The sequence below is a fragment of the Pelecanus crispus genome, unplaced genomic scaffold (assembly GCF_030463565.1).
Source record: "Pelecanus crispus isolate bPelCri1 unplaced genomic scaffold, bPelCri1.pri SCAFFOLD_212, whole genome shotgun sequence".
Lineage (NCBI taxonomy): Eukaryota > Metazoa > Chordata > Aves > Pelecaniformes > Pelecanidae > Pelecanus > Pelecanus crispus.
In genome coordinates, this window is record NW_027461300.1 from 1 (window position 1) to 60,772 (window position 60,772).

General features: G+C 71.6%; 2 protein-coding genes across 2 annotated transcripts; one reads left to right on the plus strand and one right to left on the minus strand.

Moving 5' to 3' along the window:
- Positions 1–3,592: 3,592 nt before the first annotated feature.
- Positions 3,593–15,250, plus strand: LOC142596909 (creatine kinase M-type-like; the record flags this gene model as incomplete). Its single annotated transcript, XM_075727367.1, is given in 9 exon segments — positions 3,593–3,722; positions 5,583–5,754; positions 9,165–9,195; positions 9,197–9,238; positions 9,240–9,290; positions 11,604–11,628; positions 11,631–11,692; positions 11,695–11,799; positions 15,056–15,250. Coding segments are annotated over 9 exon segments (813 nt in total), but the record flags the coding sequence as incomplete, so codon positions are not given.
- A 4,456-nt stretch (positions 15,251–19,706) lies between these two features.
- On the minus strand, positions 19,707–54,817 carry MARK4 (microtubule affinity regulating kinase 4). Its single transcript, XM_075727368.1, is given in 20 exon segments — positions 19,707–20,040; positions 23,156–23,200; positions 26,635–26,904; positions 29,113–29,216; positions 31,077–31,277; positions 31,279–31,292; positions 33,242–33,392; positions 34,636–34,745; positions 34,832–34,931; positions 40,251–40,352; positions 40,354–40,371; positions 42,275–42,345; positions 42,348–42,509; positions 44,654–44,801; positions 46,202–46,272; positions 47,130–47,195; positions 48,202–48,250; positions 49,563–49,616; positions 51,656–51,824; positions 54,732–54,817. Coding segments are annotated over 20 exon segments (2,325 nt in total).
- Positions 54,818–60,772: the final 5,955 nt, after the last annotated feature.

Genomic DNA, 60,772 nt, shown 5'->3' on the forward strand with positions numbered 1-60,772 from the left:
GTGCCCAGGGGGGCGATTGGTTGCCCACGGGGGCTTCTGGGTGCCTATGGGGGCATTTGGGTGCCACGGGGGCTTCTGGGTGCCCAGGGGGGCGATTGGGTGCCCACGGGGGCTTCTGGGTGCCTATGGGGGCATTTGGGTGCCCACGGGGGCTTCTGGGTGCCAGGGGGGCGATTGGGTGCCTATGGGGGGCTTCTGGGTGCCCAGGGGGGCGATTGGGTGCCCAGGGGGGCAACTGGGTGCCTATGGGGGCTTCTGGGTGCCTATGGGGGCTTCTGGGTGCCCAGGGGGGCGATTGGGTGCCCAGGGGGGCATTTGGGTGCCTATGGGGGCTTCTGGGTGCCCAGGGGGGCGATTGGGTGCCCAGGGGGGCAATTGGTTGCCCACGGGGGCTTCTGGGTGCCTATGGGGGCATTTGGGTGCCTATGGGGGCTTCTGGGTGCCCAGGGGGGCGATTGGGTGCCCAGGGGGGTGATTGGGTGCCCACAGGGGCTTCTGGGTGCCTATGGGGGCATTTGGGTGCCCACGGGGGCTTCTGGGAGCCCAGGGGGGCTTCTGGGTGCCCAGGGGGGCGATTGGGTGCCCAGGGGGGCTTCTGGGAGCCTATGGGGGCATTTGGGTGCCCAGGGGGGCTTCTGGGAGCCCAGGGGGGTGATTGGGTGCCCACGGGGGCTTCTGGGTGCCCAGGGGGGCTTCTGGGAGCCCAGGGGGGGCGATTGGGTGCCCACGGGGGCTTCTGGGTGCCTATGGGGGCATTTGGGTGCCCACGGGGGGCTTCTGGGAGCCCAGGGGGGCTTCCGGTGCCCAGGGGGGCGATTGGGTGCCCACGGGGGCTTCTGGGTGCCCAGGGGGGCTTCGGGTGCCCAGGGGGGTTTTTGGGTGCCCAGGGGGGCGATTGGGAGCCCATGGGGCGATTGGGAGCCCAGGGGGGTGATTGGGTGCCCAGGGGGGGCGATTGGGAGCCCATGGGGCGATTGGGAGCCCAGGGGGGTGATTGGGTGCCCAGGGGGGGTGTTTGGGAGCCCAGGGGGGGGTGTTTGGGAGCCCATGGGGGCAATTGGTTGCCCATGGGGGGCGTTTGGGTGCCCAGGGGGGTGATTGGGTGCCCAGGGGGGTGTTTGGGAGCCCAGGGGGGCGATTGGTTGCCCAGGGGGGCTTCTGTTGCCCATGGGGGTGATTGGGAGCCCAGGGGGGCGATTGGTTGCCCATAGGAGCGTTTGGGTGCCCAGGGGGGTGATTGGGTGCCCAGGGGGGCTTCTGGTGCCCAGGGGGGCGATTGGTTGCCCAGGGGGGTGATTGGTTGCCCAAGGGGGTGATTGGGAGCCCAGGGGGGCGATTGGTTGCCCATGGGGCGATTGGGAGCCCAGGGGGGTGATTGGGTGCCCAGGGGGGGTGTTTGGGAGCCCAGGGGGGGTGTTTGGGAGCCCATGGGGGCAATTGGTTGCCCATGGGGGCGTTTGGGTGCCCAGGGGGGTGATTGGGTGCCCAGGGGGGGTGTTTGGGAGCCCAGGGGGCGATTGGTTGCCCAGGGGGGCTTCTGTTGCCCATGGGGGTGATTGGGAGCCCAGGGGGGCGATTGGTTGCCCATAGGAGCGTTTGGGTGCCCAGGGGGGTGATTGGGTGCCCAGGGGGGCTTCTGGTGCCCAGGGGGGCGATTGGTTGCCCAGGGGGGTGATTGGTTGCCCAAGGGGGTGATTGGGAGCCCAGGGGGGCGATTGGTTGCCCATGGGGGCGATTGGGTGCCCAGGGGGGTGTTTGGGAGCCCAGGGGGGCGATTGGGAGCCCAGGGGGGTGTTTGGGTGCCCAGGGGGGCGATTGGTTGCCCATGGGGGCGATTGGGAGCCAGGGGGGGTGTTTGGGAGCCCAGGGGGGTGTTTGGGAGCCCAGGGGGGTGTTTGGTTGCCCATGGGGGCGATTGGGAGCCCAGGGGGGCGATTGGTTGCCCCGGGGTGCTGGGTGCTGGCGATGGGGGCATTGGGGTGCCGGGACCCCCGGGTCCCTCCTGGGGCAAAGGGTGCTGGGGGGCCCTGGGGTGCCGGGGGGGGGTGCGGGGATTTGGGGTGCCATAGGGGTGGGTGCTGGGGGGGGGGGGCGCAGGGATTTTGGGGTGCCGGGGGTGGGTGAGAGGGATTTGGGGGTGGGTGCGGGGGATTTTGGGGTGCCGGGGGGTGGGTGCGGGGGATTTTGGGGGTGCCGGGGGCCTTGGGGTGCCGGGGGTGGGTGCAGGGGATTTTGGGGTGCCGGGGGTGGGTGCGGGGATTTTGGGGTGCCATAGGGGTGGGTGCGGGGATTGGGGGTGCTGGGGGTGGGTGCGGGCATTTGGGGGTGCCGGGAGTATTTTGGGGTGCCAGGGGGTGGGTGTGGGGGACATTGGGGTGCCGGGGGTGGGGTGCGGGGGATTTGGGGGTGCCATAGGGGTGGGTGCTGGGGGGGGGGGGGGCGCAGGGATTTTGGGGTGCGGGGGTGGGTGAGAGGGATTTGGGGGTGGGTGCGGGGGATTTTGGGGGTGCCAGGGGTGGGTGTGGGGGACATTGGGGTGCCGGGGGTGGGTGCGGGGATTTTGGGGTGCTGGGGGCCTTGGGGTGCCGGGGGTGGGTGCGGGGGATTTTGGGGTGCCATAGGGGTGGGTGCGGGGATTGGGGGTGCTGGGGGTATTTTGGGGTGCCGGGGTGGGTGCGGGGTATTTGGGGTGCCGGGGTGGGTGCGGGGTATTTGGGGTGCCGGGGGTGGGTGCGGGGATTTTGGGGGTGCCGGGGGTGGGTGCGGGGATTGGGGGTGCCGGGGGTGGGTGCGGGCATTTGGGGTGCCGGGGGTATTTTGGGGGTGCCAGGGGTGGGTGTGGGGGACATTGGGGTGCGGGGGTGTGTGCGGGTATTTGGGGTGCGGGTATTTGGGGTGCCGGGGGGGGTTGCGGGGATTTTGGGGTGCCATAGGGGTGGGTGCTGGGGTGCTGGGGGTGGGTGCAGGGATTTTGGGGTGCGGGGGTGTGTGCGGGTATTTGGGGTGCGGGGGTGTGTGCGGGTATTTGGAGTGCCGGGGTGGGTGCGGGGGGGGGGGGTGGTGCGGGTTTTTGGGGTGCCGGGGGTGGGTGCGGGGATATTGGGGTGCCGGGGGCCTTGGGGTGCCGGGGGTGGGTGCGGGGGATTTTGGGGGTGCCGGGGGTGGGTGCGGGCATTTGGGGTGCTGGGGGTATTTTGGGGTGCCAGGGGTGGGTGTGGGGGGACATTGGGGGTGCGGGGGTGTGTGCGGGGATTTTGGGGTGCCATAGGGGTGGGTGCTGGGGGTGGGTGCAGGGATTTTGGGGTGCGGGGGTGTGTGCGGGTATTTGGGGTGCCGGGGGGGGGGGTGGGCGGGGTATTTGGGGTGCCGGGGGTGGGTGCGGGGATTTTGGGGTGCGGGGGTGTGTGCGGGTATTTGGGGTGCCGGGGGGTGGGTGGGCGGGGGGGGGGGGGTGCGGGTTTTTGGGGTGCCGGGGGGTGGGTGCGGGGATTTTGGGGTGCGGGGGTGTGTGCGGGTATTTGGGGTGCCGGGGGTGGGTGCGGGGGGGGGGGGGTGCGGGTTTTTTGGGGGTGCCCCTGACCCGCGCCGGCAGGGGGGGGAGCTGGACCCCAAGTACGTGCTGAGCAGCCGCGTGCGCACGGGGCGCAGCATCCGGGGCTACTCCCTGCCCCCCCACTGCAGCCGCGGCGAGCGCCGCGCCGTCGAGAAGCTGTCAGTCACCGGTGAGGGGGGCGGGGCCACGGGGGGCGGGGCTTGGACCGAGGGGGCGGGGCCTGGCGCTGGGGGGGGGGCAGCTTGGGGGGGGGGGGTGGGGGGCCTGGGGGCAGCGTGGGGGGCAGCTTTGGGGTGCTGGGGGTGGGTGGGGGGCGTGGTTTGGGGTGGAGGGGGCGTGGTTTGGGAGAGAGGGGGCGTGGCTCGGTGGGGCGTGGCCCGAGGGGGCGGGGGCCTGGCGCTGGGGGGGGGCAGCTTGGGGTGGGGGGCCTGGGGGCAGCGTGGGGGGCAGCTTTGGGGTGCCGGGGGTGGGTGGGGGGCGTGGTTTGGGGTGGAGGGGGCGTGGTTTGGGATGGAGGGGGGCGTGGCTTGGTGGGGCGTGGCCCGAGGGGGGCGGGGCCTGGCGCTGGGGGGCAGCGGGGGGGGGGCCTGGGGAGCAGCTTGGGGGATGCTGGGGGTGGGTGGGGGGCGTGGTTTGGGGTGGAGGGGGCGTGGCTTGGGGTGGAGGGGGCGTGGCTTGGTGGGGCGGGGCCCTTGGGGGCGGGGCTTGGCGGGGGGGGCGGAGCCTGGCGCTGGGGGGCAGCGTGGGGGGTGCTGAGGGTGGGTGGGGGGCGTGGTTTGGGGGTGAAGGGGGCGTGGTTTGGGGTGGAGAGGGCGTGGCTTGGGGTGAGGGGCGTGTTCTGTGGGCGTGGCCTGCGGATGTGTGGGCGTGGCCGGTGAGGGGCGTGGCCAAGGGCTGCGGCCGCGGGCACATGCAGATGGTGGGCGTGGCCTGTGGGTGCGTGGGCGTGGCCTCTAGGTGCGTGGGTGTGGTCTGTAAGTGTGTGGGCGTGGCCTGTGAGCCTGTGGGCGTGGCCTGTGAGAGGGCGTGGCCAAGGGCCGTGGCCACCGGCACACGTGGCTGATGGCCGTGGCCCATGGGTGCGGCTTGTGGGTGCGAGGGCGTGGCCTGAGGGGTGTGTGGGCGTGGCCTATGAGTGTGTGGGCGTGTCCTGTGACTCTGTGGGCGTGGCCTGTGACTCTGTGGGCGTGGTCTGTGAAGGGGGCGTGGCCGAGGGCCGTGACCACGGGCACAGGCAGTCAATGGACGTGGCTCGTGGGTGCGTGGGCGTGGCTTGTGGGTGCGTGGGCGTGGCCTGAGGGGTGCGTGGGCGTGGCCTGTGACTCTGTGGGCGTGGCCTATGAGTGTGTGGGCGTGGTCTGTGAAGGGGGCGTGGCCAAGGGCCGTGACCACGGGCACAGGCAGTCAATGGACGTGGCTTGTGGGTGCGGGGGCGTGGCTTGTGGGTGCGTGGGCGTGGCCTATGAGTGCGTGGGCGTGGCCTGTGACTCTGTGGGCGTGGCCTATGAGTGTGTGGGCGTGGTCTGTGAAGGGGGCGTGGCCAAGGGCCGTGACCACGGGCACAGGCAGTCAATGGACGTGGCTCGTGGGTGCGTGGGCGTGGCTTATGGGTGCGTGGGCGTGGCCTATGAGTGCGTGGGCGTGGCCTGTGACTCTGTGGGCGTGGCCTATGAGTGTGTGGGGCGTGGTCTGTGAAGGGGGCGTGGCCAAGGGCCGTGACCACGGGCACAGGCAGTCAATGGACGTGGCTTGTGGGTGCGTGGGCGTGGCTTGTGGGTGCGTGGGCGTGGCCTGAGGGGTGCGTGGGCGTGGCCTGCGACCCTGTGGGCGTGGCCTATGAGTGTGTGGGCGTGGTCTGTGAAGGGGGCGTGGCCGAGGGCCGTGACCACGGGCACAGGCAGTCAACGGGCAGGGCCCGTGGGCGCGTGGGCGTGGCCTGGGGGGAGGCGTGGCCTCGGCCTGCGCCTTCGTGGGCGTGGCCTGCGCCTTCGTGGGCGTGTCCTCGCCCTGACCCCGCCCCCTCCGGCAGCCCTGAACAGCCTGGAGGGGGAGTTCAAGGGGCGGTACTACCCGCTGAAGGCCATGACGGAGCAGGAGCAGCAGCAGCTCATCGACGACCACTTCCTCTTCGACAAGCCCGTCTCGCCCCTGCTGCTGGCCTCCGGCATGGCCCGCGACTGGCCCGACGCCCGCGGCATCTGGTGGGGCGCGGGGGGCACCCACGCCGGGGCGCCAGCGGGGGGGCACCCGGGGAGCGGGGAGGGTGCGGGGGGCACCCACGCCTTGGGGAACCCAACTGGGAGGGGAGCAGGGGGCACCCAAGCGTTGGGGAACCCAACTGGGAGGGGAGCGGGGGGCACCCAGGGAGTGGGGAGGGTGCGGGGGGCACCCACGCCTTGGGGAACCCAACTGGGAGGGGAGCAGGGGGGCACCCAAGTGTTGGGGAACCCAACTGGGAGGGGAGCGGGGGGCACCCGGGGAGCGGGGAACCCAACTGGGAGGGTACTGGGGGCACCCACGCCTTGGGGAACCCAACTGGGAGGGGAGCGGGGGGCACCCAAGTGTTGGGGAACCCAACTGGGAGGGGAGCGGGGGGCACCCGGGGAGCGGGGAACCCAACTGGGAGGGTACTGGGGGCACCCACGCCTTGGGGAACCCAACTGGGAGGGGAGCGGGGGGCACCCAAGTGTTGGGGAACCCAGCTGGGAGGGTACTGGGGGCACCCAAGCGTTGGGGAACCCAACTGGGAGGGGAGCGGGGGGCACCCGGGGAGCGGGGAACCCAACTGGGAGGGTACTGGGGGCACCCGGGGAGCGGGGGAACCCAACTGGGAGGGGAGCGGGGGGGCACCCAGGGAGCGGGGAGGGTGCGGGGGGCACCCAAGTGTTGGGGAACCCAACTGGGAGGGTACTGGGGGCACCCATGTGTTGGGGAACCCAACTGAGAGGGGAGCGGGGGGCACCCAGGGAGCGGGGAACCCAACTGGGAGGGCACTGGGGGCACCCATGTGTTGGGGAACCCAACTGGGAGGGTACTGGGGGGCACCCATGTGTTGGGGAACCCAACTGAGAGGGGAGCGGGGGGCACCCAGGGAGCGGGGAACCCAACTGGGAGGGCACTGGGGGCACCCATGTGTTGGGGAACCCAACTGGGAGGGTACTGGGGGCACCCATGTGTTGGGGAACCCAACTGGGAGGGTACTGGGGGCACCCAAGCGTTGGGGAACCCAACTGGGAGGGGAGCGGGGGGCACCCGGGGAGCGGGGAACCCAACTGGGAGGGTACTGGGGGCACCCGGGGAGCAGGGAACCCAACTGGGAGGGGAGTGGGGGGGCACCCAAGCATTGGGGAACCCAACTGGGAGGGGAGCGGGGGGCACCCAGGGAGTGGGGAGGGGTGCGGGGGGCACCCACGCCTTGGGGAACCCAACTGGGAGGGTACTGGGGGCACCCAAGCGTTGGGGAACCCAACTGGGAGGGGAGCGGGGGGCACCCGGGGGAGCGGGGAACCCAACTGGGAGGGTACTGGGGGCACCCATGTGTTGGGGAACCCAACTGGGAGGGCAGCGGGGGGCACCCAAGCGTTGGGGAACCCAACTGGGAGGGGAGCGGGGGGGCACCCAAGTGTTGGGCGCCAACTGGGAGGGGTGTCCTGGGTGTCAGGGGTGTCCCTGGTGCCATGGGTGTCACAGGTGTCCTGGGTGCCATGGGTATCCTGGGTATCCTGGGTGCCATGGGTGTCCTGGGTGTCCCTGGTGCCATGGGTGTCCTGGGTATCCTGGGTGCCATGGGTGTCCTGGGTGTCAGGGGTGTCCTGGGTGTCCCCTGGTGCCATGGGTGCCATGGGTGTCCTGGCTCTCATGAGTGCCATGGGTGTCCTGGATCTCCTGGGTGCCCCAGGTGTCCTGGGTCTAATGGGTGCCCTGGGTCTCATGGATGCCATGGGTGTCCTGGGTGCCATGGGTGCCCCGGGTCTCATGGGTGTCCTGGATCTCCTGGGTGTCATGGGTGCCATGGTTGTCCTGGGTGTCCTGGGTGCCATGGGTGTCCCAGGTGTCGCGGGTGCCCTGGGTGCCATGGATGCCGTGGGTCTCATGGGTGCCATGGGTGTCATGGGTGTCCTGGGTGCCATGGGTGTCCCTGGGTGCCATGGGTGTCCTGGGTGCCCCGGGTGCTGTGGGCCTCATGGTGCCATGGGTGCAGTGGGTGCCCTGGGTCTCATGGCTGCCCTGGGTACCCTGGGTCTCCTGGGTGTCATGGGTCTCATGGGTGTCCTGGATCTCCTGGGTGTCATGGGTGTCATGGGTCTCATGGGTGTCATGGGTCTCCTGGGTGTCCTGGATCTCCTGGGTGCCCCGGGTGCCATGGGTGCCCCAGGTGTCCTGGGTCTAATGGGTGCCCTGGGTCTCATGGATGCCATGGGTGTCCTGGGTGCCATGGGTGCCCCGGGTCTCATGGGTGTCCTGGATCTCCTGGGTGTCATGGGTGCCATGGTTGTCCTGGGTGTCCTGGGTGCCATGGGTGTCCCAGGTGTCGCGGGGTGCCCTGGGTGCCATGGATGCCGTGGGTCTCATGGGTGCCATGGGTGTCATGGGTGTCCTGGGTGCCATGGGTTGTCCCTGGTGCCATGGGTGTCCTGGGTGCCCCGGGTGCTGTGGGCCTCATGGTGCCATGGGTGCAGTGGGTGCCCTGGGTCTCATGGCTGCCCTGGGTACCCTGGGTCTCCTGGGTGTCATGGGTCTCATGGGTGTCCTGGATCTCCTGGGTGTCATGGGTGTCATGGGTCTCCTGGGTGTCCTGGATCTCCTGGGTGTCCTGGATCTCCTGGGTGCCATGGGTGCCCTGGGTGCCATGGGTGTCCTGGGTGTCATGGGTGTCCTGGGTGCCATGGGTGCCCTGGGTCTCCTGGGTGTCATGGGTCTCCTGGGTGTCATGGGTGCCCTGGGTGCCATGGGTGCCCTGGGTGCCATGGGTGTCCTGGGTGCCATGGGTGCCCTGGGTCTCCTGGGTGTCATGGGTCTCCTGGGTGTCCTGGATCTCCTGGGTGCCATGGGTGCCCTGGGTGCCATGGGTGTCCTGGGTGTCATGGGTGTCCTGGGTGCCATGGGTGCCCTGGGTCTCCTGGGTGTCATGGGTGTCCTGGGTGCCATGGGTGTCCCTGGTGCCATGGGTGCCCTGGGTGCTGTGGGCCTCATGGTGCCATGGGTGTGGTGGGGTGCCCTGGGTCTCATGGCTGCCCTGGGTACCCTGGGTCTCCTGGGTGTCCTGGATCTCCTGGGTGCCATGGGTGCCCTGGGTGCCATGGGTGTCCTGGGTGTCATGGGTGTCCTGGGTGCCATGGGTGCCCTGGATCTCCTGGGTGCCATGGGTGTCCTGGGTGCCATGGGTGCCCTGGGTCTCCTGGGTGCCCTGGGTCTCCTGGGTGCCCTGGGTCTCCTGGGTGTCATGGGTCTCATGGGTGTCCTGGATCTCCTGGGTGCCATGGGTGTCCTGGGTGCCCCGGGTGCTGTGGGCCTCATGGTGCCATGGGTGCGGTGGGTGCCCTGGGTCTCCTGGGTGCCCTGGGCGCGGGTGGGCGCGGCGGGCGCGGCGGGCCTGACGTGGCGGGCGCAGGCACAACGACAACAAGACCTTCCTGGTGTGGGGTGAACGAGGAGGACCACCTGCGCGTCATCTCCATGGAGAAGGGGCGGCAACATGAAGGAGGTGTTCAGGCGCTTCTGCGTCGGCCTCCAGAAGGTGGGGCAGGGCCGGGGGGGGGGCGGGGGGACATGGGGGGACATTGGGGGCGTGGGGGGGCCATGGGGGGACATTGGGGACATGGGGGGGACATTGGGGGCATGGGGGGGACATGGGGGGACATGGGGGGATATGGGGAGATGTGGGGGGGACATTGGGGGCATGGGGGGACGTGGGGGGGACATTGGGGGCATGGGGGGATGTGGGGGGACATTGGGGGGCATGGGGGGGGACATTGGGGACATGGGGGGCATGGGGGGCATGGGGGGGCCATGGGGGGGCCATGGGGGGCATGGGGGGGACGTGGGGGGACATTGGGGACGTGGGGGGGGACATGGGGGGACATTGGGGGCATGGGGGGCCATGGGAGGCCATGGGGGGCCATGGGGGGCATGGGGGGACGTGGGGGGACATTGGGGGACATGGGGGGCTGTGGGGGGACATGGGGGGGGCATGGGGGCACATGGGGGGCCATGGGGGGACGTGGGGGGACATTGGGGGCATGGGGGGGACATGGGGGGCCATGGGGGGATGTGGGGGGGGACATTGGGGGGCATGGGGGGACATGGGGGGACATTGGGGGACATGGGGGGGCATGGGGGGACATGGGGGGACATTGGGGGACATGGGGGGGCATGGGGGGACATGGGGGGGGACATTGGGGACGTGGGGGGGCATGGGGGGGCCATGGGGGGACATGGGGGGGGACATTGGGGGCATGGGGGGACGTGGGGGGTATGGGGGGATGTGGGGGGACATTGGGGGGCATGGGGGGGACGTGGGGGGGACATTGGGGGCATGGGGGGATGTGGGGGGACATTGGGGGGGCATGGGGGGGGACATTGGGGACATGGGGGGCATGGGGGGCATGGGGGGGCCATGGGGGGCATGGGGGGGACGTGGGGGGACATTGGGGGACGTGGGGGGGACATGGGGGGGACATTGGGGGCATGGGGGGCCATGGGAGGCCATGGGGGGGCCATGGGGGGCATGGGGGGACGTGGGGGGGACATTGGGGGACATGGGGGGCTGTGGGGGGGACATGGGGGGGGCATGGGGGCACATGGGGGGCCATGGGGGGACGTGGGGGGACATTGGGGGCATGGGGGGGACATGGGGGGGCCATGGGGGGATGTGGGGGGGACATTGGGGGGCATGGGGGGACATGGGGGGACATTGGGGGACATGGGGGGACGTGGGGGGACATGGGGGGGGCATGGGGGGACATGGGGGGTATGGGGGGATGTGGGGGGACATTGGGGACATGGGGGGGGCATGGGGGGGACATGGTGGGCATGGGGGGGACATTGGGGGCATGGGGGGGGCCATGGGGGGCATGGGGGGACATGGGGGGTATGGGGGGATGTGGGGGGACATTGGGGACATGGGGGGGACATGGGGGGCATGGGGACATTGGGGACAGGGGGATGTGGGGGGGTGTTGGTGGCTTGGGGGCCATGGGGGGCATGGGGACATGGAGGGGGTGGGGGCCACGGGGGGCCACGGGGGGGTGGTGGCAGTGGTGTCCCCAAGCCGTGGGTCAGGCAGTGGTGGGTTGGGGACCCACACGTCCCCCCGCGCCCCACAGATTGAGGAGATCTTCAAGAAGGCCGGGCACCCCTTCATGGGGCCATGGCGGCCATGGGGGGCTTTGGGTGGCCATGGTGGCCATGGGGGGCCTTGGGGTGGCCATGGGGGGCTTTGGGGGGCTTTGGGTGGCCACGGGGGGGTGGTGGCAGTGGTGTCCCCAAGCCGTGGGTCAGGCAGTGGTGGGTTGGGACCCACACGTCCCCCCGCGCCCCACAGATTGAGGAGATCTTCAAGAAGGCCGGGCACCCCTTCATGGGGCCATGGCGGCCATGGGGGGCTTTGGGGTGGCCATGGTGGCCATGGGGGGCTTTGGGTGGCCATGGGGGGCTTTGGGGGGGCTTTGGGTGGCCACGGGGGGTGGTGGCAGTGGTGTCCCCAAGCCGTGGGTCAGGCAGTGGTGGGTTGGGACCCACACGTCCCCCCGCGCCCCCACAGATTGAGGAGATCTTCAAGAAGGCCGGGCACCCCTTCATGGGGCCATGGTGGCCATGGGGGGCTTTGGGTGGCCATGGTGGCCATGGGGGGCTTTGGGTGGCCATGGGGGGGCCATGGGGGGCTTTGGGTGGCCACGGGGGGCTTTGGGTGGCCATGGTGGCCATGGGGGGCTTTGGGTGGCCATGGGGGGCTTTGGGTGGCCATGGGGGGTGGTGGCAGTGGTGTCCCCAAGCTGTGGGTCAGGCAGTGGTGGGGTTGGGACCCACACATCCCCCCGTGCCCCCACAGATTGAGGAGATCTTCAAGAAGGCCGGCACCCCTTCATGTGGACGGAGCACCTGGGCTACATCCTGACGTGCCCCTCCAACCTGGGCACGGGGGGCTGCGCGGCGGCGTCCACGTGCGCCTGCCCAAGCTGAGCCAGCACCCCAAGTTCGAGGAGATCCTCAAGCGCCTGCGCCTCCAGAAGCGCGGCACCGGGTGGGTGCAGGGCGCGGGGGGCGTGGGGCGCGGGGAGTTGTGGGGGGATGTGGGGCGTGGGGGGGGTGCGGGGGGATGTGGGGCATGGGGGGATGGGGGCACGGGGGGATGTGGGGCGCGGGGGGGTGCAGGGGGATGTGGGGCGCAGGGAGATGGGGGGCACGGGGGGATGTGGGGCACGGGGGGATGGGGGGCACGGGGGGATGTGGGGGCGCGGGGGGGGTGCGGGGGGATGTGGGGGCACGGGGGGATGTGGGGCACGGGGGGATGTGGGGCGCGGGGGGGGTGCAGGGGGATGTGGGGCGCGGGGAGATGGGGGGCACGGGGGGATGTGGGGCACGGGGGGATGGGGGGCGTGGGGGGATGTGGGGCACAGGTTGGCACAGGGGTGAGGGGATTTGGGGCACGGGGGGGCGCGGGGGGGATGGGGGGCACGGGGGGATGTGGGGCGCAGGGAGATGTGGGGCACGGGGGGGATGTGGGGGCGCGGGGGGGGTGCGGGGGGATTGTGGGGCACGGGGGGATGTGGGGCGCGGGGGGGGTGCGGGGGGATGTGGGGCACGGGGGGATGTGGGGCACGGGGGGATGTGGGGCGCGGGGGGGGTGCGGGGGGATGTGGGGCACGGGGGGATGTGGGGCACAGGTTGGCACAGGGGTGAGGGGATGTGGGGCGCGGGGGGGTGCGGGGGGATGTGGGGCGGGGGGGATGTGGGGCACAGGGGGGTGCGGGGGGGATGTGGGGCACGGGGGGGATGTGGGGCACAGGGGGATGTGGGGCGCGGGGGGGTGCGGGGGGGATGTGGGGCGCGGGGGGATGGGGGGCGTGGGGGGGATGTGGGGCACAGGGTTGGCACAGGGGTGAGGGGATGTGGGGCACGGGGGGGTGCGGGGGGATGTGGGGCGCGGGGGGATGGGGGGCACGGGGGGATGTGGGGCACAGGGGGGTGCGGGGGGATGTGGGGCGCGGGGGGATGGGGGGCACAGGGGGAAGTGGGGCGCGGGGGGGTGCGGGGGGATGTGGGGCGCAGGGAGATGGGGGGCACGGGGGGATGTGGGGCACGGGGGGATGGGGGGCGTGGGGGGATGTGGGGCACAGGTTGGCACAGGGGTGAGGGGATGTGGGGCACGGGGGGGCGCGGGGGGATGGGGGGCACGGGGGGATGTGGGGCGCAGGGAGATGTGGGGCACGGGGGGGATGTGGGGCGCGGGGGGGGTGCGGGGGGATGTGGGGCGCGGGGGGATGGGGGGCACGGGGGGATGTGGGGCGCAGGGGGGTGCGGGGGGGATGTGGGGCGTGGGGGGATGGGGGGCACAGGGGGATGTGGGGCGCGGGGGGGTGCGGGGGGATGTGGGGCACAGGGGGGATGTGGGGCACGGGGGGCACGGGGGGATGTGGGGCGCAGGGGGGTGCGGGGGGATGTGGGGCGCGAGGGGGATGGGGGGCACGGGGGGATGTGGGGCGCAGGGGGGTGCGGGGGGATGTGGGGCGCGGGGGGATGTGGGGCGCAGGGGGATGTGGGGCGCAGGGGGGTGCGGGGGGATGTGGGGCGCGAGGGGATGGGGGGCACGGGGGGATGTGGGGCGCAGGGGGGTGCGGGGGGATGTGGGGCGCGGGGGGATGGGGGGCACGGGGGGATGTGGGGCGCAGGGGGGGTGCGGGGGGATGTGGGGCGTGGGGGGACATGGGGCACGGGTTGGCACAAGGATGAGGGGATGTGGGGCACCGGTGGGTGTGGGGCGCGGGGGGATGTGGGGCGCGGGGGGGGGGTGTGGGGGGATGTGGGGCACGGGGGGCTGTGGGGATGGGGAGGGGATGGGGGGCACGGGTGGGTGCCGTGGGGTGCATGGTGGGTGCGTGGTGGGTACCATGGGGCACATGCTGGGTGCTGTGGGGCACCGTGGGGTGCCGTGGGGTGCCATGGGGCACTGAGGGGTGCCATGGGGAGCTGTGGGGCGCAGTGGGGCGCTGAGGGGTGCCATGGGGAGCTGTGGGGTGCAGTGGTGTGCCTGGTGGGTACCGTGGGTGCTGTGATGGGTACCGTGGGTGCCATGGGGCACGTGCCGGGCGCCGTGGGGCGCCGTGGGGCGCCGTGGGGCACTGAGGGGTGCCATGGGGCGCCGTGGGGCACTGAGGGGTGCCATGAGGAGCCATGGAGCACTGTGGGGGTGCCTGGTGGTTCCCATGGGGTGCATGGTGGGTACCGTGGGTGCATGGTGGGTACCGTGGGTGCTGTGGTGGGTGCCATGGGACACGCGGTGGGTGCATGCCGGGCGCCATGGGGTGCCATGGGGCGCCGTGGGGCACTGAGGGGTGCCATGGGGAGCTGTGGGGGCGCAGTGGTGTGCCTGGTGGTTCCCATGGGGTGCATGGTGGGTACCGTGGGTGCGTGATGGGTACCGTGGGTGGTATGGGGCGCGTGCCGGGCACCGTGGGGCGCGGTGGGGCGCTGTGGGGCGCCGTGGGGCACCGAGGGGTGCCATGGGGAGCTGTGGGGCGCAGTGGTGTGCCTGGTGGTTCCCGTGGGGTGCATGGTGGGTACCGTGGGTGCTGTGATGGGTACCATGGGTGCCATGGGGCGCGTGCCGGGCGCCGTGGGGCGCTGTGGGGTGCCGTGGGGCACTGAGGGGTGCCATGAGGAGCCATGGGGCACTGTGGGGTGCCTGGTGGTTCCCATGGGGTGCATGGTGGGTACCGTGGGTGCTGTGGTGGGTGCCATGGGGCACGCGGTGGGTGCATGCCGGGCGCCGTGGGGCGCCGTGGGGCACTGAGGAGTGCCGTGGGGCACTGTGGGGTGCCATGGGGCGCTGTGGGGCACCGAGGGGTGCCATGGGGAGCTGTGGGGCGCAGTGGTGTGCCTGGTGGTTCCCATGGGGTGCATGGTGGGTACCGTGGGTGCTGTGATGGGTACCGTGGGTGCCATGGGGCACGTGCCGGGCGCCGTGGGGCGCCGTGGGGCACTGAGGGGTGCCATGGGGAGCCATGGGGCACTGTGGGGTGCCTGGTGGTTCCCATGGGGTGCATGGTGGGTACCGTGGGTGCTGTGATGGGTACCGTGGGTGCCATGGGGCACGTGCCGGGCGCCGTGGGGCGCCGTGGGGCACTGAGGGGTGCCATGGGGAGCTGTGGGGCGCAGTGGTGTGCCTGGTGGTTCCCATGGGGTGCATGGTGGGTACCGTGGGTGCTGTGATGGGTACCGTGGGTGGCGTGCCGGGCGCCGTGGGGCGCCGTGGGGCGCCGTGGGGTGCCGTGGGGCGCTGAGGCCCGGCTGCCGGCAGGCGGGGTGGACACGGCGGCGGTGGGCGCCGTGTTCGACATCTCCAACGCCGACCGGCTGGGCTCGTCGGAGGTGCAGCAGGTGCAGGCGGTGGTGGACGGCGTCAAGCTCATGGTGGAGATGGAGAAGGCGCTGGAGCAGAACCAGCCCATCGACGCCATGATCCCCGCCCAGAAATAGGGCCCCCACCCATGGGTGCCCCCCCGCCCACCCGCAATAAACCAGCTGGGCCCCAGCCGAGCCGCCCCGGGAGTCCTTGGGCTTGGGGGGGGGGGGGGGTGGGGGGTGGTCCCTGTGTTGACTCGTGATGGGTGGGGGGTGGGGGGGGTCCCATAGGCATTGGCGATGGGTGGGGGGGAGGGTCCCACAGTGATTGGTGATGGGTGGGGGGGTCCCATAGGGGTGGGGGGTGAGGGGGGGGGTCCCATAGGCATTGGCGATGGGTGGGGGGGTCCCCATGTTGACTAGTGATGGGGGGGGGGTCCCATAGGGGTGGGTGATGGGGGGGGTCTCATAGGGATGGGTAATGGGGGGGGGGGGGTCCCACAGCGATTGGTGATGGGTGGGGGGTCTCATAGGGATGGGTGATGGGTGGGGGGGGTCTCATAGGGGTGGGTGATGGGGGGGGGGGGTCCCATAGGCATTGGCGATGGGGGGGGGGGGTCCCACAGCGATTGGTGATGGGTGGGGGGTCCCGTAGGGATGGGTGATGGGGGGGGGGGTCTCATAGGGGTGGGTGATGGGTGGGGGGTCCCATAGGGATGGGTAATGGGGGGGGGGGGGTCCCACAGCAATTGGTGATGGGTGGGGGGTCCCATAGGCATTGGCGATGGGGGGGGTCCCATAGGGGTGGGTGATGGGGGGGGGTCTCATAGGGATGGGTGATGGGGGGGGGGGGTCCCACAGCGATTGGTGATGGGTGGGGGGTCCCATAGGGATTGGTGATGGGCGGGGGGTCCCATAGGGGTGGGTGATGGGTGGGGGGGGTCCCATAGGGGTGGGGGGTGGGGGGTCCCATAGGGATTGGTGATGGGGGGGGGGGGGGTCCCATAGGGGTGGGTGATGGGTGACAGGGGGTCCCATAGGGATGGGTGGTGGGGGGGGGGTCCCACAGTGATTGGTGATGGGTGGGGGGGTCCCATAGGCATTGGCGATGGGTGGGGGGTCCCCATGTTGACTAGTGATGGGGGGGGGGGGGTGTCCCATAGGGGTGGGTGATGGGGGGGGGGGTCCCATAGGGATTGGTGATGGGGGGGGTCTCATAGGGATGGGTGTTGGGTGGGGGGTCCCATAGGGATGGGTGGGGGGGTCCCATAGGGATGGGTGATGGGGTGGGGGGGGTCCCACAGCAATTGATGATGGGTGGGGGGGGGTCCCTATATCAATATATGATGGGGGGGGTCCCTGTATGGATTTGGGGGGGGTCCCTGTATGAATTGGGGGGGGGTCCCCCTATATCAATATATGATGGGGGGGGTCCCTGTATGGATGGGGGGGGGGGGTCCCTGTATGGATTGGGGGGGGGTCCCTGTATGGATTTGGGGGGGGGGGGGTCCCTGTATGGATGGGGGGGGTCCCCACACAGACGCGAGCGGGCGGGGGTCCCGGCAGCGCTGGTGCCGCCGCGAGGTCTCCTATGTTTATTTGGGGGGGGGGGGGGGGTACAGACCGGGGCCGGAATAACTTAAAAATTTGGGGGGTGGGGGGGGGATCCGGGGGTGTCACCGGAGCCCCGGGGCCGTATGTACGGGGGGGGGGGGCGGGGGGCTCCGGGGACCCCAGGGTGCGGCCGGGGGCACCCAGGGCTGGGGGGGGGGGGGGCGGTGCCGCAGGGCCCCAAATTGGGGTGCTGGGGGGGGGGGGGCTGGGAACGGCGGCCCCGGAGTCCCCAAGATGGTGGCTGGGGGGGTCCCCGCGGCGACGTCCCCAAATCCCGGGGCTGGGGGACCCCAAATCCCAGAGCCGACGTCCCCGGGGTCCTGGAGTTGGGGGACCCCAAGGTCCCGGATCCGATGTCCCCGGGGTCCCCAAGCTGGGGGACCCCAAATCCTGGAGCTGATGTCTCGGGGGTCCTGGAGTTGGGGGACCCCAGGGTCCCGGATCCAATGTCCCTGGGGTCCTGGAGCCGACGTCCCCAAATCCCGGGGCTGGGGGACCCCAAATCCCGGAGCCGATGTCTCCAGGGTCCTGGAATTGGGGGTCCCCAGGGTCCCGGAGCCGACGTCCCCAAGGTCCCCAAGTTGGGGGACCCTGAGATCCCAGAGCCGACGTTCCCCAAATCCCGGAGCCGATGTCCCCGGGGTCCCCAAGCTGGGGGTCCCCAAGGTCCCGGGGCTGATGTCCCTGGGGTCCCGGAGTTGGGGGACCCCAAGGTCCCGGATCCGATGTCCCCGGGGTCCCCAAGCTGGGGGACCCCAAATCCTGGAGCTGACGTCCCTGGGGTCCCGGAGTTGGGGGACCCCAGGGTCCTGGAGCCGACGTCCCCAAATCCCGGAGGGGATGTCCCCGGGGTCTCCAAGCTGGGGGACCCCGAGATCCCAGAGCCGACGTCCCCGGGGTCCCGGAGTTGGGGGACCCCAGGGTCCCAGATCCGACGTCCCCGTGGTCCCCAAGCCGGGGGACCCCGAGATCCCAGAGCCAATGTCCCCAAATCCCGGAGCTGGGGGACCCCAAATCCCAGAGCCGACGTCCCCGGGGTCCCGGAGTTGGGGGACCCCAAGGTCCTGGAGCCGACGTCCCCGGGGTCCCCAAGCTGGGGGTCCCCAAGGTCCCGGGGCCGATGTCTCGGGGGTCCTGGAGCCGGGTGCCGGAGCCGGTGCAGCCTTGGGGGTCCCAGGGGCCGGAGCTGACACCCTTGGGGGGGTCCCAGCGCCGACACCGCCATGGGTGCCGGATCCGGTGCAGCTTTCGGGGGTCCCAGCGCCGACACCACCCTCAGTGCCGGATCCGGTGCAGCTTTCGGGGGTCCCAGCGCCGACACCACCCTCAGTGCCGGAGCCGGTGCAGCTTTTGGGGGTCCCAGCGCCGACACCGCCCTCGGTGCCGGATCCGGTGCAGCCTTCGGGGGTCCCAGCGCCGACACCGCCATGGGTGCCGGATCCGGTGCAGCTTTGGGGGGTCCCAGGTGCCGGATCTGACACCCTTGGCCAATCCCAGCGCCGACAGAGCCCCGGGTGCCGGATCCGGTGCAGCTTTCGGGGGGTCCCAGCGCCGACACCACCCTGGGCACCAGATCCGGTGCACCCTCGGCCGATCCCCGCGCCGTCACCGCCCCAGGTGTCGTATCTGGTGCAGCCTTGGCCGATCCCAGGTGCCAGCTCTGACGCCCTCGGCCGATCCCAGGTGCCGGATCCGGTGCACCCTTGGCTGATCCCCGCACTGCCACCGCCCCGGGTGCCGGATCTGGCGCATCCTTGGCCGATCCCAGGTGCCGGATCCAGCGCATCCTTGGCCGATCCGCGCACCACCACTGCCCTGGGTGCCGGATCCGGCGCACCCTCGGCCGATCCCAGGTGCTGGATCCGGCACATCCATGGCTCATCCCAGGTGCCGGATCCGGCGCACCCTCGGCCGATCCCAGGTGCTGGATCCGGCACATCCATGGCTCATCCCAGGTGCCGGATCCGGTGCACCCTCGGCCGATCCCCGCGCTGCCACCGCCCTGGGCGCTGGATCCGGTGCGCCCTCAGCCGATCCCAGGTGCCGGCTCCGGTGCACCCTCGGCTCCGGTGCATCCTCGGCCGATCCCAGGTGCCGGCTCCGGTGCATCCTCAGCTCCGGTGCATCCTCGGCCGATCCCAGGCGCCGGCTCCGGTGCACGCTCGGCTCCGGTGCACCCTCGGCCGATCCCAGGCGCCGGCTCCGGTGCATCCTCGGCCGATCCCAGGCGCCGGCTCCGGTGCATCCTCAGCTCTGGTGCATCCTCGGCCGATCCCAGGCGCCGGCTCCGGTGCATCCTCGGCCGATCCCAGGTGCCGGCTCCGGTGCATCCTCAGCCGATCCCAGGCGCCGGCTCCAGTGCATCCTCGGCCGATCCCAGGCGCCGGCTCCGGTGCATCCTCGGCTCCGGTGCACCCTCGGCCGATCCCAGGTGCCGGCTCCGGTGCACCCTCAGCTCTGGTGCATCCTCGGCCGATCCCAGGCGCCGGCTCCGGTGCACCCTCGGCCGATCCCAGGTGCCGGCTCCGGTGCACCCTCGGCTCCGGTGCATCCTCGGCCGATCCCAGGCGCCGGCTCCGGTGCATCCTCGGCTCCGGTGCACCCTCGGCCGATCCCAGGTGCCGGCTCCGGTGCACCCTCAGCTCTGGTGCATCCTCGGCCGATCCCAGGCGCCGGCTCCGGTGCATCCTCGGCCGATCCCAGGTGCCGGCTCCGGTGCACCCTCAGCTCCGGTGCACCCTCGGCCGATCCCAGGTGCCGGCTCCGGTGCACCCTCGGCTCCGGTGCATCCTCGGCCGATCCCAGGCGCCGGCTCCGGTGCATCCTCGGCCGATCCCAGGTGCCGGCTCCGGTGCACCCTCGGCTCCGGTGCATCCTCGGCCGATCCCAGGTGCCGGCTCCGGTGCCTCCCCCGGGCGCGCCGCAGCCCTCGAGGCCGGGGTGGGGGGTGCCGGGGGGTCCCAGCCCCGCCGCCTGGCTAGAGCTGAAGCTGCCCGGCCACGCGCGCCAGCGTGGCCCGGAAAGCTCCGGCGCTGCCGGCCAAGCGGCGGAAGAGCACGCCGTGAAGGCCGAGGCGTTGCAGGCGGCAAACTTCGGCTTCGAAGTGGCAGAAGTGCTCGCCGGGGGCCCGGTCGTGGGTGCAGGCCAGCAGGAAGGGCCGGGGCTGGCGCGCGCGGCAACCGGCGGCCAGGGTGGCTCGCCGCAGGGCCGCCATCACCGCCTCGGCCGGCCGGGCGCTCGTCACCCGCACGGGCCAGGGGCATCGGAGCAGCCGGGGTTGGGCTTCCTTTTGATCCCAAGGTAGATGGCAACTGCGGCGGCGGGGGGAGACAGGCCGTGGGGCGGGGGCGGCGGGGGCGGGGATGGGGGCTAGGGGGCACCTGGGGGGCGGTACGGGGGCTATGGGGCCATTGGGAGTGGCTATGGGGGCTATGGGGCCATTGGGGGTGGGTATGGGGGCTATGGGGGCACTGGGGGTGGCTATGGGGGCTATGGGGCACTAGGGGTGGCTATGGGGGCTATGGGGGCATTGGGGGTGGCTATGGGGGCTATGGGGCACTAGGGGTGGCTATGGGGGCTATGGGGCCATTGGGAGTGGCTATGGGGGCTATGGGGCACTAGGGGTGGCTATGGGGCCATTGGGAGTGGGTATGGGGGCTATGGGGGCACTGGGGGTGGCTATGGGGGCTATGGGGGCATTGGGGGTGGCTATGGGGGCTATGGGGCACTAGGGGTGGCTATGGGGCCATTGGGAGTGGCTATGGGGGCTATGGGGGCACTGGGGGTGGCTATGGGGGCTATGGGGCACTAGGGGTGGCTATGGGGCCATTGGGAGTGGCTATGGGGGCTATGGGGGCATTGGGGGTGGCTATGGGGGCTATGGGGCACTAGGGGTGGCTATGGGGGCTATGGGGCCATTGGGAGTGGCTATGGGGCCATTGGGAGTGGCTATGGGGGCTATGGGGCACTGGGGGTGGCTATGGGGGCTATGGGGCCATTGGGAGTGGCTATGGGGGCTATGGGGGCATTGGGGGTGGCTATGGGGGCTATGGGGCACTAGGGGTGGCTATGGGGCCATTGGGAGTGGCTATGGGGGCTATGGGGGCACTGGGGGTGGCTATGGGGGCTATGGGGCACTAGGGGTGGCTATGGGGGCTATGGGGCCATTGGGAGTGGCTATGGGGGCTATGGGGGCATTGGGGGTGGCTATGGGGGCTATGGGGGTGGCTATGGGGGCTATGGGGCCATTGGGAGTGGCTATGGGGGCTATGGGGGCATTGGGGGTGGCTATGGGGGCTATGGGGCACTAGTGGTGGCTATGGGGGCTATGAGGCCATTGGGAGTGGCTATGGGGGCTATGGGGCACTAGGGGTGGCTATGGGGGCTATGAGGCCATTGGGAGTGGCTATGGGGCCATTGGGGGTGGCTATGGGGCCATTGGGAGTGGGTATGGGGGCTATGGGGCCATTGGGGGTGGCTATGGGGCCTATGGGGCACTGGGGGTGGCTATGGGGGCTAAGGGGCCATTGGGAGTGGCTATGGGACACCTGGGGGGGGGGTGGGGGCTGTGGGGCACTGGGGGTGGCTATGGGGCACCTGGGGCGGGTGTGGGGCACTGGGGGTGGCTATGGGGGCTAAGGGGCCATTGGGAGTGGCTATGGGGGCTATGGGGCACCTGGGGTGGCTATGGGGCACTGGGGGGGGGTATGGGGGCTATGGGGCACTAGGGGTGGCTATGGGGGCTATGGGGCCATTGGGAGTGGCTATGGGGGCTATGGGGGCATTGGGGGTGGCTATGGGGGCTATGGGGCACTAGGGGTGGCTATGGGGGCTATGGGGCCTATGGGAGTGGGTATGGGGGCTATGGGGGCATTGGGGGTGGCTATGGGGGCTATGGGGCCATTGGGAGTGGCTATGGGGGCATTGGGGGTGGCTATGGGGGCTATGGGGCACTAGTGGTGGCTATGGGGGCTATGAGGCCATTGGGAGTGGCTATGGGGGCTATGGGGCACTAGTGGTGGCTATGGGGGCTAATGAGGCCATTGGGGGTGGCTATGGGGGCTATGGGGTCATTGGGGGTGGCTATGGGGGCTATGGGGCACTAGGGGTGGCTATGGGGGCTATGAGGCCATTGGGAGTGGCTATGGGGCCATTGGGGGTGGCTATGGGGCCATTGGGAGTGGGTATGGGGGCTATGGGGCACCTGGGGTGGCTATGGGGCACTGGGGGGGGGGTATGGGGGCTATAGGGCCATTGGGAGTGGCTATGGGGGCTATGGGGCACCTGGGGGGGGTATGGGGCACCTGGGGTGGCTATGGGGCCATTGGGGGTGGCTATGGGGCCATTGAGAGTGGGTATGGGGGCTATGGGGGCATTGGGGGTGGCTATGGGGCCTATGGGAGTGGGTATGGGGGCTATGGGGCAGCAGGGGTGGGTACGGGCACTATGGGGCACGGGGGGGTACAGGCGCTATGGGGCAGAGGAGCAGGTATGGGGGCTATGGGGCAGAAGAGCGGGTATGGGCACTATGGGGCAGAGGCAGGGCTGGGTGCTATGGGGCAGAGGAGCAGGTGTGGGCGCTATGGGGCAGAGGAGCGGGTATGGGCACTATGGGGCAGAGGCAGGGCTGGGTGCTATGGGGCAGAGGAGCAGGTATGGGGGCTATGGGGCAGAGGAGCGGGTATGGGCACTATGGGGCAGAGGCAGGGCTGGGTGCTATGGGGCAGAGGAGCAGGTATGGGCGCTATGGGGCAGAGGCAGGGCTGGGGGCAATGGAGCAGAGGAGCAGGTATGGGGGCTATGGGGCAGAGGAGCGGGTATGGGCGCTATGGGGCGGAGGGGGTAATGGGCACTATGGGGCAGAGGAGCGGGTATGGGCGCTATGGGGCAGAGGGGGTAACAGGCGCTATGGGGCAGAGGGGGTAACGGGCGCTATGGGGCAGAGGGGGTAACGGGCGCTATGGGGCAGAGGGGGGTAACAGGCGCTATGGGGCAGAGGGGCGGGTACGGGCGCTATGGGGCAGAGGGGCGGGTACGGGCGCTATGGGGCAGAGGGGGGTAACGGGCGCTATGGGGCAGAGGGGCGGGTACAGGCGCTATGGGGCAGAGGGGGTAACGGGTGCTATGGGGCAGAGGGGCGGGTACGGGCGCTATGGGGCAGAGGGGCGGGCGCTATGGGGCAGAGGGGGTAACGGGCGCTATGGGGCAGAGGGGCGGGTACGGGCGCTATGGGGCAGAGGGGGTAACGGGCGCTATGGGGCAGAGGGGCGGGTACAGGCGCTATGGGGCAGAGGGGGGTAACGGGCACTATGGGGCAGAGGGGCGGGTATGGGCGCTATGGGGCAGAGGGGGGTAACGGGCGCTATGGGGCAGAGGCCGGGCTGGGCCCCCCAGAGCACCCATGGGGGGGCACCCCCCAGCACCCACCTTGTGAGCGCAGGTCCCCCGATTCTCTCAGGTTCGTCTGCGACCCTGGGGGGGGGGGGGGGGGGGCAGAGGTTGGGGGGCGCCCATTTTGGGGGGGCACCCATTTTGGGGGTCCCTGGGCCCCCCCCACCCCCGGGGTCGGGCAGCACCCAAATGTGGGTCCAGGGTCCATTTTGGGGGGGGGGGCACTGCTATGTTGGGGTGCTACCCCCCCCCCCCCGTGCTGAACTTGGGGGGTGGCACCCACTGGGGGGGATGGGCAGCGCCCCGAAATCGAGAGGGGGGGTCCCCACCCCTCCCCCCCCCCGGGTCACGCCCGATTTGGGGGGCACCACGAAGCCGGCGGCCATTTGGGGGGGGGCGTCAGCCCCTCGCGCCGTGGGGGAGCGCGACCACGCCCCGGCCCCCCAAAAACTCCCCCAGCCCCCCAACCCCTCCCCCCAAGCCCCCCAAACCCCCCCCGGCCCCCCAACAACCCCCCCAGCCCCCCAACCCCCCCCCCAAGCCCCCCAAACCCCCCCCCGGCCCCCCAACAACTCCCCCGGCCCCCCAACCCCCCCCCCAAGCCCCCCAAACCCCCCCCGGCCCCCCAACAACTCCCCCGGGCCCCCAACCCCCCCCCCCAAGCCCCCCAAACCCCCCCCGGCCCCCCAACCCCCCCGGCAGCGGCGAAGGCTGAGAGGCAGAAAAGAGAGAAGGGACAGGAGCAAAGCGAGGCGGGCGCCGGCGGCACCGGCACTGGGGGCACTGGGGGCACTGGGATGGGTGCTGGTGGCACTGGTGGCACTGGGACAGGGACTGGTGGTGCTGGGATGGGCGCTGGCAGCACCGGGATGGGCACCGGTGGCACTGGGATGGGTGCTGGTGGTGCCGGGATGGGCGCTGGTGGCACTGGGATGGGCGCTGGTGGTGCCGGGATGGGCGCTGGTGGCACTGGGATGGGCGCTGGTGGCACTGGGATGGGTGCTGGTGGTGCCGGGATGGGCGCTGGTGGCACTGGGATGGGCGCTGGTGGCACTGGGATGGGTGCTGTGGTGCCGGGATGGGCGCTGGTGGCACTGGGATGGGCGCTGGTGGTGCTGGTGGCACTGGGATGGGTGCTGGTGGTGCCGGGATGGGCGCTGGCAGCACCGGGATGGGCGCTGGTGGCACTGGGATGGGTGCTGGTGGTGCTGGTGGCACCAGGATGGGCACTGGTGGTGCTGGCACTGGGACAGGGACTGGTGGTGCTGGGATGGGCGCTGGCAGCACCGGGATGGGCACCGGTGGCACTGGGATGGGTCCGGTGGTGCTGGTGGCACTGGTGGCACCGGGATGGGCGTTGGCAGCACCGGGACGGGCACCAGTGGCACCAGGATGGGCACCGGTAGCACTGGGATGAATGCTGGTGGCACTGGGATGGGTGCTGGCAGCACTGGGACGGGCACTGGTGGCACCAGGATGGGTGCTGGTGGCACTGGTGGCACCAGGATGGGCACTGGTGGCACTGGGACAGGGACTGGTGGCACTGGCGTGGGCACCAGTGGCACTGGGATGGGACTGGTGGCGCTGATGGCACTGGGACAGGCATCGGTGGCACCAGGACAGGGACTGGTGGCACTGGGACGGGCGCCAGGACAAACACCGGCAGCACCGGGGTGAGCACTGGTGGCACTGGGACGAGCACCGGGATGAACACCGGCAGCACCGGGGTGAGCACTGGGAGGGACACTGGTGGCACTGGGACGGGCACTGAGGTGGACACCGGTGGCACCGGGCCGGGCATCGGGACAAACACCGGCACAAACGCTGGCAGTACTGGGACGGGCACTGGGTGAGCACTGGTGGCACCGGGACGGACACCAGGACGGGCACTGGGACAAACGGCGGCAGCACCGGGGTGGGCACTGGGACAAACACCGGTGGCACCAGGGCGAGCACTGGTGGCACTGGGACGGACACCGGGATGAACACCGGGATGAACACCGGCAGCACCGGGATGGGCACCGCGCTGGACACTGGCGGCACCAGGACGGGCACCGGGACAAACACCGGCAGCACCGGGACAGGCACCGGGATGAACACCGGCACCACCGGGATGAACACTGGGATGGACACCGGCAGCACCGGGATGAACACTGGGAGGGACACCGGCACCACCGGGATGAACACTGGGATGGACACCGGCAGCACCGGGATGAACACTGGGAGGGACACTGGCAGCACCGGGATGAACACCGGCAGCACCGGGATGAACACTGGGATGGACACCGGCAGCACCGGGATGAACACTGGGATGGACACCGGCAGCACCGGGATGAACACCGGCAGCACCGGGACAGGCACCAGGACGGACACTGGGAGGGACACTGGTGGCACTGGGACGGGCACTGGTGGCACCGGGCCACGCACCGGCAGCACCGGGCCGGGCATCGGGACAAACACCGGCAGCACCAGGGCGAGCACTGGTGGCACTGGGACAGGCACCGGGATGAACACTGGGAGGGACACCGGGACGGGCACCGGGATGAACACCGGCAGCACCGGGACAGGCACGGCAGTGGACACTGGGACGGGCACCGGGGTGGACACCGGCAGCACCGGGATGAACACTGGGATGGACACTGGCGGCACCGGGACAAACACCAGCAGCACCGGGACAGGCACGGCGGTGGACACTGGGATGGGCACCGGGATGAACACCGGCAGCACCGGGACAGGCACCGGCAGCATCGGGATGAACACTGGGAGGGACACTGGCGGCACCGGGACGAACACCAGCAGCACCGGGACAGACACCGGGATGAACACCGGCAGCACCGGGATGAACACTGGGAGGGACACTGGCGGCACCGGGACGAACACCAGCAGCACCGGGACAGGCACGGCAGTGGACACTGGGATGGGCACCGGGGTGGACACCGGCAGCACCGGGACAGGCACGGCAGTGGACACTGGGATGGGCACCGGGGTGGACACCGGCAGCACCGGGACAGGCACCGGCAGCATCGGGATGAACACTGGGAGGGACACTGGCGGCACCGGGACGAACACCAGCAGCACCGGGATGAACACTGGGAGGGACACTGGCGGCACCGGGATGAACACCGGCAGCACCGGGATGAACACTGGGAGGGACACTGGCGGCACCGGGACGAACACCAGCAGCACCGGGACAGGCACGGCGGTGGACACTGGGATGGGCACCGGGGTGGACACCGGCAGCACCGGGACAGGCACCGGCAGCACCGGGACAGGCACCGGGCCACGCACCAGCGGCACGAAGCCGAGCGCGCCGGCGGCGCGGCGCCGGGTGCCGGTGACACCGGGCACTTACTGATTTTGGCTCCTGGCGGCGTGGGGGTGCCCGAGACGCACCTATTAGAGCTCTGCCGCTTAGAGGGGTCAAGAGTGACCCTGGAAGAGAGAAGAGCAGTGAGGAAGGCGGCGGCGGCGGGCGGCGGCGGCACCGGCGGGCACGGCCCTCGCCGCGCCCTCACCTGCGGGTCAGCTTGGAGGTCAGCTTGCTGAAAAGGTTGGACGTGGCCCGCGAGCGGCTCTGCGGCAGCGGCGAAGCTTCGGGCGCCAGCGTCGGCGACGCCGGGGGCCCGTTGGGACCGGCGGCCGGTCGCCGGTCCCGCACCTGGCCGCCGTGGAAGGTGCTGCGGACGGTGGTGCCCCGCGCCAGGCGGGCCCGCTCCGAGGAAGCGGCGGCGGCGGCGATGCTGTGGCTGGAAGGCGACGCCGGCGGCACCCGGCCGGCGCCCGAGCTGCGGGGCGGGCGGGAGGGCGGCCGTGAGAAGAGGGGGCTCGGCGCCGCGGCGGGGGCTACCGGGTGCCGAAAAAGCGGGACCCGCGGCTGCGGCCATTACTGGGTGCCAAAAAAGCGGGACCCGTGGTTGTGGTGATCACTGGGTGCCAAAAAAGCGGGACCCGTGGTTGTGGTGATCACCGGGTGCCGAAAAAGCGGGACCCGTGGCTGCGGCCATTACTGGGTGCCGAAAAAGCGGGACCCGTGGTTGTGGTGATCACTGGGTGCCAAAAAAGCGGGACCCGTGGTTGTGGTGATCACCGGGTGCCGAAAAAGCGGGACCCGTGGCTGCGGCTGCGGTTACCGGGTGCCGAAAAAGCGGGACCCATGCTGGCGTTGGTGGTTACCGGGTGCCGAAAACTCAGGACCCACGGCTGCGGTGGTTACCGGGTGCCGAAAAAGCGGGACCCATGGCAGCGGTGGTGACTGCTGGGTGCCGAAAACGTGGGACCCATGGCGGTGGTGGTTACCAGGGGCCGAAAAGGCGGGACCCGTGGTTGTGGTGATCACTGGGTGCCGAAAAAGCAGGACCCACGGCTGCGGTGATTAGTGGGTGCCGAAAAAGCGGGACCCCCGGCAGCGGTGGCAATCACCGGGTGCCGAAAAAGCGGGGACCCCCGGTTGTGGTGATTACCAGGTGCCGAAAAAGCAGGACGCACGGCAGCGGTGGTGATCACCGGGTGCCGAAAAAGCAGGAGCCATGGCTATGGTGATCACCGGGTGCCGAAAAAGCGGGAGCCACGGCTGCTGCGATTACCGGGTGCCGAAAAAGCGGGAGCCACGGTAGTGGTGGTGATCACCGGGTGCCGAAAAAGCGGGAGCCACAGCGGCGGTGGCGATTACTGGATGCCGGAAAAGTGGGACCCAGGGCTGCCACGATTACCAGGAACTGAAAAAGCGGGACCCACGGCTGCGGTTGTTACTGGGTGCCGAAACAGTGGGACCCACGGCGGCTGTGATCACTGGGTGCCGAAAAATTGGGACCCACTGTGGTGGCGGTTACTGGGTGCCGAAAAAGCGGGAGCCACGGCTGCGGCAATCAGCGGGTGCCGCAAAAGCCGGACCCACAGCAGCGGTGGCAATTACCGGATGCCAAAAGGGTGGGAGCCGCTACGGCGGCAGTCAGCGGGTGCCGCGACAGCGAGCCCCACGGCGGGGGCGGTGGTTACGGGTGCCGCGAAAGCGGGACCCACGGCTGTGGTGATCACTGGGTGCCACGACAGCGGCCCCGCGGCAGTGCCGGTGGTTATGGGTGCCACGACAGCGGCCCCATGGCTGTGCCGGTTACGGGTGCCAGGACAGCGGCCCCGCGGCGGTGCCGGTTACGGGTGCCACGACAGCGGCCCCATGGCGGTGCCGGTTACGGGTGCCAGGACAGCGGCCCCATGGCTGTGCCGGTTACGGGTGCCAGGACAGCGGCCCCGTGGCGGTGCCGGTTACGGGTGCCAGGACAGCAGCCCCGTGGCTGTGCCGGTTACGGGTGCCATGACAGCGGCCCCATGGCTGTGCCGGTTACGGGTGCCAGGACAGCGGCCCCGCGGCGGTGCCGGTTACGGGTGCCACGACAGCGGCCCCATGGCTGTGCCGGTTACGGGTGCCACGACAGCGGCCCCATGGCTGTGCCGGTTACGGGTGCCAGGACAGCGGCCCTGGCGGTGCCGGTTACGGGTGCCAGGACAGCGGCCCCGCGGCGGTGCCGGTTACGGGTGCCAGGACAGCGGCCCCGCGGCGGTGCCGGTTACGGGTGCCGTGACAGCGGCCCTGGCGGTGCCGGTTACGGGTGCCAGGACAGCGGCCCCATGGCTGTGCCGGTTACGGGTGCCAGGACAGCGGCCCCATGGCTGTGCCGGTTACGGGTGCCAGGACAGCGGCCCCATGGCTGTGCCGGTTACGGGTGCCAGGACAGCGGCCCTGGCTGTGCCGGTTACGGGTGCCAGGACAGCGGCCCCGCGGCAGTGCCGGTGGTTATGGGTGCCACGACAGCGGCCCCATGGCTGTGCCGGTTACGGGTGCTGTGACAGCGGCCCCATGGCGGTGCCGGTTACGGGTGCCAGGACAGCGGCCCCATGGCTGTGCCGGTTACGGGTGCCAGGACAGCGGCCCTGGCGGTGCCGGTTACGGGTGCCAGGACAGCGGCCCCGCGGCGGTGCCGGCGCCGGCGCCGTACCTGTTCTCCTTGCCGTTGGGCAGCAGCGCGTGGCGGTCGGCGCCCGGGCGCTCGGTGCAGACGTAGGTGTTGCGCCGCGCCATGACGCTGGACGGGAGGTTGGGCTGCGAAACGGCGCCGGGCGCCCTCAGCACCGCGGCTCCGCACCCGGCACCCGGCACCCGCTTCCCCCGGCCCGGCGGGGACCCTCACCTCAGGGTGCCCCCCACCCCCCTTAGGGTGCCCCCTCCCCACCTTAGGGTGCCCCCCACCCACCTCAGGGTGCCCCCCACCCCCCCTTAGGGTGCCCCCTCCCCACCTTAGGGTGCCCCCCACCCACCTTAGGGTACCCCCAACCCCACCCTAGGGTGCCCCCCACCCCCCTTAGGGCGCCCCCCCCACCTCAGGGTGCCCCCAACCCCCCTTAGGGTGCCCCCTCCCCACCTTAGGGTGCCCCCCCACACCCCTTAGGGTGCCCTCCCCCCCCACCTTAGGGTGCCCCCAACCCCACCCTAGGGTGCCCCCCACCCCCCCTTAGGGTGCCCCCCACCCCACTTATGGTGCCCCCACCCCCCCTTAGGGTGCCCCCCCTCCACCTTAGCGTGCCCCCTCCCCACCTTAGGGTGCCCCCCACCCCACTTAGGGTGCCCCCCACCCCTTGGGGTGCCCCCCCGCACCTTAGGGCACCCCCCACCCCTTGGGGTGCCCCCCCGCACCTTAGGGCACCCCCCACCCCCCTTAGGGTGCCCCCCCCACCTTAGGGTGCCCCCTCCCCACCTTAGGGTGCCCCCCACCCCAATTTCTCAGCCCCATGGGCACCTGCGCCCTGACTGCGTGGTCCTGGGGGGGCCCGCACCCTGCTCCTCTGCCCCACGGCTGCCCCCCACCCCTGCTCCCCAGCCCCACAGGTCCCGTACCCCAGCCCCACACATAGCCACACCCCCAGCCCCCAGCCCCACACATGCCTGTACCCCATCTCCCAGCCCCACACATAGCCACACACCCATCTCCCAGCCCCACACATGCCCATACCCCAGCCCCCAGCCCCACAGGTCCCGTACCCCAGCCCCACACGTGCCCATACCCCAGCCCCCAGCCCCACAGGTCCTGTACCCCAGCCCCACATACTCACACCCCCAGCCCCCAGCCCCACAGGTCCCGTACCCCAGCCCCACACATGCCCGTACCCCAGCCCCCAGCCCCACATACTCACACCCCCAGCCCCCAGCCCCACAGGTCCCGTACCCCAGCCCCACACGTGCCCGTACCCAGCCCCCAGCCCCACAGGTCCCGTACCCCAGCCCCACATACTCACACCCCCAGCCCCCAGCCCCACAGGTCCCGTACCCCAGCCCCACACATGCCCGTACCCCAGCCCCCAGCCCCACACGTGCCCGTACCCCAGCCCCCAGCCCCACAGGTCCCGTACCCCAGCCCCACACGTGCCCATACCCCAGCCCCCAGCCCCACAGGTCCCGTACCCCAGCCCCACACGTGCCCATACCCCATCCCCCAGCCCCACAGGTCCCGTACCCCAGCCCCACACATGCCCGTACCCCAGCCCCCAGCCCCACAGGTCCCGTACCCCAGCCCCCAGCCCCACACGTGCCCGTACCCCAGCCCCACACATGCCCATTACCCCAGCCCCCAGCCCCACAGGTCCCGTACCCCATCCCCCAGCCCCACAGGTCCCGTACCCCAGCCCCACACGTGCCCGTTACCCCATCCCCCAGCCCCACAGGTCCCGTACCCCAGCCCCACACGTGCCCGTACCCCATCCCCCAGCCCCACAGGTCCCGTTACCCCAGCCCCACACGTGCCCATACCCCATCCTCCAGCCCCACAGGTCCTGTACCCCAGCCCCACATACTCACACCCCCAGCCCCCAGCCCCACAGGTCCCGTACCCCAGCCCCCAGCCCCACACGTGCCCACACCCCCCGCCCGCCCCACAGCTCCCGCGCCCCCCGCCCGCCCCCCACCCACCGCGTTGGCGCCGCCGTCCTTGTGCCGCTCGGGGATCTCGGCCTTGTTGGGGTTGTTGGCGCTGCCCACCATGGGGCTGGCGGGGGGCAGCCCCCGCCCGCCGCCCCCCACGCCGCAGCTGCCCTTGCGGGCGGGCGCCCGCTCCTCCTTCAGCTCCCCCTCGCCCGCGCTGGTGGGGCTGCGCTTGGGGTGCGCGGGGCAGCGGCGAGGGGCCGCCTGCGGGCAGCGCGAGGGTGGGCTCGGGGGGCACGGGGGGGCCTCGGGGTGGGCTCAGGGGGTGTGGGGGGGCCTTGGGTGGGCCTCGGGGGGCATGGGGGGGCCTTGGGGTGCATGGGGGGGCCTCAGGGTGGGCTCGGGGGGCGTGGGTGGGCCTCAGGGTGCCCACTGCCCAGTGAGGGGTCATGGGGGGGCCTCAGGGTGGGCTCAGGGTGGGCTCAGGGGGCGTGGGGGGGCCTTGGGGTGGGCTTGGGGGGGCCTCAGGGGGCATGGGTGGGCCTTGGGTGGGCCTCGGGGGACATGGGGGGGCCTTGGGGTGGGCTCAGGGTGGGCTCGGGGGGCGTGGGGGGGCCTTGGGGTGCATGGGTGGGCCTCAGGGTGGGCTCAGGGTGCCCACTGCCCAGTGAGGGGTCATGGGTGGGCCTCGGGGTGGGCTCAGGGGGCGTGGGGGGGCCTTGGGGTGGGCTCGGGGGGGCCTCAGGGAGCATGGGTGGGCCTCAGGGTGGGCTCGGGGGCGTGGGGGGGCCTTGGGGTGGGCTCGGGGGGCATGGGGGGTCCTTGGGGTGGACTCAGGGTGGGCTCGGGGGGCATGGGGGGGCCTTGGGGTGCATGGGGGGGCCTCAGGGTGGGCTCAGGGTGGGCTTGGGGGGCACGGGGGGGGCCCGGGGTGGGCTCAGGGTGCCCACTGCCCAGTGAGGGGTCATGGGTGGGCCTCAGGGTGGGCTCAGGGGGCATGAGGGGGCCTTGGGTGGGCCTCGGGGGGCATGGGGGGGCCTTGGGGTGGGCTCAGGGGGCCTTGGGGTGCATGGGGGGGCCTCAGGGTGGGCTCAGGGTGCCCACTGCCCAGTGAGGGGTCATGGGTGGGCCTCAGGGTGGGCCTTGGGGGGCATGGGGGGGCCTTGGGGTGGGCTCAGGGTGGGCTCGGGGGGCATGGGGGGGTCTTGGGGTGGGCCTCAGGGTGCCCACTGCCCAGTGAGGGGTCATGGGTGGGCTCAGGGGGCACAGGTGGGCCTCAGGGTGGGCTCAGGGTGCCCACCGAGGGGCCACGGTGCCCACCCAGGGATGGGCCAGGGGCCACAGTGCCCACCCTGGGGCCCAACCCGGGGCCATGGTGCCCACCCAGGGGTCAGGGTGCCCACCCCGAGACACGGTGCCCACCCCGGGGACGGGCCAGGGGCCACAGTGCCCACCCTGGGGCCACGGTGCCCACCCTGGGGCCACGGTGCCCACCCCAGGGATGGGCCAGGGGCCAGGGTGCCCACCTAGGGACTCGGTGCCCACCCCGGTGCCCACCCTGGGGCCATGGTGCCCACCCAGGGATGGGTCAGGGGCCATGGGTGCCCACCCAGAAGCCGCGGTGCCCACCCCGGGGACGGGCCAGGGGCCAGGGTGCCCACCCAGGGACTCGGTGCCCACCCAGGTGCCCACCCTTGGGTCACGGCACCCACCCCAGGGACGGGTCAGGGGGCCATGGGTGCCCACCCAGAAGCCACGGTGCCCACCCAGGGATGGGTCAGGGGCCACAGTGCCCACCCTGGGGCTACAGTGCCCACCGAGGGGCCATGGTGCCCACCCAGGGACGGGCCAGGGGCCAGGGTGCCCACCCTGGGGCCACGGTGCCCACCCAGGTGCCCACCCTTGGGTCACGGCACCCACCCCAGAGACGGGTCAGGGGCCATGGGTGCCCACCCTGGGGCCACGGTGCCCACCCAGGGGCGGGTCAGGGGCCATGGGTGCCCACCCAGAAGCCACGGTGCCCACCCTGGGGACTCGGTGGCCACCCTGGGGCCACCCCAGGCCATGGCACCCACCCCGGCACCAGGTCAGGGGATTCGGTGCCCACCCAGAGGCGGGTCAGGGGCCACGGGTGCCCACCCCGGGACTCGGTGCCCACCCCGGTGCCCACCCCGGGGCCACGGCGCCCGTGCCGCCGGCGCCGCCGCACTCACAGAAGTCGCTGTGCCGCCGCTGCCGGTGGTAGGTGCCGGGCGCGCGCTGGCCCTTGCCGTGCGAGGCCGCTTTGCCGGCGCCGTTCCCGGCCTCGCTGGGTGCCCGCACCCGGGCCAGGGAGAGGCTGCTGCCCGTCCGCGCGTCGCCCGCCTCCACCTGCGGCCGCCGGCACCCGTCACCGGCGATGCCCGGCGCCAGCGGCGACGCCCCGCGGCACCGGCGCTGCCCGATGTCACCGACGATGCCCAACGTCACCGGTGACGCCCATCACCGGCGCTGCCCAACGCCACCGGCAATGCCCCACGGCACCGGCGATGCCCGATGTCACCGACGATGCCCAACGTCACCGGTGACACCCGTCACTGGCGCTGCCCAACGCCACCGGCAATGCCCCACAGCACCGGTGCTGCCCAACGCCACCAACGATGCCTAACGTCACCAGCGCTGCCCAGCACCACTGGCAACGCCCCACGGCACCGGTGCTGCCCGATGTCACCGGTGCTGCCCTGCGCCACCGACGATGCCCAACGTCACCGGTGACGCCCATCACCGGTGCTGCCTGGCATCACCGGCAGTGCCCGTCACCAGCAATGCCCAACGTCACCGGCAATGCCCGGTGTCACTGGTGCTGCCTGACCTCACCAGCAATGCCCAACATCACCGGTGCTGCCCAGTGTCACCGGCAATGCCCAACGTCCCCGGCGCTGCCTGGTGTCACCGGCCATGCCCAACGTCCCCGGCGCTGCCCAGTGTCACCGGCAATGCCCAACGTCACCGGCCATGCCCAACGTCCCCGGCGCTGCCCAGTGTCACCGGCCATGCCCAACGTCACCGGCAATGCCCGGTGTCACTGGTGCTGCCTGACCTCACCAGCAATGCCCAACATCACCGGTGCTGCCCAGTGTCACCGGCAATGCCCATCACCAGCAACGCCCAACGTCACTGGCACTGCCCGGCGTCACCGGCAACGCCCAACATCACCGGTGCTGCCCAGTGTCACCGGCAATGCCCAACGTCACCGGCAACGCCCAACGCCACCGGCACTGCCCAGTGTCACCAGCCATGCCCAACGTCCCCGGCACTGCCCAGTGTCACCGGCCATGCCCAACGTCACCGGCAATGCCCAACGTCCCCGGCACTGCCCAACGTCACCGGCAATGCCCAACGTCACCGGCCATGCCCAACGTCACCGGCCATGCCCAACGTCACCGGCGCTGCCCAGTGTCACCGGCAATGCCCAACGTCACCGGCAATGCCCAATGTCACCGGCGCTGCCCAGTGTCACCAGCAATGCCCAACGTCACCGGCAATGCCCGGTGTCACCAGCAATGCCCATCACCAGCAATGCCCAACGTCCCCGGCGCTGCCCGTGGCGGCGTCCCCGCGCGCTCACCTCGTTCTTCCTGCCCAGCAGGAGGTAGGTGGCCGTCACCTCGTTGTACTTCTGGTTGCTCAGCGACTCCTTGATCTCCTCCCGGCTGTAGCCCATGCCCACCATCACCTCTGCCGGCAGCGGGCAGCGGTCAGCGGGCACCCACGGGTGCCGACGGATCCCCCCCGCCCCCTTAGGGCGGCACCGCGGGCCTCACCGATGCGTTTGGCGTCGCCGAAATCCTCCTCGGGTTCCTTGTAGGGCTTCAGCTCGTCGCCCTCGTAGCCGATGTTGATCCACTTGTCCTTCATGATTTGCTGCGGGGGGGGGAAATGGGTGCTGTGGGTGCCACGGGTGCCCCCGGCAGCGACGTGGGTGCCCCCGGCAGCGCCACGGTGCCGCCAGCGGCGATGGGGGTGCCACCGGCAGTGCCATGGGAGCCCCGGCAGCGACGAGGGTGCCCCCAGCAGTGCCATGGGTGCCCCGGCAGTGCCACGGGTGCCCCGGCAGCGACGTGGGTGCCCCCGGCATTGCCACGGTGCCGCCAGCGGCGATGGGGGTGCCGCCGGCAGTGCCATGGGTGCCGCCGGCAGTGCCATGGGCGCCCCAGCAATGACGTGGGTGCTGCTGAGGGTGCCACGGGTGCCCCCGGCAGCGACGTGGGTGCCCCGGCAGTGCCACGGTGCCGCCAGCGGCGATGGGGGTGCCGCCGGCAGTACCATGGGTGCCGCCGACAGTGCCATGGGTGCCCCGGCAGCGACGTGGGTGCCCCCAGCAGTGCCATGGGTGCCGCCGGCAGCGACGTGGGTGCCCCCAGCAGTGCCATGGGTGCCGCCAGCAGTGCCATGGGTGCCCCGGCAGCGACGTGGGTGCTGCCGGCAGTGCCATGGGTGCTGCCAAGGGTGCCACAGGTGCCCCAGCAATGACGTGGGTGCTGCTGAGGATGCCATGGGTGCCGCTGGAGGCGACGTGGGTGCCCCCGGCAGTGCCACAGGTGCCCCCGGCAGTGCCATGGGTGCCCCCGGCAGTGCCATGGGTGCCCCCGGCAGCGACATGGGTGCCCCCGGCAGCGACATGGGTGCTGCTGAGAGTGCCACGGGTGCCCCCAGCAGCAATGTGGGCGCCCTGGCAGTGCCATGGGTGCCACCCCACGTCACCCTATAGCACCCCGTGCCACCCCATGGCACCCTGTCACCCTACATCACCCCATGGCACCCCGTGCCACCCTATATCACCCCAGGGCACCCTAATACCCCATGGCACCCTATACCACCCCATGGCACCCTACGGCACCCTATACCACCCCACATCACACCACGGCACCCCATACCACCCCACATCACCCCATGGCACCCTACATCACCCCATGGCACCCCATGTCACCCTGCCACCCTACATCACCCTATACCACCCCACATTGCCCCATGACACCCCATGGCACCCCATACCACCCCACAGCACCCTATACCACCCCACAGCACCCCACGGCACCCCACATCACCCCATGGCACCCCATACCACCTCACGGCACCCTATACCACCCCACATCACCCCACGGCACCCCACGGCACCCTATACCACCCCACATCACCCCACAGCACCCTATACCACCCCATGGCACCCCATAGCACCCCATAGCTCCCTATACCGCCCCACGGCACTCTATACCACCCCATACCACCCCACAGCACCCCACAGCACCCTATACCACCCCACGGCACCCCATAGCACCCCACATCACCCCATGGCACCCTATACCACCCCACAGCACCCCACAGCACCCCACATCACCCTATACCACCCCACATCACCCCATATCACCCCACACCACCCCACGGCACCCTATACCACCCCACATCACCCCATAGCACCCCACACCACCCCACGGCACCCTATACCACCCCACAGCACCCCATAGCACCCCACATCACCCTATACTGCCCCATATCACCCCACAGCACCCCATAGCACCCTATACCACCCCATGGCACCCTATAGCACCCCACACCACCCCACAGCACCCTATACCACCCCACAGCACCCCATAGCACCCCACATCACCCTATACTGCCCCATATCACCCCACGGCACCCCATGGCACCCTATACCACCCCATGGCACCTATAGCACCCCACGGCACCCTATACCACCCCACAGCACCCCACGGCACCCCATGGCACCCTATACCACCCCATGGCACCTATACCACCCCACGGCACCCTATACCACCCCACAGCACCCCATAGCACCCTATACCGCCCCACGGCACCCCACAGCACCCTATACCGCCCCATGGCACCCCATGGCACCCCATACCACCCCATGGAACCCTATAGCACCCCACAGCACCCTATACCGCCCCACGGCACCCCGTAGCACCCCACAGCACCCTATACCGCCCCACGGCACCCCACAGCACCCCATAGCACCCTATACCACCCCATGGCACCCCATACCACCCCACAGCACCCTATACCACCCCATGGCACCCCATACCACCCCACAGCACCCTATACCACCCCACAGCACCCTATACGATCCCATACCACCCTATACCACCCCATGGCACCCCGTACAACCCCACAGCACCCTATACCGCCTCACGGCACCCCGTACCACCCCATAACACCCTATACCGCCCCACGGCACCCCATAGCACCCTATACTGCCCCACGGCACCCCATACCACCCCATAGCACCCTATACCACCCCACATCACCCTATACCACCCCATGGCACCCCATGGCACCCCACAGCACCCCATACTGCCCCACGGCACCCCGTACCACCCCACGGCACCCCGTACCACCCCATAGCACCCTATACCACCCCACGCCACCCCCGTACCACCCTGCGTCACCTCACAGCACCCTATACCACCCCACAGCACCCCACATCACCCCACGGCACCCTATACCACCCCACAGCACCCTATACCACTGCACGGCACCCTGTACCACCCCACAGCACCCCATACCGCCCCATGGCACCCCACAGCACCCTATACCGCCCCATGGCACCCCACGGCACCCCACAGCACCCTATACCGCCCCACGGCACCCTATACTGCCCCACGGCACCCCGTACCACCCCATAGCACCCTATACCACCCCATGGCACCCCATACCACCCCACAGCACCCTATACTGCCCCACGGCACCCCGTGCCACCCCATAGCACCCTATACCACCCCATACCACCCTATACCGCGCCACAGCACCCTATACCGCCCCACGGCACCCCGTAGCACCCCACAGCACCCCATACCGCCCCACGGCACCCCACAGCACCCTATACTGCCCCACGGCACCCCGTAGCACCCTATACCGCCCCATACCGCCCCACAGCACCCCGTACCGCCCCACAGCACCCTATACCGCCCCACGGCACCCCGTAGCACCCCACAGCACCCCATACCGCCCCACGGCACCCCGTGCCACCCCATAGCACCCTATAGCACCCCACAGCACCCCATACCGCCCCACGGCACCCCACAGCACCCCATACTGCCCCACGGCACCCCGTGCCACCCCATAGCACCCTATAGCACCCCATACCGCCCCACGGCACCCCGTGCCACCCCATAGCACCCTATACCACCCCACAGCACCCCATACCGCCCCACGGCACCCCACAGCACCCTATACTGCCCCACGGCACCCCGTACCACCCCATAGCACCCTATACCACCCCATGGCACCCCATACCACCCCACAGCACCCTATACCGCCCCACGGCACCCCGTACCACCCCATAACACCCTATACTGCCCCACGGCACCCCATAGCACCCTATACTGCCCCACGGCACCCCGTACCACCCCATAGCACCCTATACCACCCCATGGCACCCCACGGCACCCCACAGCACCCCATACCGCCCCACGGCACCCCGTACCACCCCACGGCACCCCGTAGCACCCTATACCACCCCACGCCACCCCCGTACCACCCTGCGTCACCTCACAGCACCCTATACCACCCCACAGCACCCCGCGGCACCCTGTACCACCCCACAGCACCCCATACCGCCCCATGGCACCCCACGGCACCCCACAGCACCCTATACCGCCCCACGGCACCCTATACTGCCCCACGGCACCCCGTACCACCCCATAGCACCCTATACCACCCCATGGCACCCCATACCACCCCACAGCACCCTATACTGCCCCACGGCACCCCGTGCCACCCCATAGCACCCTATACCACCCCATACCACCCTATACCGCGCCACAGCACCCCGTAGCACCCCACAGCACCCCATACCGCCCCACGGCACCCTATACCGCCCCACGGCACCCCGTAGCACCCTATACCGCCCCATACCGCCCCACAGCACCCCGTACCGCCCCACAGCACCCTATACCGCCCCGCGGCACCCTGTACCACCCCACAGCACCCCATACCGCCCCACGGCACCCCGTGCCACCCCATAGCACCCTATAGCACCCCACAGCACCCCATACCGCCCCACGGCACCCCACAGCACCCCATACTGCCCCACGGCACCCCGTGCCACCCCATAGCACCCTATAGCACCCCACAGCACCCCATACCGCCCCACGGCACCCCACAGCACCCCATACCGCCCCACGGCACCCCGTGCCACCCCATAGCACCCTATACCACCCCACAGCACCCCATACCGCCCCACGGCACCCCACAGCACCCTATACTGCCCCACGGCACCCCGTACCACCCCATAGCACCCTATACCACCCCATGGCACCCCATACCACCCCACGGCACCCTATACCGCCCCACGGCACCCCGTACCACCCCATAACACCCTATACTGCCCCACGGCACCCCGTACCACCCCATAGCACCCTATACCACCCCATGGCACCCCACGGCACCCCACAGCACCCCATACCGCCCCACGGCACCCCGTACCACCCCACGGCACCCCGTAGCACCCTATACCACCCCACGCCACCCCGTACCACCCTGCGTCACCTCACAGCACCCTATACCACCCCACAGCACCCTATACCACTGCACAGCACCCCGCGGCACCCTGTACCACCCCACAGCACCCCATACCGCCCCATGGCACCCCACGGCACCCCACAGCACCCTATACCGCCCCACGGCACCCTATACTGCCCCACGGCACCCCGTACCACCCCATAGCACCCTATACCACCCCATGGCACCCCATACCACCCCACAGCACCCTATACTGCCCCACGGCACCCCGTGCCACCCCATAGCACCCTATACCACCCCATACCACCCTATACCGCGCCACAGCACCCTATACCGCCCCACGGCACCCCCGTAGCACCCCCAGCACCCCATACCGCCCCACGGCACCCCACAGCACCCTATACCGCCCCACGGCACCCCGTAGCACCCTATACCGCCCCATACCGCCCCACAGCACCCCGTACCGCCCCACAGCACCCTATACCGCCCCACGGCACCCCGTAGCACCCACAGCACCCCATACCGCCCCACGGCACCCCGTGCCACCCCATAGCACCCTATAGCACCCCACAGCACCCCATACCGCCCCACGGCACCCCACAGCACCCCATACTGCCCCAACGGCACCCCGTGCCACCCATAGCACCCTATAGCACCCCACAGCACCCCATACCGCCCCACGGCACCCCCGTGCCCCCGGACCTCGAGGGTGCAGCGCTTGGCGGGGTTGAGCACCAGGAAGCGCCGCAGGATGTTCTCGCAGTCGGTCGACATGTAGAAGGGCACCCGGTACTTCCCGCGCAGCCACCCGCTCCCGCAGCTCCTGCGGGCGCACGGGGGGGTCAGGGCGCCCGCGCGTGGGGACGCGATGGGTGCCGTGCCCGCGGGGACGGGCGCAGCGCCGGGGTTTGGGGACGCGATGGGTGCCGTGCCCGCGGGGACGGGCGCAGCCAAAGGATTTGGGTGCAACGCCGGGGTTTGGGGATGGGACGGGTGCTGTGCCCGCGGGACGGGTGCCACCGTAGGATTTGGGGCGCAGCGCCGGGGTTTGGGGACGTGATGGGTGCCGTGCCCGCGGGGACGGGCGCAGCCAAAGGATTTGGGCGCAGCGCCGCGGTTTGGGGACGCGATGGGTGCCGTGCCCCGCGGGGACGGGTGCTGCTGTAGGATTTGGGCGCAACGCCGGGGTTTGGGGATGGGTGCTGCCATGCAGGTAAAGGATTTGGGCGCGACGCCGGGATTCTGGGGACGCGATGGGTGCCGTGCCCGCGGGACGGGGCGCAGCCAAAGGATTTGGGTGCAACGCCAGGGTTTGGGGATGGGACGGGTGCTGCGCCCGCGGGATGGGTGCCACCGTAGGATTTGGGCACAGCGCCGGGTTTGGGGACGTGATGGGTGCCGTGCCCGCGGGGACGGGTGCAGCCAAAGGATTTGGGCGCAGTGCCGGGGTTTGGGGGACGGGACAGGTGCTGTGCCCGCGGGACGGGTGCCACCGTAGGATTTGGGCGCAAGCGCCGGGGTTTGGGGATGGGATGGGCGCCGTGCCCATGGGGATGGGTGCAGCCAAAGGATTTGGCGCAGCGCCGGGGTTTGGGGACGGGTGCTGCCATGCAGCCAAAGGATTTGGGCGCAACGCTGGGATTCTGGGGACGCGATGGGTGCCGTGCCCGCGGGATGGGTGCCACCGTAGGATTTGGGTGCAACGCCGGGGTTTGGGGACGTGATGGGTGCCGTGCCCATGGGGACGGGCGCAGCCAAAGGATTTAGGCGCAGCGCCGGGGTTTGGGGACGGGGTGCTGCCATGCAGGTAAAGGATTTGGGCGCGACGCCGGGATTCTGGGGACGCGATGGGTGCTGTGCCCGCGGGATGGGTGCCACCGTAGGATTTGGGCGCAGCGCCGGGGTTTGGGGACCGCGATGGGTGCCGTGCCCATGGGGACGGGCGCAGCCAAAGGATTTGGGCGCAGCACCGGGGTTTGGGGACGCGATGGGTGCCGTGCCCGCGGGGACGGGCGCAGCCAAAGGATTTGGGCGCAGCGCCGGGGTTTGGGGACGGGATGGGTGCCGTGCCCATGGGACGGGCGCAGCCAAAGGATTTGGGCGCAACGCCGGGGGTTTGGGGATGGGTGCTGCCATGCAGGTAAAGGATTTGGGCACAGCGCCGGGGTTTGGGGGCGCGATGGGTGCCGTGCCCGCGGGGATGGGTGCTGCTGTAGGATTTGGGCGCAGTGCCGGGGTTTTGGGACACGATGGGTGCTGTGCCCGCGGGATGGGTGCCACCGTAGGATTTGGGCGCAGCGCCGGGGTTTGGGGGACGCGATGGGTGCCGTGCCCATGGGGATGGGTGCAGCCAAAGGATTTGGGCACAGTGCCGGGGTTTTGGGACGCGATGGGTGCTGTGCCCGTGGGGATGGGTGCCACCGTAGGATTTGGGCGCAGCACTGGGGTTTGGGGACGCGATGGGTGCCGTGCCCATGGGACGGGCGCAGCCAAAGGATTTGGGCGCAGCACTGGGGTTTGGGGACGCGATGGGTGCTGTGCCCGCGGGGATGGGTGCAGCCAAAGGATTTGGGCGCAGCGCGGGGTTTGGGGGGAACGCGATGGGTGCCGTGCCCGCGGGGACGGGTGCTGCCGCGCGCGTAAAGGCTTTGGGCGCGACGCCGGCGCCAAGCGGGGGCAAACGGGGGAGGAGAGGGGCCCGCCGGCACGGCGCCCAGCCGCGGCACCTTGAGGTTGTGGCCGTCGAAGGGCAGCGAGCCGCTGACCAGGGTGTAGAGGATGACGCCCAGGCTCCAATATCGACCTCGGGGCCGTCGTATTTTTTTGCCTGGAAAAGCTCCGGCGCGGCGTAGGGCGGGGAACCGCAGAACGTGTCCAGCTTGGAACCCAGCGTGAACTCGTTGCTGAAGCCAAAATCGGCGATTTTGATGTTGGCGTCGGCGTCCAGCAGCAGGTCTCCGCCTGCAAGCACCGGGGACGGTGAGGGGGGTGGCGCGGGGCCGGCGCGGGGCTGGCGGGACGGGCACCGCGATGGGGACGCCGCGATGGGCACAGGGTTGGGCGCGGGGGTGAGGGGACGGGACACCGCGACGGGGACGCCGCCATGGGCACCGCGACAGGGACGCCGCGATGGGCACCAGGCTGGGCACGGGGGTGAGGGGACGGGGACACCGCGACAGGGACGCCGCCATGGGCACAGGGTTGGGGACGGGGACACCGCCATTGGCCACTGCGTCGGGCACCGGGTCGGGCATGGGGACACCAGGATGGGGACGCCGCGATGGGCACCGCAACAGGGACACCGTGATGGGCACCGGGTTGGGCGCGGGGTGAGGGGACAGGGACACCGCGACGGGGACGCCGCCATGGGCACCGGGTTGGGGACGCCGTGATGGGCACAGGGTTGGACGCGGGGGTGAGGGGACGGGGACACCGCGACGGGGACGCCGCCATGGGCACCCGCGACGGGGACACCGCGATGGGCACAGGGTTGGGTGCGGGGTGAGGGGACGGGGACACCGCCATTGGCACCGCGTCGGGCACCGGGTCGGGCATGGGGACACCAGGACGGGGACACCGCGATGGGCACCGCGACGGGGACGCCGCGATGTGGCACCGGGTTGGGCGCGGGGGTGAGGGGACGGGGACACCGCGACGGGGACGCCGCGATGGGCACCAGGTTGGGCGCGGGGACACCGCGACGGGGACGCCGCCATGGGCACCGTGACGGGGACGCCGCGATGGGCACCGGGTTGGGGACGCCGTGATGGGCGTGGGGGTGACAAGACAGGGACACCGCGATGGGTGTGAGGGTGAGGGGACGGGGACACCACGATGGGGACGCTGCCATTGGCCACCGTGTCGGGCACCGGGTCGGGCATGGGGACACCGTGACGGGGACGCCGCCATGGGCACAGGGTTGGGCGTGGGGGGTGACGGGACCAGGACGCCGCGATGGGCACCGGGTTGGGGACACCGCGATGGGCACCGGGTTGGGGACACCGCGATGGGCACTCGCGATGGACATGGGGGTGGGGACGGGGACGCCGCGATGGGCACCGGGTGGGGGACACCGCGATGGGCATGGGGGTGACGGGACGGGGACACCGCGATGGGCACTGGGTTGGGGACACCACAACGGGCGTGGAGACACCGGGATGGGGACGCTGCCATGGGCACCGCGTCGGGGACACCGTGATGGGCACCGGGTTGGGTGTGGGGACACCGTGATGGTGTCACTGCGACAGGCATGGGGACACCGCGCCGGGGACGCTGCCATGGGCACCGCAACGGGGACACCGCGCCAGGCGTGGGGACACCTCACCAGGGACACCGCGGCGAGCATGGGGACACCGTGCCGGGGACGCTGCCACGGGCACCGCGCCAGGGACACCGTGGCGAGCGTGGGGACACCACGCCGGGGACGCTGCCACGGGCCCCGCGTCGGGGACACCGTGATGGGCACCAGGTTGGGTGTGGGGACACCGCCATGGTGTCACCGTGGCAGGCATGGGGACACCGTGCCGGGGACACCGTGATGGGCACCGGGTTGGGCGTGGGGACACCGCGCCGAGCATGGGGACACCGCGTCAGGCACCGGGTTGGGCGTGGGGACACCGCGCCGGGGACACCCGCATCAGGGACACTGCGATGGGCACCAGGTTGGGTGTGGGGACACCACGATGGCGTCACCGCGACGGGCACGGGGACACCGCGCCGGGGACGCTGCCATGGGCACCGCGTCGGGGACACCGCGTTGGGCACCGGGGTGGGTGTGGGGACACCGCGATGGCGTCACCGCGACAGGCATGGGGACACCGCGCCGGGGACGCTGCCACGGGCACCACATCAGGGACACCGCACCAGGCATGGGGACACCGTGTCGGGCACCGGGTTGGGCGTGGGGACACCGTGATGGTGTCACCGCGACAGGCATGGGGACACCGCGGCGAGCATGGGGACACCGCGTCAGGCACCGGGTACACCGTGATGGCGTCACCGCGACAGGCATGGGGACACCGCGCTGGGGACGCTGCCACGGGCACCGCGTCGGGGACACCGTGATGGGCACCGGGGTGGGTGTGGGGACACCGCGATGGCGTCACCGCGCCGGGCATGGGGACACCGCGCCGGGCACCCCAGGCGGCACAGGGCCAGCGTGGGGCACCCCACGGCAGGCGGCGCGGCGGCTCCCACCTTGAGGTCGCGGTGGACGATGTTCTTCTGGTGGCAGTAGTGCACGGCCGAGACGATCTGGGGGCGGGGGGCGCTGGCACCGCGGGCACCACCGCCGGCACCGGCACCCCCGCCCCACGCCAGCCCCACACCATGGCCCCAGCCCCACACCATGGCCCCCCCCATGGCCCCAGCCCCACACCGTGTCCCTATGATGGCCCCAGCCCCACACCGTGTCCCCAGCCCCACACCGTGTCCCCAGTCCCACACCATGCCTCCTACGATGGCCCCAGCCCCACACCGTGTCCCCTATGATGGCCCCAGCCCCACACCGTGTCCCCAGCCCCACACCAGCCCCCCACGATGTCCCCAGCCCCACACCGTGTCCCCTATGATGGCCCCAGCCCCACACCGTGTCCCCAGCCCCACACCGTGTCCCCTATGATGGCCCCAGCCCCACACCGTGTCCCCAATGATGGCCCCAGCCCCACACCAGCCCCCCACAATGTCCCCAGCCCCACACCGTGTCCCCAGCCCCACATCATGTCCCCCACAACATCCCCAGCCCCACACCATGTCCCCAGCCCCACACCGTGTCCCCCACAACATCCCCAGCCCCACACCGTGTCCCCAGCCCCACACCGTGTCCCCTATGATGGCCCCAGCCCCACACGATGTCCCCAGCCCCACACCATGTCCCCTATGATGGCCCCAGCCCCACACCGTGTCCCCAGCCCCACACCGTGTCCCCCACAACATCCCCAGCCCCACACCGTGTCCCCAGCCCCACACCATGTCCCCTATGATGGCCCCAGCCCCACACCGTGTCCCCAGCCCCACACCGTGTCCCCCACAACATCCCCAGCCCCACACCGTGTCCCCAGCCCCACACCGTGTCCCCCACAACATCCCCAGCCCCACACCGTGTCCCCAGCCCCACACCATGTCCCCTATGATGGCCCCAGCCCCACACGATGTCCCCAGCCCCACACCATGTCCCCTATGATGGCCCCAGCCCCACACCGTGTCCCCAGCCCCACACCGTGTCCCCCACAACATCCCCAGCCCCACACCGTGTCCCCAGCCCCACACCGTGTCCTCCACCATGTCCCCAGCCCCACACCGTGTCCCTCCACCATGTCCCCAGCCCCACACCGTGTCCCCAGCCCCACACCATGTCTCTCCTATGATGGCCTCAGCCCCACACCAGCCCCCCACAATGTCCCCAGCCCCACGATGTCCCCAGCCCCACACCGCATCCCCAGCCCCACACCGCATCCCCAGCCCCACACCGCGTCCCCCACGATGTCCCCAGCCCCACACCACGTCCCCCACGATGTCCCCAGCCCCACGATGTCCCCAGCCCCACACTGCGTCCCCAGCCCCACACTGCGTCCCCCACGATGTCCCCAGCCCCACACCGCGTCCCCAGCCCCACACCGCGTCCCCAGCCCCACACCGCGCCCCGATGTCCCCACCTGTCTGAACTTGGCCCGCGCCTCCTTCTCCTTCATCCTCCCGTGGGACACGAGGTAGTCGAACACTTCGCCTGTGGGGACACCCATGGGTGCCTGCGCTCCCCCAGCCCGCACCCAGAACCCAGGGGGGCACCCCGACCCCCCTTGGGGGCACCCACACCCCCCGGGGAGCACCCAGAACCCCCCTTGGGGGCACCCACACCCCCTCGGGAGCACCCAGAACCTCCCGGGGGGCACCCAGAACCTCCCGGGGGGCACCCAGAACCCCCCTTGGGGACACCCACACCCCCCGGGGAGCACCCAGACCCCCATGGGGGCACCCAGAACCCCCCGGGGGGCACCCAGAACCCCCCTTGGGGGCACCCAGAACCCCCCTTGGGGCACCCAGACCCCCTTGGGGGCACCCAGAACCCCCCGGGGGGCACCCAGAACCCCCCTTGGGGGCACCCACACCCCCTCGGGGAGCACCCAGAACCTCCCGGGGGGCACCCAGAACCCCCTCGGGGGGCACCCAGAACCTCCCGGGGGGCACCCAGAACCCCCCTTGGGGGCACCCACACCCCCTCGGGGAGCACCCAGAACCTCCCGGGGGGCACCCAGAACCCCCCTTGGGGGCACCCACACCCCCCGGGGAGCACCCAGAACCCCCCTTGGGGGCACCCAGAACCGCCCCGGGGAGCACCCAGACCCCCTTGGGGGCACCCAGAACCCCCCGGGGGGCACCCAGAACCGCCCCGGGGAGCACCCAGACCCCCTTGGGGGCACCCAGAACCCCCCGGGGGGCACCCAGAACCGCCCCGGGGAGCACCCAGACCCCCTTGGGGGCACCCACACCCCCCGGGGAGCACCCAGAACGCCTTGGGGGCACCCAGAACCCCCCGGGGAGCACCCAGAACCTCCCGGGGGGGTCAGGGTGCCGGGGTCTCACCGGCGCTGGCGTACTCCATCACCAGGTACAGCGTCTTCTCCGTCTCGATGACCTCAAAAAGTTTCACTGCGGGGTGGGGAGGGGTCAGCACGGGCACCCATGGGTGCCCCCCACGCCCCACGGGTGCCCCACACGCCCCAAGGGTGCCCCACGGGTGCCCCACACGCCCCACGGGTGCCCCATGGGAGCCACACACACACCCCATGGGTGCCCCACGGGAGCCCCCCATGCCCCACGGGTGCCCCACGGGAGCCCCACACGCCCCACGGGTGCCCCACGTGCCCCACACGCCCCACGGGTGCCCCATGGGTGCCCCACACACCCCATGGGTGCCCCACGCGCCCCACGGGTGCCCCCCACGCCCCACGGGTGCCCCACAGGAGCCACACACACCCCATGGGTGCCCCACACACCCCATCGGTGTCCCGCGTGCCCCCCACGCCCCACGGGTGCCCCACACGCCCCACGGGTGCCCCACAGGTGCCCCACACGCCCCATGGGTGCCCCACAGGTGCCCCCCACGCCCCACGGGTGCCCCACGGGTGCCCCACAGGAGCCACACACACCCCATGGGTGCCCCACACGCCCCATCGGTGTCCCGCGTGCCCCCCACGCCCCACGGGTGCCCCACACGCCCCACGGGTGCCCCACAGGTGCCCCACACGCCCCATGGGTGCCCCACAGGTGCCCCCCATGCCCCACGGGTGCCCCACAGGAGCCCCCCATGCCCCACGGGTGCCCCACGCGCCCCACAGGTGCCCCACACACCCCATCGGTGCCCCGCGTGCCCCCCACGCCCCACGGGTGCCCCACACACCCCATGGGTGCCCCATGGGTGCCCCATGCGGCCCCACGCCCCACGGGTGCCCCACACACCCCATGGGTGCCCCACGGGTGCCCCACACACCCCATCGGTGCCCTGCGTGCCCCCCATGCCCCACGGGTGCCCCACACGCCCCACGGGTGCCCCATGGGTGCCACATAGGTGCCCACACGCGCCCCACGGCTGCCCCACACGCGCCCCACGGCTGCCCCACACGCGCCCCACGGCTGCCCCACACGCCCCACTCACCGATGTTGGGGTGATTCAGCCCCTTCATGATGCGAACTTCCCGGAAAAGCTGCGCGGAATCGGGGGGGGACACACACGCACAAAGGGAACACGCACAAAGGGGTTAATGGGTGCCCCCGCCCTCTGGGTGCCCCCCACCCAGCTCTGGGTGCCCCCCGCCCCGTGCCCCCACCCTCTGGGTGCCCCCCACCCTCTGGGTGCCCCCCCACCCTGCGGGTGCCCCCTGCCCACCCCGTGGGTGCCCCCCGCCCCGTGCCCCCCACCCGCAGGGTGCCCCCCCACCCCAGACCTGGGTGCCCCCCGCCCTGTGCCCCCCACCCTGCGGGTGCCCCCCGCCCCGCCCTGGGTGCCCCCCGCCCCGTGCCCCCACCCTCTGGGTGCCCCCCACCCTGTGAGTGCCCCCCACCCAGCTCTGGGTGCCCCCCACCCCGTGCCCCCCACCCTCTGGGTGCCCCCCACCCTCAGGGTGCCCCCCACCCAGACCTGGGTGCCCCCCGCCCCGTGCCCCCCACCCTCTGGGTGCCCCCGCCCTCTGGGTGCCCCCCCCCCCTCAGGGTGCCCCCCACCCCGCCCTGGGTGCCCCCCGCCCCGCCCTGTGGGTGCCCCCCACCCTCAGGGTGCCCCCCACCCAGACCTGGGTGCCCCCCGCCCCGTGCCCCCACCCTCTGGGTGCCCCCCACCCTCTGGGTGCCCCCCACCCAGACCTGGGTGCCCCCCACCCAGACCTGGGTGCCCCCCACCCTCTGGGTGCCCCCGCCCTGTGCCCCCCACCCTCAGGGTGCCCCCCACCCTGTGAGTGCCCCCCACCCCGCCCTGGGTGCCCCCCGCCCTGTGCCCCCACCCTCTGGGTACCCCCCACCCTGTGAGTGCCCCCCACCCAGACCTGGGTGCCCCCCACCCTGTGCCCCCCACCCTGTGGGTGCCCCCCACCCCGCCCTGGGTGCCCCCCGCCCCGTGCCCCCCACCCTCAGGGTGCCCCCCACCCAGACCTGGGTACCCCTGCCCCGTGCCCCCCACCCAGACCTGGGTGCCCCCCGCCCCATGCCCCCACCCTCTGGGTGCCCCCCACCCTGTGCCCCCCCACCCTGCGGGTGCCCCCTGCCCACCCGTGGGTGCCCCCCGCCCCGTGCCCCCCACCCGCAGGGTGCCCCCCACCCAGACCTGGGTGCCCCCCGCCCTGTGCCCCCCACCCTGCAGGTGCCCCCCGCCCCGCCCTGGGTGCCCCCCGCCCCGTGCCCCCACCCTCTGGGTGCCCCCCCACCCAGACCTGGGTACCCCTGCCCCGTGCCCCCCCACCCCGCCCTGGGTGCCCCCCGCCCACCCCGTGGGTGCCCCCCGCCCCCCCCGTGGGTGCCCCCCACCTTTTGGAGGCTGGTGGGGTTCAGCTGGGTCTTGTCGATGATTTTGATGGCCACCTGGGAGGGAACAGGGGGTGAGGGGGCACCCGCAGCCACCCCGCCCCCCAAGGGCACCCAGGGGACCCCCAAGGGCACCCAGGGGACCCCCAGCTCCCCCCCCGGAGACCCCCAGCTCCCCCCCGGGACCCCCAAGGGCACCCAGGGGACCCCCAAGGGCACCCAGGGGACCCCCAGCTCCCCCCAGGACCCCCAAGGGCACCCAGGGGACCCCCCAGCTCCCCCCCCGGGACCCCCAAGGGCACCCAGGGGACCCCCAGCTCCCCCCGGGACCCCCAGCTCCCCCCCGGGACCCCCAAGGGCACCCAGGGGACCCCCAGCTCCCCCCCGGGACCCCCAGCTCCCCCCCGGGACCCCCAAGGGCACCCAGGGGACCCCCAGCTCCCCCCCGGGACCCCCAGCTCCCCCCAGGACCCCCAAGGGCACCCAGGGGACCCCCAAGGGCACCCAGGGGACCCCCAGCTCCCCCCCGGGACCCCCAGCTCCCCCCCAGGACCCCCAGCTCCCCCCCGGGACCCCCAAGGGCACCCAGGGGACCCCCAAGGGCACCCAGGGGACCCCCAGCTCCCCCCCGGGACCCCCAAGGGCACCCAGGGGACCCCCAGCTCCCCCAGGACCCCCAAGGGCACCCAGGGGACCCCCAGGGGCACCCAGGGGACCCCCAGCTCCCCCCAGTGTTCCCCCCCGACCCCCATTTCTCCCCCCGGCACCCCAACTCCCTCCGCTTGCCCCCCAACTCCCCCTAATTGCCCCCCAGGACCCCCCAACTCCCCCCAGGACCCCCAAATCTCCCTCCAGTTGCCCCCCGGGACCCCCATTTCTCCCCCCGGGACCCCCCGGGACCCCCATGTCTCCCCCTGGGACCCCCTGGGACCCCCATTTCTCCCCCTGGGACCCCCTGGGACCCCCATCTCTCCCCCCGGGACCCCCTGGGACCCCCATTTCTCCCCCTGGGACCCCCATTTCTCCCCCCTGTTGCCCCTGGGACCCCCATTTCTCCCCCTGGGACCCCCTGGGACCCCCATTTCTCTCCCCCCGGGACCCCCATTTCTCCCCCTGGGACCCCCTGGGACCCCCATTTCTTGCCCTGGGACCCCCATTTCTCCCCCCGGGACCCCCGGGACCCCCATTTCTTCCCCCCCAAGACCCCCCCTATCTCAGTCCAATTACCCCCCAGGCCCCCCATTTCTCCCTCCAATTGCCCCCTGGGACCCTCATTTCATCCCCCCCAGGACCCCCGGGACCCCCATTTCTCCCCCCGGGACCCCCATTTCTCCCTCCAATCACCCCCAGGCCCCCCTTTTTCTCCACCCAGGCCCCCCATTTCTCCCCCCGGGACCCCCATTTCTCCCTCCAATCACCCCCAGGCCCCCCTTTTCTCCCCCCAGTACCCCCATTTCTCCCCCCAGGACCCCCGGGACCCCCATTTCTCCCCCCGGGACCCCCATTTCTCCTCCAATCACCCCCGGGACCCCCCTTTCTCCTCCCCCCAGTACCCCCCATTTCTCCCCCCAGGACCCTCATTTCTCCCCCCAGGACCCCCGGGACCCCCATTTCTCCCCCGGGACCCCCATTTCTCCCTCCAATCACCCCCAGGGCCCCCCTTTTCTCCCCCCAGTACCCCCATTTCTCCCCCCAGGACCCCCGGGACCCCCATTTCTCCCCCCGGGACCCCCATTTCTCCTCCAATCACCCCCGGGACCCCCTTTTCTCCCCCCAGTACCCCCATTTCTCCCCCCAGGACCCTCATTTCTCCCCCCAGGACCCCCGGGACCCCCCATTTCTCCCCCCGGGACCCCCTTCTCCCCCCAGGACCCCCGGGACCCCCATTTCTCCCCCCGGGACCCCCATTTCTCCCCCCGGGACCCCCATTTCTCCCCCCCGGGACCCCCACTTCTCCCCCCAGGACTCCCAGTACCCCCATTTCTCCCCCTGGGACCCCCATTTCTCCCTCCAATCGCCCCCAGGCCCCCCTTTTCTCCCCCCAGGACCCCCCATTTCTCCCCCCAGACCCCCATTTCTCCCCCCGGGCCCCCCACCTCGCGGCCGGTGAGGATGTGCCGGGCCAGCTTGACCTTGGCGAAGTTGCCCTTGCCGATGGTGCGCAGCAGGCGGTAGTTGCCGATGTGGGGCTGCTCCTCGGGGCAGGAGGCGATGGAGTTGCGGCAGCGGGCGCCCAGCGAGCGGCTGGACCAGGCCGAGCCACTTCTCCGAGCGGCTGCCCCCCAGGGCCGGCCAGCTGGGGGGGGGGAGGCGGCTGAGACCCCCCCCCGCTCGTCACAGGGGGGCCCGGTGCCGCTGAGACCCCCCCCCGCTCGTCACACAAGTGCCCGGTGCCGCTGAGACCCCCCCAGCTCGTCACACAAGTGCCCGGTGCCACTGAGACCCCCCCCAACTCGTGACACGGGTGCCCCCGTGCTGCTGAGACCCCCCCAGGACCCCCCAGCTCCCGACATGGGTGCCCCTCAGCCCCCCCAAATCCCGACATGGGTGCCCCCTCAGCCCCCCAAATCCCAACATGGGTGCCCCTCAGCCCCCCAAATCCCGACATGGGTGCCCGGTGCCCCCCAGCTCCCGACATGGGTGCCCCTCACCCCCCAAATCCCGACATGGGTGCCCCTCAGCCCCCCCAAATCCCGACATGGGTGCCCCTCACCCCCCCCCACCTCCCGACATGGGTGCCCCTCAGCCCCCCCCAAATCCCGACATGGGTGCCCCTCACCCCCCCCACCTCCCGACATGGGTGCCCCTCAGCCCCCCACCTCCCGACATGGGTGCCCCTCAGCCCCCCCACCTCCCGACATGGGTGCCCCTCAGCCCCCCCAAATCCCGACATGGGGTGCCCCTCACCCCCCCCACCTCCCGACATGGGTGCCCCTCAGCCCCCCCAGCTCCCGACATGGGTGCCCCCTCAGCCCCCCAAATCCCGACATGGTGCCCCTCAGCCCCCCCAGCTCCCGACATGGGTGCCCCTCACCCCCCCCAAATCCCGACATGGGTGCCCCTCAGCCCCCCAAATCCCGACATGGGTGCCCCTCAGCCCCCCCAAATCCCGACATGGGTGCCCCTCAGCCCCCCCAAATCCCGACATGGGTGCCCCTCAGCCCCCCAGCTCCCGACATGGGTGCCCCTCAGCCCCCCAAATCCCGACATGGGTGCCGCTCAGCCCCCCCAGCTCCCGACATGGGTGCCCCTCAGCCCCCCACCTCCCGACATGGGTGCCCCTCAGCCCCCCCAGCTCCCGACATGGGTGCCCCTCAGCCCCCAGCTCCCGACATGGGTGCCCCTCAGCCCCCCAAATCCCGACATGGGTGCCGCTCAGCCCCCCCCAGCTCCCGACATGGGTGCCCCCTCAGCCCCCCCAGCTCCCGACATGGGTGCCCCTCACCCCCCCCAGCTCCCGACATGGGTGCCCCTCAGCCCCCCCAAATCCCGACATGGGTGCCCCTCAGCCCCCCCAGCTCACGACATGGGTGCCCCTCACCCCCCCAAATCCCGACATGGGTGCCCCTCACCCCCCCCAAATCCCGACATGGTGCCCCTCAGCCCCCCCAGCTCCCGACATGGGTGCCCCTCAGCCCCCCCAAATCCCGACATGGGTGCCCCTCACCCCCCCAAATCCCGACATGGGTGCCCCTCACCCCCCCAGCTCCCGACATGGGTGCCCCTCAGCCCCCCCAAATCCCGACATGGGGTGCCCCTCAGCCCCCCCAAATCCCGACATGGGTGCCCCTCAGCCCCCCCAAATCCCGACATGGGTGCCCCTCAGCCCCCCCAAATCCCGACATGGGTGCCCCTCAGCCCCCTCCTCCCGACATGGGTGCCCCTCAGCCCCCCAAATCCCGACATGGGTGCCCCTCAGCCCCCCCACCTCCCGACATGGGTGCCCCTCAGCCCCCTCCTCCCGACATGGGTGCCCCTCAGCCCCCCCAGCTCCCGACATGGTGCCCCTCAGCCCCCCCACCTCCCGACATGGGTGCCCCTCAGCCCCCCCCAAATCCCGACATGGGTGCCCCTGAGCCCCCCCAGCTCCCGACATGGGTGCCCCTGCCCCCCCAGCTCCCGACATGGGTGCCCCTCAGCCCCCCAAATCCCGACATGGGTGCCCCTCAGCCCCCCCAAATCCCGACATGGGTGCCCCTCAGCCCCCCAGCTCACGACATGGGTGCCCCTCAGCCCCCCAGCTCACGACATGGGTGCCCCTCAGCCCCCCCAAATCCCGACATGGGTGCCCCTCAGCCCCCCAGCTCCCGACATGGGTGCCCCTCAGCCCCCCAGCTCACGACATGGGTGCCCCTCAGCCCCCCCAGCTCCCGACATGGGTGCCCCTCAGCCCCCCCAGCCTCCCGACATGGGTGCCCCTCAGCCCCCCACCTCCCGACATGGTGCCCCTCAGCCCCCCCAAATCCCGACATGGGTGCCCCTCAGCCCCCCCCCCTCCCGACATGGGTGCCCGGTGCCCCCCCAGCACCCAAAGGCCCCCGGCGCAGCCGCTGCCCCGGCCGTGGGTGGGGCCCGATCCGGCCGGACCGGCTCCAGGGCCGCGTCCCGGCCTCGCCCCGCCCCCGCCCCCCCCCCGGGCACCCCCCCACCCCCCACGGCCCCGCTTACCGGTAGCCCCGGCCCCCCCCGGTCCCCCCCCCCCAGTACAGCCGGTGCCCCCCCCGCCCCGTGCCCCCCGGTACAATCGGTGCCCCCGGCCCGGTGCTCCCCGGTACAACCAGCCCCCCCCCCCCCCGGTACCGGTCCTACCACCCCCAGTGCCCCCCCGGTACAACAGGCCCCCTCATGGTGCCCCTCCGGTACAACCGGTGCCCCCCGGTACCGGTCCTCCCCGGTACAACCGGTGCCCTCCGGTACAACCGGTCCCTCCGCCCCGGTGCCCCCCAGTACAGCCGGTCGCCCCCCGGTGCCCCCCGGTCCCGGTCCCCCCGGTACAACCGGTCCCCCCCCCCCCCCGGTGCCCCTCCGGTCCCGGTCCCCCCCCACCCCGGTGTCCCCCGGTACAACCGGTCCCACCGCCCCGGTGCCCCCCTGGTCGAGGTCCCTCCGCCCCGGTGCCCCCTGGTACAACCGGTCCCCCCCCAGTGCCCCCCCGGTCCCCGGTGCCCCCGCCCCGGTGCCCCCCCGGTCCCGGTGCCCCCGCTCACTGTGTCCGCGTTCCGTTCGTTCCCCGCCGCCAGCGCGGAGCGCGAAGACATCTTGACCGGCGGGACCGGGGCGGGGGGGGGGGGGGGGTGTGTGCCGGGGGCAGCGGCGGGGCCGGGGGCAGCGGCGGGGCTCGGGGCAGGGCCCGGGCCGGGCCGGGCGCACCGGGCGCGGCCGCTACCAGCGGCTCATGGCCGGCCCGGGCGCTCGCAGGGCGGAGCCGGGGCCGGGCCGGGCCGGGCCCGGGCGGGGGGGAGCCCTCAGGGGCGGGCGGCGGCGGGGGCGGCCATGGGCCGGGCCGGGCCGGAACCGGAAGCGGAAGCTGGCTCGGGGGGTGGGCGGGGCTTAGCGGCGGGGGGCGGCCATAGGCCCGGGCCGGAACCGGAAGCGGAAGCCCAGCTCGGGGGTGGGCGGGGCTTAGCGGCGCCCCCTTAAAGGCGCCGCGCCCCCAGCGCCAAGGGGCCGATTTGGGGGGGAGGGGGGGCGGTGTTCGGGGGTACCGGACGCTCCGGGGCACGGCGGGGCGGGGCCCCCGGGCTCGGCCCCCGGGTGGCGCCACGCGTGGGGGGGGGGGGGGGCGCGGCCCCGCCCTTTGCCTTTAAAGAGCGGCGTCAGGGCGAGGCTGGTCCCGCCCCCCCGCCAGCACGGTAGCCAATCAGCAGCCGCCGGGCGCGGCCGCCGCGCCTTCCCATTGGCTGAGCCGGGGCATGGAGACAGCCGGGCCCGCCCGCCCCAGGGGGGCGGGGCCCGCGCCAGCGCCGCTTTCCCATTGGCTGCCGCGCTGGCCAATCGGCGGCGGCCCGGGGTGGGGGGGGGTTAACCCCTGAGGGCCCGGCGGGGGCGTCACGTGGGCGGCGGGGACACGGGGGGGTGACCCCGTGACCCGGGGGGTGACCCCGTGCCATCTGGGGTGACCCCGTGACCCGTGGGGTGACCCTGTGACCCGTGAGGTGACCCCGTGCCATCTGGGGTCCTGTCCCCGTCACCCGTGGGGTGACCCCGTGACCCGTGGGGGTGACCCTGTGACCCGTGAGGTGACCCCGTGACCCGGGGGGTGACCCCGTGCCATCTGGGGTCCTGTCCCCGTCACCCGTGGGGTGACCCCGTGACCCGTGGGGTGACCCTGAGACCCGTGGGGTGACCCTGTGACCCGTGGGGTGACCCGTGACCCGTGGGGTGACCCCGTGCCATCTGGGGTCCTGTCCCCGTCACCCGTGGGGTGACCCCGTGACCTGTGGGGTGACCCCATGACCCGTGGGGTGACCCTGTGACCCGTGGGGTGACCCCGTGCCATCTGGGGCCCTGTCCCCGTCACCCGTGGGGTGACCCCCGTGACCCGTGGGGTGACCCCATGACCCGTGAGGTGACTCTGGGGTGACCCCGTGACCCGTGGGGTGACCCCGTGCCATCTGGGGTCCTGTCCCCGTCACCCGTGGGGTGACCCCGTGACGCATGGGGTGACCCCGTGACCCGTGAGGTGACTCTGGGGTGACCCCCGTGACCCGTGGGGTGCCTCGTGACCTGTGGAGTGACCCCATGACCTGTGAGGTGACCCCATGCCATCTGGGGTGACCCCGTGACCCGTGGGGTGACCTTGTGACCCGTGGGGTGACCCTGTGACCTGTGGGGTGACCCCGTGACGCATGGGGTGACCCCCGTGACCCGTGAGGTGACCCCCGTGACCCGTGGGGTGACCCCGTGACGCATGGGGTGACCCCGTGATGCGTGAGGTAACCCATGCCATCTGGGGTGACCCCGTGACCCGTGGGGTGACCCCGTGACCTGTGGGGTGACCCTGTGCCACCGGGGTTGTGTCCCCGTCACCCGTGGGGTGACCCTGTGCCGTCTGGGGTGACCCCGTGACCCGTGGGGTGACCCCGTGCCACTGGGCTGCTGTCCCCCGTGACCCATGGGGTGACCCCGTGACCCGTGGGGTGACCCTGTGACCCATGGGGTGACCCCGTGACCCGTGGGGTGACCCCGTGACCCCTGAGGTGACCCCCGTGACCCGTGGGGTCCCCTGTGCCACCGCAGTCCTCTCCCACGTGGCCACGAGCCACCGGGGTCCTGTCCCCCGCGCCGTGCCGGTGTCCCCCGTGCCACCGGGTGCTGTCCTGTGACCCGCGGGGTCCCGTCCCCCGTGACCCGTGGGGTCCCCGGTGCCACCAGCCTCCCCCCGCGCCGTGTGCCGGCGGTGCCACCCCCGCCAGCCGGGGTCCCCGCCTCGTCCCCGGTGACCCCAGCGGAACCGGGGCTGACCCTGCCCCGGCGTGGGAGGCCGCACCGGGGGAGGCGCTTCCTCAGGAAACCCCCGGCCGCGGCCCGCCTGCCGCGGCCACCACCGCGCCCGGTGCCACCGCCGCCCCACCGCCACCCGCAGCCGGTGTCACTGCAACAGCGCCCGGTGCCACCCGCCGCCCACCGCCACCCGCAGCCGGTGTCACCGCAACAGCGCCCGGTGCCACTGCCACAGCGCCCGGTGCCACCACCACCACCACCACCGCAGCCAGTGTCACCGCAACAGCGCCCGGTGCCACTGCCACAGCGCCCGGTGCCACCCACAACAGCGCCCCGGTGCCACCGCCCACCGCAGCCAGTGTCACCGCAACAGCGCCCGGTGCCACCGCCGCCACCGCCACCGCAGCCGGTGTCACCCGCAACAGCGCCCGGTGTCACCGCAACAGCACCCGGTGCCACCCCCGCCCGCCACCCGCCACCGCAGCCGGTGTCACCGCAACAGCGCCCGGTGCCACTGCCACAGCGCCCGGTGCCACCCACAACAGCGCCCGGTGCCACCGCCACCGCAGCCGGTGTCACCGCGACAGCAGCTGGTGCCACTGCTGCCGCTGCCACTGTGACCAGTGCCACCACCACCACCGCCACCCGCAACCGGTGTCGCCACAACAGCAGCCGGTGCCAGCCGGTGCCACCCGCCACCGGTGCCAGCACAACAGCGCCCGGTGCCGCCGCCGCCACTGCCGCAGCACCCGGTGTCACCACCCGCAGCACCCGCTGCCACTGCCGCAGCACCCGGTGTCACCACCGCAGCACCCGCTGCCACTGCTGCAGCACTCGGTGACGCCGCTGCCGCCGCCGCCAGTGCCACCACCACAGCACCCGGTGTCACTGCTGCCGCCGCCACCGCAACCAGTGCCACTGCAACAGCGCCCGGTGCCACCGCCGCAGCGCCCAACGTCACCCGCCGCAGCACCCGGTGTCACCGCAGCACCCGGTGTCACCGCAGCACCCGGTGCCACCCGCCGCAGCGCCCGCAGCCGGGGGTAGGTGCGCCACAAGGGCCCTGGGTGGGTGGGGGGCGATTTGCACGCTCGTGGGCGCGTGGGTGCTCGCAGGTGGGGCACCCAGGGATTTGCACACTCGTGGCTGCTCGCAGGAGCAGCGCTCAGGGCGATTTGCACGCTCGTGGGTGCTGGCAGGGGTGCGCACGGGGGCTCGTGTGAGCTCGCAGGCTGGGTGCCGGGGGATTTGCACACTCGTGGGTGCGCGGGTGCTTGCAGGACGGTGCTCAGGGCAATTTGCACGCTCGTGGTGCTCGCAGGAGCAGATTTGCACACTCGTGGGTGCTCGTAGGAGCAGTGCTCAGGGTGCTTTGCACGCTCGTGGGGTGCTCGCCGGGGTGCGCACGGGGGCTCGTGTGAGCTCGCAGTCTCAGCGCCGAGGGATTTGCACGCTCGTGGGTGCGCGGGGTGCTGGCAGGAGGGTGCTCAGGGCGATTTGCACGCTCGTGGGTGCTGGCAGGGGTGCGCAACGGGGGGCTCGTGTGAGCTCGCAGGCTGGGTGCCGGGGGATTTGCACGCTCGTGGTGCGCGGTGCTGGCAGGAGGTGCTCAGGGCGATTTGCACGCTCGTGGGTGCTCGCCGGGGTGCAGACAGAGGCTCGTGCAAGCTCACAGGCTGGGTGCCGGGGGATTTGCACGCTTGTGGGTGCGCGGGTGCTCCCAGCAGGGTGCTCAGGGCGATTTGCACGCTCGTGGGTGCTCGCAGGAGCAGCGCACAGGGCGACTTGCACACTTGTGGGGTGCAGGTGCTCCCAGGAGGGTGCTCAGGGTGCTTTGCACACTCATGGGTGCTGGCAGGGGTGCGCACGGGGGCTCGTGCGAGCTCGCAGGCCTGGGCACCGGGGGATTTGCACGCTTATGGGGTGTGGGTGCTCGCAGGAGGGTGCTCCGGGTGCTTTGCACACTCGTGGGTGCTGGCAGGGGTGCGCACGGGGGCTCGTGTGAGCTCGCAGGAGCAGCGCCAGGGGATTTGCACGCTCGTGGGTGCGCGGGTGCTGGCAGGACAGTGCTCAGGGCAATTTGCACGCTCGTGGGTGCTCGTAGGAGCAGTGCACAGGGTGTTTTGCACGCTCGTGGGTGCTGGCAGGGGTGCGCACAGGGGCTCGTGTGAGCTCGCAGCTGGGCACCGGGGGATTTGCACGCTCGTGGGTGCGCGGGGTGCTGGCAGGAGGGTGCTCAGGGCGATTTGCACGCTCGTGGGTGCTCGTAGGAGCAGCGCACAGGGTGATTTGCACGCTCGTGGGGTGCGCGGGTGCTGGCAGGAGGGTGCTCAGGGTGCTTTGCACGCTCGTGGGTGCTGGCCGGGGTGCGCCCGGGAGCTCGTGGGTGCTCGCAGGCTCAGCGCCGGGGATTTGCACGCTCGTGGGTGCGCAGGTGCTGGCAGGAGGGTGCTCAGGGCGATTTGCACGCTCGTGGGTGCTCGCCGGGGTGCGCACGGGGGCTCATGCGAGCTCGCAGGCTCAGCGCCGAGGATTTGCACGCTCGTGGGGTGCGCGAGGTGCTGGCAGGGGTGTGCACAAAGGGTCGTGGGTGCTCACAGGCTGGGCATGGGGGATTTGCACGCTCGTGGGTGCTGGCAGGGGTGCGCACAGGGGCTCGTGTGAGCTCGCAGGCTCAGCGCCAGGGGATTTGCACGCTCGTGGGTGCGTGGGTGCTGGCAGGAGGGCGCTCAGGGCGATTTGCACGCTCGTGGGTGCTGGCAGGAGGGTGCTCAGGGCGATTTGCACGCTCGTGGGTGCGTGGGGGCTCACAGGAGGGTGCTCAGGGCGATTTGCACACTCGTGGGTGTGCGGGTGCTCACAGGGGTGTGCGTGAAGGTCGTGTGAGCTCGCAGGCTGGGTGCCAAGCACGGTGCTCGCAGGCGGGGTGCTCAGGCCGCTTTGCACGCCCATGGGTGCTTTGCACGCCCACGGGTGCTCAGGGTGCTTTGCACGCCCATGGGTGCTTTGCACACCCATGGGTGCTCCAGGAGGGGTGCCCAGGCCGATTTGCACGCCCATGGGTGCTTTGCACGCTCATGGGTGCTCAGGCTGCTTTGCACGCCCATGGGTGCTCCAGGAGGGGTGCTCAGGGTGCTTTGCACACCCACGGGTGCTCAGGCCGATTTGCACACCCATGGGTGCTCCCAGGAGGGTTGCTCAGGCCGCTTTGCACACCCACGGGTGCTTTGCACGCCCCTGGGTGCTCAGGGTGCTTTGCACACCCACGGGTGCTTTGCACGCCCACGGGTGCTCAGGGTGCTTTGCACGCCCCTGGGTGCTCAGGCCGCTTTGCACACCCACAGGTGCTTTGCACACCCATGGGTGCTCAGGCCACTTTGCACGCCCACGGGTGCTCCAGGAGGGGTGCTCAGGCCGCTTTGCACACCCACGGGTGCTCAGGGCGATTTGCACGCCCATGGGTGCTTTGCATGCCCACGGGTGCTCAGGCCGATTTGCACACCCACGGGTGCTCAGGGCATGCCCATGGGTGCTCCAGGAGGGGTGCTCAGGGTGCTTTGCACACCCACGGGTGCTTTGCACGCCCACGGGTGCTCAGGCCGCTTTGCACGCCCATGGGTGCTCCAGGAGGGGTGCTCAGGGGTGCTTTGCACGCCCCTGGGTGCTCAGGCCGCTTTGCACACCCACGGGTGCTTTGCACGCCCCTGGGTGCTCAGGCTGCTTTGCACGGCCATGGGTGCTCAGGCCGCTTTGCACGCCCACGGGTGCTT